Genomic DNA, 72,089 nt, shown 5'->3' on the forward strand with positions numbered 1-72,089 from the left:
ACTGATACCACAGAAATACAAATGATCATCAGAAACTATTATGAACAATTATATGCCAAGAAATTTGAAAATCTTGATGAAATGGACAAATTTTTAGAAAAGTATAATCTTCCAACACTGAAGGAGGAAGAAACAGAAAGCTTGAACAGACCGATAACGGGAGGGGATATTGAAGCAGTAACCAAGAAACTCCCAGCACACAAAAGCCCAGGGCCAGATGGTCTCCCAGGAGAATTTTACAAAACATTTAAGGAAGAGCTAACTCCTATCCTTCTCAGACTATTCGAAAAAATCCAAGAGGTGGGAAGACTCCCAGACTCCTTCTATGAGGCCAGCATCACCCTGATCCCACAACCAGATAAAGACTCTACAAAGAAAGAAAACTACAGGCCAAATTCACTGATGAACATAGATGCTAAAATCCTCAACAAAATGTTGGCAAACTGCATCCAGCAATACATTAAGAAGATTATCCACCACGATCAAGTGGGATTCATCCTAGGCATGCAGGGATGGTTCAAGATACGCAAATCAGTAATCATGATACATCACATAAATAAAAGAGAAGACAAAAACCACATGATCATCTCGATAGATGCAGAAAAAGCATTTGATAAGGTACAGCACCCATTTATGATCAAAACACTCAGCAAAATGGGAATAAATGGGGCATTCCTCAGCTTAATAAAGGCCATATATGAAAAACCTACAGGCAATATCATACTCAACGGGCAAAAACTGAAAGCTTTCCCACTAAGATCGGGAACACGACAAGGATGTCCGCTCTCACCGCTTCTTTTCAACATCATATTGGAAGTCCTAGCCACAGTGGTCAGACAAGAGAACGAGATAAAAGGCATCCAAATAGGAAAGGAGGAAGTAAAACTATCATTGTTTGCAGATGACATGATAGTGTACATAGAGAACCCTGTAGCCTCTACCAAAAAACTCCTCAGCCTAATAAGTGAATTTGGCAAAACAGCAGGATACAAAGTCAACATTCAGAAATCAAAGGCATTTTTGTACACCAGCAATGCAATAGAAGAAGAAGAAATCAGAAAAAAAATACCATTCGATATAGCAAGAAAAAAGATTAAGTATCTAGGCATAAATTTAACCAAAACACAAAAGACCTGTATGCAGAAAACTATACAACATTGAAGAAAGAAATTAAGGAAGACATAAATAAATGGAAGCATATACCGTGCTCATGGATTGAAAGAATTAATATCATCAAAATGTCCATATTATCCAAAGCAATTTATAGATTCAATGCAATCCCTATTAAGATACCAATGACGTATTTCACAGAAATAGAACAGACATTTCAAAAATTTATATGGAACCATAAATGACCCCGAATAGCTGCAGCAATTTTGAGAAAGAAACACCAAGTAGGAGGGATCACAATACCGGACATTAAACTGTACTACAAAGCCACCATACTCAAAACAATCTGGTACTGGCACAAGAACAGACCATAGACCAGTGGAACAGAATAGAAAGCCCAGAAATAAGCCCAGGTCTCTATGGTCATCTAATATTTGACAAAGGGGGCAGAAGCATAAAATGGAGCAATAACAGCCTCTTCAACAAATGGTGTTGGGAGAGCTGGACGGCTAATGCAAAAAATTGAAATTGGATCATCAGCTGACACCATACACAAAAATAAACTCAAGATGGATAAAAGACTTAAATAGAAGTCGCAACACCATCAAAGTCCTAGAGGAGAACATTGGCAGGAAACTCTCAGATATCCCAGGCAGCAATTTTTTCACTGATAAGTCTCCTAAAGCAAGGGACATAAAGGAAAGAATAAACAAGTGGAACCTCATCAAAATAAGAAGCTTCTGCACGGCGAAAGAAAACATCAGCAAAATGAAAAGGGAGCCAACCGTATGGGAAAATACATTTGCTAATGATACATCAGATAGAGGTTTGATCTCCAAGATATATGAAGAACTCATTCGACTCCACTCCAAGAAGACAAACGATCCAATCAAAAAATGGGCAAAGGACCTGGGCAGACACTTTTCCAAGGAGGAGATAGAGAGGGCCCAGAGGCATTTGAAAGGATACTCAGCATCACTAGCCATCAGAGAAATGCAGATCAAAACCACCATGACGTACCACCTCACACCAGTCAGAATTGCCATCATAAACAGATCCACAAACGACAGGAGCTGGCGAGGCTGTGGAGAAAAGGGAACCCTAGTCCACTGTTGGTGGGATGCAGACTGGTGCAGCCACTGTGGAAAGCAGTGTGGAATTTCCTCAGAAAGCTGAAAATGGAACTGCCTTTTGATCCAGTGATTCCCCTGCTGGGACTATACCCTGAGAACACCAAAACGCCAATACAAAAGAACCTATGCACCCCAATGTTCATAGCAGCACAATTGACAATAGCCAAGTGTTGGAAGCAACCTAAGTGTCCATGAGTAGATGATTGGATCAAAAAATAATGGTACATATACACAATGGAATACTACGCAGCAGAACGAAAGAAAGAACTACGAAACCTTGCCACAGCGTGGATGGAACTGGAGAGCATTATGCTAAGCGAAATAATCCAGGGGGCGTAAGACAAATACCATATGATCTCACCTATAAGCAGAACCTAACCAACAATAGAAAGATGCAAGGAAAATAAGAGCAGCAACACTGAAAGGAAAAGAAATCAACAGAGACAAGAGGGAAGGGGGTGCAGGGAAAGGGAAGGGAAGGGGAAAGTCAAGGAACATATAGCAAGGACTCATGGACAAAACCAAAGGGGAAGAGCTGAGGGAGGGAAGGAGGGAGGGGGTAAGGGAAAGAAGTCGGGGGGAGGCAGAGACAAATGTATTTAAAAATTAAATAAATGTAAAAAATGAAAAAAAATACAATAGCTGAAAAAAAAACATTTTTCAGTTTTTCAACAGGTTGACTATAGGCTAAAAGGAGTCTAAATATGGAGAGGATCAAAGCATGCCAGTGGACTGCACTGGTCTTGGTGATGACTCCCATAGTAAACAGAGGGTTTTGAATATGATAAACAATTATTTTGAATTTGGGTTTGGATTTGGTAATGGAAACAAATTATTAATCTTTTTTTAAATTAATTTATTTATTTTTCCAAATACATTTGTCTCTGCCTCCCCGCACCACTTTCCCCTGCTGCCTCCCGGCTCTCCCTCCGTCAATCCTTCCCAACTTTGGTGTTGTCCATGAGTCCTTGCTATATGTTCCTGGACTTGGCCCTCCCATTCTTTTTCCCCTGCCCACTCCTCCCTCCTCCCCTCTTGTATATGTTGGTTTCTTTTCCTTTCAGGGTTGCTGGTCTTATTTTCCTTGCATCTTTGTTTTGTCGGTTAGGTTCTGCTTATAGGTGAGATCATACGGTATTTGTCTTTTGTCCTCTGGTTTATTTTGCTTAGCATAATGCTCTCTAGTTCCATCCAATCTGTCGCAAAGTGTAGTAGTTCTTCTTTTCTTTCTTCTGTGTAGTATTCCATTGTGTAAATGTACCATAATTTTTTAACCAATCATCTACTGATGGGCATTTAGGTTGCTTCCCAAACTTGGCTAGTATAAATTCTGCTGCTATGAACATTGGGGTGCAAAGGTTCTTTTGTATTGGCTTTTTGGTGTTCTTAGGGTATAATCCCAGCAGGGGAATTGCTGGATCAAAAAGCAGTTCTATTTTCAGTTTTTTGAGGAAATTCCACACTGCTTTTCACAGTGGCTGCAGCAGTCTGCATTCCCACCAACAGTGGACTAGGGTTCCCTTTTCTCTACAGCCTTGCCAACACCTGCTGTTTGTCGATCTGTTTATGATGGCCATTCTGACTGGTGTGAGGTGGTATCTCATGGTGGTTTTGATCTGCATTTCTCTGATGGCTAGTGATGCTAAGCATCCTCTCAAATGTCTTTGGGCCCTTTGTATTTCTTCCTTGGAAAAGCATCTGCCCAGGTCCTTTGCCCATTTTTTGATTGGATCATTTGTCTTCTCAGAGTGGAGTCGACTGAGTTTTTTATATATCTTGGAGATCAAACTTCTATCTGATGTATCAGTAGCGAATATATTTTCCCAACGGTTGGCTCCCTTTTCATATTGCTGATGTTTTCTTTTGCCATGCAGAAGCTTCTTATTTTGATGAGGTTCCACTTGTTTATTCTTTCCTTTATGTCCCTTGCTTTAGGAGACATATCAGTGAAAAAATTGCTGCGTGGGATATCTTCCAATGTTCTCCTCTAGGACTTTGATGGTGTTGCGACTTCTATTTAAGTCTTTTATCCATCTTGAGTTTATTTTTGTGTATGGTGTCAGCTGATGATCCAATTTTCATTTTTTGCATTTAGCTGTCCAGCTCTCCCAACAGCATTTGTTGAAAGGCTATTATTACTCCACTTTATGCTTCTGCTCCCTTTGTCAAATATTAGTTGCCCGTAGAGACCTGGGCTTATTTCTGGGCTTTCTATTCTGTTCCACTGGTCTATGGGTCTGTTCTTGTGCCAGTACCAGATTGTTTTGATTACAGTAGCTTTGTAGTAGAGGTTGATGTCCAGTATTGTGATTTCTCCTATTTTGTTTTTCTTTCTCAAAATTGCTGAGGCTATTTGAGGTTGTTTATGGTTCCATATACATTTTTGAAATGTCTGTTCGATTTCTGTGAAATATGTCATTGGTATCTTAATAGGGATTGCATTGAATCTGTAAATTGCTTTGGGTAGTATGGACATTTTGATGATATTAATTCTTCCAATCCATGAGCACGGTATATGCTTCCATTTATTTGTGTCTTCCTTAATTTCTTTCTTCAATGTTGTACAGTTTTCTGTGTACACGTCTTTAAGCTCCTTGGTTAAATTTATTCCAAGGTACCTTATTTTTCTTTTTGCTATATCCAATGGTATTTTTTTTTCTGATTTCTTCTTCTATTTCATTGCTGGTATACAAAATGCCTTTGATTTCTGAATGTTGATTATGTATCCTGCTGTTTTGCCAAATTCACTTATTAGGTGGAAGAGTTTTTTGGTAGAGTCTACAGGTTCTCTATGTACACTATGATGTCATCTGCAAACAATGATAGTTTTACTTCCTCCTTTCCTATTTGGATGCCTTTTATCTCTTTCTCTTGTCTGACCGCTGTGGCTAGAACTTCCAATACGATGTTGAAAAGAAGTGGTGAGAGCGGACATCCTTGTTGTGCTCCCGATCTTAATGTGAAAGCTTTTAGGTTTTTGCCTGTTGAATATGATGTTGGCTGTAGGTTTTTCATGTAGGCCTTTATTACGTTGAGGTATGCCCCATTTATTCCCATTTTGCTGAGTGTATTGATCATAAATGGGTGCTGTACCTTATGAAATGCTTTTTCTACGTCTATTGAGATGATCATGTGGTTTTTGTCTTTCCTTTTATTTATGTGATGTATTACTTTTATTGATTTGCGTATATTGAACCATCCCTGCATGCCTGGGATGAATCCCAGTTGATCTTGGTGGATAATCTTTTTAATGTATTGCTGGATGCGGTTTGCCAGCATTTTGTTAATGATTTTAGCGTTTATGTTTATCATCGAAATGGGCCTGTAGTTTTCTTTCTTTATAGAGTCTTTATCTGGTTTTTCGATCAGGGTGATGCTGGCCTCATAAAGAGAGTCTGGCGGTCTTCCCTCCTCTTGGATTTTTTGGAATAGTCTGAGAAGGACAGGAGTTAGCTCTTCCTTAAATGTTTTGTAAAATTCTCCTGTGAAACTGTCTGGCCCAGGGCTCTCGTGTGCCAGCAGTTTCTTGGTTACTGCTTCAATATCCCCTCCTGTTATCGGTCTGTTCAAGCTTTCTGTTTCTTTCTCTTTTAGTGTTGGAAGATTAAACTTTTCTAGAAATTTGTCCATTTCATAGAGGTTTTCAAATTTCTTGGCATATAATTGTTCATGGTAGTTTCTGACAATCTTTTGTATTTCTGTGGTATCAGTTGTTATTTCTGCTCTTTCATTTCTGATATTATTAATTTGGGTCCTCTCCCTTTTTTCTTGATGAGTCTGGAAGGTTCGTTGATTTTATTTATCTTTTCAAAGAGTCAGCTTCTGGATTGGTCGATCCTTTGAATTGTTTTTTTCTTCTTATGTCATTCAGATCTGCTCTGATCTTGATTATTTCCTTCCTTCTATTTGCTCTGGGATTTATTTGTTGTTGTTTCTCCATTTCTTGAAGTTGTAGTGTTAAGTCTTTTATTTGAAATGTTCCTATCTTTTCTGGGTAAGCCTGTATCGCTATGAATTTCCCTCTCATGACTGCCTTTGCTGTGTCCCATAGGTTTTGGACAGTTGTCTGTTCATTTTCATTTGTTTCCAGAATTTTTTTGATTTCTTCTCATCTCAGTATTGACCCATTCATTGTTCAATAGTCTACTGTTCAGTCTCCATGAGTTTGCAAGTTTTTGAAGTTTTTCTTTGAGGTTGATTTCCAGTTTCAAGCCCTTGTGGTCTGAGGAAAAGTTTGGTATTATTTCAATTTTCCTGAATTTGCTGAGGTTTGCTTTGTGTCCTATCACGTGGTCTATCTTAGAAAAACTTCCATGCGCATTTTGAGAAGTATGTGTATTTTGCTTCTTTGGGATGTAAGGTTCTATACATGTCAGTTAAGTCTATTTGATTCAGTGCATCAGTCAGCTCCACAATATCCTTGGTGATATTTTGTTTGGAAGATCTGTCCATTTTTGACAGTGGGGTGTTGAAATCCCCTACTATCAGTGTGTTGCTGTCTATATCTTTTTTGAAGTCATCCAAGATTTTTCTTATAAACTTGGGAGCCCCTCTGTTGGGTGCTTATAAGTTTATAATGTTTCTGCCTTCTTGATGGATTCTTCCTTTAAGTATTATAAATTGCCCCTCTGGGTCTCTTTTTTGGCCTTTGTTTTGAAATCTATTTTGTCTGATATAAGTATTGCAACTCCTGCTTTCTTCTCTTGCCCACTTGCTTGGAATATTTTTTTCCATCCCTTTACTTTCAATCTGTGTAGGTCTCTTGCTCTGAGGTGGGTCTCTTGTAGGCAGCATATGTGTGGGTCATGTTTTCTTATCCATTCAGTTCTCCTGTGTCTTATGATTGGGGCATTTAGTCCATTTACATTGAGAGTTATTACTGATAGAATCCTATTCATGTTTTCTCTTTGTACCTGTGTTTTTCTCTTTCTCACTCTTTTCTTCATCTTCTTAAACCAGTCCCTTTAGCATATCTTGGAGTGCTGGTTTGGTAGAGATGTATTCTTTTAGCCTTCTTTTGTCTGGGAAACTCCGTATTTCCCCTTCTATTTTAATGGAGAGCCTTGCTGGGTAGAGCAGCCTTGGCTGTAGGCCCTTGCTTTTCATGGCTTGGAATATTTGTTGCCATTCCCTTCTGGCTTGTAGTGTTTCTGTTGAGAAGTCAGCTGCTAGCTGTATTGTGGCCCCTTTGTATGTTACTGCCTGTTTCTCCCTTCCTGCCTTGAAAATTCTCTCTTTGTGTTTGATAGTTGCCATTTTAATGATGATGTGTCTTGGAGTGGTCTCCTTGGGTCCCTCTTGAGTGGGACCCTCTCTGCCTCCTTGATCCATAAGACCTCTTCTCTCCTTAAATTGGGGAAATTTCCCATCATTACTTTTTCTACGAGGTTCTCTATCCCTTGCTCCTTTTCTTCTCCTTCTGCTATCCCTATTATGTGGATATTATTGTGTTTTAGGTTGTTCTGCATTTCCCTAAATGCCTCTTCATTCTTTTTGAGTCGTTTTTCCATTTCTTGTTCTTTCTGGGAGCTTCTTTCTACCTTATCCTCCATCTCACTGATTCGATCCTCGGCTTCATCCAGCCTGCTTTGGATTCCTTCTACTGTGTTCTTCAGTTCAGATATGGTTTTCTTCATATCCTCTTGTGTCTTCTTGATAGTTTCTATGTCCTTTTCCAGGCTGATATAGTTTGCTGTAAGATCCTGATAGGTTCTCTGCAATTTCTCAAAGTTATCTTTGAGCTGGCTGAGCTCATTGAGCTTCCTTAGAGCCATTGTTTTGAATGTAATATCTGATAGTTCCCTTGCCTCTTTTCTTTTAGCTCTCTCTGTGGGAATTCCTCCTTTCCCCTCATTTGGGGGGAACTTCTTATTCTTCCCATTTTTGTGAGAGTCTATTAAGTAATTATTTAATTAATTTATTTATTTTTGCTTGTGCTTCAATTGGTCCGCCTAGATTTCCTAACTTTGTGGATTAAACTTCTATGGTTGTCGGTGGGTCTTTTTTTAATTTACTTATTTTATTTTATATTTTTGGTTTTCTTTCTGGATCTGACTCTGATGATGTCAGTTGTTGACCCTATCTAACCTTGGGTCATTTGTTTGAGCCTTCTAGGAATCTACTGTCTCTGTCTGACTCCTGCTTTGGGCAGCTCTGATCCCTTTGGTCAGGGATCCACTATTTCTGTGGATCTCTCTGCACTCATGTTGGTTCTTTGAGCAGGCTTGCCCTCGTCAGGAGCAGCAGACTTACCCGACCTCTCGCTCACCTGGCTCAGGTGCGCACCCCGGCACTCGTCAGTTTAGGGTCTTCTATTGTGTGCTTTCTCACTATTGTCTCTCTATGGGCATGGCCTGCTCTCGCAAAATGGAGACTACGGAAATGGGAAGAAGTCGGCTCCGGGACTCTTTGGTTAATCCTGTCTCCAGTCTTTCCCGAAGGGTCTCTGGGCAGCTCTGTGACCCCTTTGGCTAGGGATCCACTATTTTTGTGGACTGTAATTGTGAGCCTTCTGGCTCCCGCACGGCTTCTGCCTCTTTGGGGGCCCAGCCTGCCTGCGCAAATGGGGACTACGGGATGGGGAGGGACTCTGCTCCAGGGATCTCAGATAATACCCCAGTTTTTTCCCCAACTCCTCCATCTCCAGTCTCTCCTCAAGAATCTCTATGCAGCTTTGTGTCCCCTTTGGCCAGGGATCCTCTATTTCTTCCAGCCAGTCTGCACTCAGTCCACATGCCCACAAGTTGTACGTGGAGTGTGCAAAAGGCAGGTTAATTGATTCTCTTATGCCTGGGAGAGGTGGTAACTGCAGAGTGGGAAGTGACTTATGACTGGGGCTCTGCTGGCCACCATCTCTGTTCTCTTCACAAAGCTCTCTTCGCCAATCTTTCTTCAGGCACCAGCCCACTCTCTTGCCACCTCCACCCAGAGACCAAGGAAGGCGGCTGCCACTGCAAATTTTTGCATTGGCCCTTTAAATGTCTCTTTGCATCTCCAGCTACCTGTCTCTGGAAGAGAGCACCCCTAAGCTTTTTGGGGTTGCGTTTTGTCTGTGTGTTTTCCTGGTTTCAGCTGGTGTAGTCTCGGGGTCTCTGTTTATGGTTCAGACCCTGTTCTTCTCAGGGGGATCCAACTGGTCATTTCAATGTCCTTCTGGTGCTGGCACCTGTGGGTGCCCAGCCCACCCTCTCGAGCCTCTACTGCACTTCTCAACCGTTGGGATGTGTGAGAGTTGAATCCACTGTTTGTCCGCAGGTCTAAGGCTCGTCTGCTTCTATTGTTCCATTGTTTTCCAGGTGATTTCTCCACTAATTAGTCGCAATTCCAGTTTGGTCTTGGGAGGGGGTCAGCGTGACTCCCATTCACTCCTCTGCCATCTTTTTTCTCTATTACTTTTTAATTTTGTTCTTCAGTAATTCATTTTTATTATATTTAACAAAATTATCAGCTGACATAAGGTTAGAAATTTAAAAAAACTAATCTAGTCCTTCACCACAGATAGTTTGAAAAGACCTACATTACAAGGCTGATCAAAACTTTCAGATTAACAAACTATTTTACTTAAGATTGATAAATGCCTAATAACAAGGCACTATAGAAGGTTGTTTTTTTTGCCTTATAAAAATGTTTAATGCTGGTGTTCAATAGACAGCCCTACACATTGCAATTCAGGGACCTAGTCTCCTTTCACCATGTGACATGGCTAATTCCTAGGCCTCAGAGTCCTTTGCTGGATGCTCTCTCTCCAGCCCTGAGTCAGGGGAAGAGATATAGTGGATAATTGTTGACAGGAATCTAATGGGCAGGGCTTACAAGAGGTGAATATCATTTCTGCCTCACATCACATTGGCACTGCTGTCACATGCTGACACCAAGGTTTAGAAATGTCAGCTTTGTGGGAGACTGTGGAGAAAGGAAAACAGGTTGGTTAAAGCTCTAATCAGTCTTTGCCATATACATGGAATGATAGAAAGTATATGCTTATTATTTTATTATCATCAAAGGATTTTATTGACTATTTCTATCTGTGTAGCTATGCCAACTGGAGCACACGGCCAAGTTTATTTTGGGCAGTGAGAGTAGTGAAAGAGAAAGAATAAAGAAAAGAAAGTGATTTGCTAAAAAGAAAGAATAAAAAGGCATGTGACATAATTTAAAACAAGGAGGTCATTCTTGATTTTTTTTTCTTTATATAAAATTCTGCAATAAATCTTATTTTGTTCAATGTCTTACATCCCTCATACTGTTTTCTGTTATGAAGTCATATCAGCCACATTTTCTCACTATTGTGGAGATTTACTACTTTGAAAACCCTCCAACCAAGCCTATGAAACTCCAGATTTCCCACATCAATTCTAGAAGTAATTGACTCAGTCCCCAAGTGAAAACTATATCCTAATTTTTATCATACTCCACTTGTCTAAAGGAATATCTGTCAATCATTTATAAAATTGTAGTTGTATTTAAAGACAGTTTGCTATGGTTCTCTATTCCCTTTGACTGACTCACCTAAGCAGTTGGATTTCCTGTCAGTGTAACCACATAAACTAGGTCTCATCCACAGGGAGTCTTGATGCATGACCTAACAATTAGTGTTGAGTAAAACATGTTTTTATTTACAGGAGCCTAACCTCAGGAGGGCTGACAGCACTCCTGCTTGGAGCCCTGTTCTCCCATGAGGCCCAGAACTTCCCTTGCTCCCCACCAAGCTATAAGCCAAAAGCATGCCCAGAAGTTCCCCATATCCTTATTTGTTCTTCAGTCGGCTGCTCAAACACTTTTCCATCCCTTCTGAAGGCACACTTGTGGATTTCAGAATTGCTATCCTCTCGCAGCAGCTCTCTCCTTCAGGATCTGGGGTACATTGTCCACAGCCTCCATGTAGTAGGCCAGGAAAACATGTGCCATGTTACAGTGGATCATGGTGGAGTACAGGAAGGCACATGTCCCAAGAGAGTGGCTTCCTCATATGTCCTTCAGAGAAGCAGAAGTCAGCATTCCCCATTCACAGTTCAGCATACCAGGCATCTCTCATGAATCTGCTTGGTTAGGCAGGCTCCTGCATAGCTCCATCAGCTTTCTCCTTACACACCAGCCCTCATGGTGGAATCATAACTACACACTGCATAGCTGCTGGATGCTTCCCCTCTCAGACCTCATGGTTGAATACTCTTACCTAATGGCCTCTTTTTGATGGCTCCCTTCTTACTCTTTTGGCCCTCATGGCAGAATTATCAGAGAAGCAGAAGTAGCCCCTCTTTCACTACAGACAAGATGGCAGAATCTCTCTTGGCTAACCCTCTGCCCGCCTTTATTTTAAATGCTGACCTGGAGCATCTTACGTGACCCCATATCTGGCCCCTCCTACAATGAGGTACTTTTGCCAGTTCCCCTGTATCTTTCACCTTCTTTCAGTTGCCATATTCAGTCAGGGCAAGAGTACCCTGTGACACAGGAGACTCCAACTCTCTGCCTCTTGTGCAGGCACTGTATGGCTACCTCATGAGTCACTGAATGCTCTTAGAGTAATGTATACCTTTTGCCTAGGCAGTAGCACAGCTAGCAACTAGCTATCAACTTGCCATTGTTATGACAATATCTTAAACACTGTGTTATCCCCTTCCTTTATCCCCCAACCATGGGCGGTGAGGGATATTTTTAGGGACCCCTACCCTGCTCTGTACCCCACTACATCAGAAGTGGTCTGATAAAAGGGTCTAGTAATATGAGAAAGCAAAAGTAAATAAGAAATTAGGTGCTGCATGGTTGGATTATAATGTCCCAAAGACAGTAAGTCAAAGATGGCAGGAAGAACAGAATGTGTACATTTCAGTGTGTTAGGATGGAAAAAAAATACTTTTTTCATAAATAAAATATGAAGCTAACCTGTAGACAGGCATGTCAGTTGGCATCTCTGAGCCATTTGTGAGATTAAGTAGGTTAGCTTGAATCTTCACTCAATGCCCTGTGATTTTTAAAGGCCTCCTCAAGATTTCTGTACACTCACTGGGGCCTATGTTCTCATGATACTCTCTGGAGATTTTTCTTCCAAACGTGGGATATTCGTTCTACACATTACTCTTAAGCTCTTTACTAGTTTCCATAAAAAATAACTCCGGTCATGCCAATAGTTTATAAACTTAATTGATTTTAATTAAGGTGTAGTTACTATTCTGATGGATCTGGAGTCCCATCAGAAACTGCCTATGGCCTTCCTGTTCTTCAGAAGTCCTTATGCTTTCCACAGTGGCTGTTCTTCTAACTCCCACAGAGCACCATCTCAGATCCCCCACACTCTTTATCACCTCTTGAAGCAATAAAATTTTTCTCCCTTTATATTATTTAGAGAAAATAGATCTTTCCTGAATCTTTGGCATAATTCAACACCCCGGTCTTACCTTGTACCCTATGTTTCAAGGTAATTTTCTGAACTAAGGCAGTTTCTTTCTTGAAAGGAATTTTGGTCTCAATTATTGTTACCTTTTTACACCTTGCATTGTCCATGAATGTAATTACTTTTGCAAATAATTAAGCTATAACAAAAAAGTTAAATTCTTGATACTGAATAAGATATAGAATTGAGAATCATAGTTTAACACAGATTTGTGATCACTAATGTACAAGTTAGATGTTAAAAATAAGCTTGATGTGGTTTGTATTGATCTATATGATTAGCATTGATCTTTGTTAAAACTTAGGGTTTAGGAGGATGATGTCAAATTTACTCTGAATTGGTATTATATCCTGAATGTGAGATAAATTGGAACAGTCAAGCAATTTATATGCTGGTGTAATCAAATAACTGTGAATGGCGCAGTTATTCAGATTCTGGGATTACTGACTTGCTCTTGGAAATGGTTTATTTGATTGAATACATTTCTCATTTATTCACTCATTCATTTGTCCATCCACCCTTTAATCATATATGTATTTAGTCCCATACAATCTGCTAAACATATGGGAAGCACTGAAGATATAAAATAAACCCATTAAAGCTTTATTATCCAGGAGCATGAAGAGATATGCAACATGTTAATCTCAGTCCTTCCTCTGTAAGTTTTTTACTTCTCTTCCTTTTGTCTTGAAAAACTCTACAATTGTAAGTATTGAACTCTTTTCCAGGCTCCTACTTTCCTTTCTAATACAGATCCTATAATATTGTCTCTTCAGGAAACCTCTTTCTGTTTGGATTGTAAGGAGAGGATACTCTTTAAACATCCAATTCTTTACTTAACTTTGAATTATCATCCATTCCCCATAACTTGGATCTATCAGTTTGTTATGGGAGAAACTCAGTTTTTCTTGCTGACATAGTAAAGAATTACAGGACAGCAAATCTATTAGTGTGCAAGCAATGTTTATTGGTGATATGTCTTCTCATGGAAGAGAATGGGCCTTGCTGAAGTGGGGGAGAAAGGCAAGGGTAAGGGTGGAAAGGACAGGGGTGGCAAGAGTTCCAGGTCCTTTGTTCTAAGAGCTTGTACAGTTGGTGGGATGGGGGTGAAGAAGTTACATACTGATTGACAGGTAAACATGGTATCAACTTTCCTGAGAGGGAGGGGCGTGAATACCCAAAGGTTTTATAAGCTTATTCCTTTGGGCACTGTGGGTCTTTTCCTGCCTTTCAGGCTTGGGATGAAGCACAGTTTCAAAGACTTTCTTTTCCAGAGAGTGGAGACAATATACAGAATTTCAAACACTGCCCTCCTTCTGTGTTAGCATGGTGTTTTTTGTGATGTTGGAATACCTGGCAATATTATTGGACCAAGCTCAGGACTGCTGAGTTAGTGGGTAAGACCTGTCTCCCTCCTCCTCTCTGCCTTGGTTTGCTATCTATCCTACCTAACATGCTTACTTATATTTATTGGCAATTAATTGAAGTACATGTAGATATAATTATATGTTTTATATCTACATTTAAAAATATTCAACAAATTATATATACATATATAATTTGTATAATATATATATGAAGTGTGTATTACATGTAGGTAATGTTTAAGCTGTTAATTATAAGGGACTGAATAAACAAATGCAAACCTATGCCCTCATGTCACTCCTTTATTCTAGTGACTACATCATGTTTTTTATTTTAATCATTTTTGTTATTATTCCATTACAATTGTCCCTTTTTTTACCCCTTTGCCCTCCTCTACACATCCCACCTCCCACTCCCACAATCAATTCACACACCATTGTCCATGTATATTGGTTGTTCATACATGTTCTTTGTCTAGTCCCTTCCCCTTCTTTCCACCATGATCTCACCTATAGGAGGAATGTAATGTACAAAATAAACTACTGAACAAAATAAAACTGATACAGAATGCTTAGCCTATGCTGTTCTGGAATAGCTGTGAGGTCCAAATGCCTGCTGCCAGGAAGTATGACTCCCAATGCCAGAGTTTGGTGAAAAGGAAAGGAATTGTTTATTTAAAAGTTATACAGATTTAGAATAATGGCAGAATTCTGCCATTAAGTCTCAATCCCTTTAAAACACCTACAAACACAGTTCTGCGTACCTTTTCCACATCAGGTTAGTTTCAGAGTATGCCAGTTAGAGACACCATCTTTTAGAAAAACAAAAATCCGCAGCTTGGCTCTCCCAGTCACAGTTCAATATCCCAGGTATCTTCCATTAATCTGTGCATGGCTGGGCAGGTCCTGCAATCCCCAGCACCATCATCCATGTTGCCATGTTTCCCAAGCAAGTTTCTCCACGGTTCTCCTCTTTCTTTCTGCAGTTTTTAATCCAAAATCATGTGGCACCTCCTTACACACCAGACCTCATGGTGGGCTGGAGGGGGCCCTTCTACACCCTTTCAAACTGCTTGCCCAAACTCCCTCATGGCTGCTTGCCCTTAGTTTAAATCCTGACCTGAAGCCCCCTGTGTGACTTCATCTTCAACTCCTCCAAAAATGAGCTACATTTGCCAGTTCTCCTGTATGTTTATGTTTATTTGGCTGCCATCTTCAGTCAGGGCAGGAGTGTCTCAGAAGTCCAGAGGGACTACCTCACCCTCAGCTATATCACAAGTCAAGATATATCTTGAAAGTCATGTCTGAGCAAGATCGCTGCTGCTTTACAGGGGATGAGTCAGCACTAGGATCCCACCAGCTATTCCCTCAGTTCTCTCCCCAAAGCCTCCTTCCCCAGTTTCTCCTTAGGCATCTCTAGCCCACTCTGCCCCTGCCTGTCTGGGAGCCCAGGGTAAGTGCCTGCAAATAAAAATGTATGTGTATTAGCCCTTTAAATGGTTCTTTGCATCTCTAGCTGCCCAATTCTTGCAGAGAGCAAACCTGCTGCTTTTCACAGCTGGTTGTTAACTGTGTACTTTTTGGGGTCTGGTGCTGTAGGTTGGGGATACCTGCCTATAGTTTAGACCCCACTCTTCTCAGGGGGACCCAACAGGCCATATAAATATCCCTCTGGCGCTGCCGCCCATGGGTGCCCGGCCAGCCTTCTCGAGTCTCCACCACACTCCTGATTCTTCTGTCTGTCCAAGGTTAAAAGGTTTTTCTCTCAGTATTGTTCAGTTGTTTGTTCTGATTATATGACAAATATTTCAAATATTTGAGCTGCTAAATTTTTTTATATAGTAAATTACATTTAATTTAATTTTTTTGTCCATGAAAATAATTCTGTGGTAGATTTAATCTATAAATTAGTTGCTTAGAATTTAAGATAAATGAATTTATTCTTTTTTCCTGGTTCCAAACAAGTGGTTTGTTTGTATATATAAAATAAGACCCTGGCCCTGTGGGAAGGGCACTCCTCCCTGGCCAGAGTGTAGAGGAGTAGAAACTTCAACTCTCCCCAGCCTCACCCTCCCACTCCCCTACTCTATAATAACTCTCTCTTGCTCCAGTTAAAACCTACTCACCTAAAAGAATGGACAACCCAAGTGAGATGCCAGTGAACAATAAGTGGCTATGAGGCATGGAGATGGCACCTGGCTGCTCCCATCCTAGTAACAGACCACTTCTGGAAAAACTGTCCCCTGGAGGGTTTCCAGGGATGATACCCTGTCCTCCCATGGCTTGGATCCTATTCTTGAAACAAGATAAAACCCCAGCACTTAAAAAATCCCCCATGAGCTCAGAATTCCAATACCAGCTAACCCCACTGAGGCCCAGGCCCTTTCACTGAAATGAATCCACCCACGTCCATCAGATGAGAACCTTGTCTCCACCGCACACACCAACAGGGCACAGCCTCTATCTCTCATTGTACTCTACCTTGGTCATCCACTCAGACTTGTACGTAGATAGATGAGCCACAACAGATGCTTCCAGCTAGACATTAAAATTTCTTCTGGAACGTACGCACATTGTGGCGTTGGTGCCGGAAGAATGATTTTTGGCCAACTCTTTGTACAGAAGGTGGTCGGTGAAGCCAAGGTACAGGGTGTTTCCCCCACAGGCTATCACGTGGGAAATGAGCAAGGGCTGTAGGGAGGCCTCACGGGTTTTGATGGAATCCACGAGAGCCTGGGAGTCGCTGGGCCGTTGCAGGTTGAACATCTCAGGGCTGAAGAACATCTCGGGGGCCAGCCGCTGTATGGGGGTCAGCTCCGCAGAGCTGGTAGGTGTTATTCCCATTGGAACCACCTGGCAGGCCCTGAAGGAAGTCCAGTGCCTCCCCCAGATTCTGCGGCACATAGCATTGGTTCATCTGAATGTTGCCCACCTCGTGCAGTTGGAATACCTTGTGTGCATTAGCGTCATCCTTAAAGAGGCTCTTGCAGAGATTGGCGTAGAAATCCTGGCCGACGAACTCCAACGTCTTAAGGCCAGCTTGTAAGGGACGGCCCAGGTGGAAAGGTTGCGCTCAGGTCAGGCTATAGCCAGAGTCTACCACTGCACCAGTCAGGAGGCCAGAGGAGTACAAGGACATCTCCAGCTGGTCAGCCAGGAGTAGGGAAGGGATGTACAGTGACTCAAACATGATCTCCAGGGTCGTCCTTCGGTCCTCAGGCTCCCTCAGGGGGCACTCAGTGAACAACACGGGGGAGACCTCATGTTCCCATATGTGTTTCTCCAGGGCAAGGGGCCGCATGTGCTCCACACCGTCCCAGTTGAGGATGCGGCCACGCTGGATGGGGTAGCTAAAGGTGTCTGGATGGAAAACGTCGATGCTGAGACTCAGGTGCCGCTGGGAGGAGCTGGGACCGGGGTTCTCCCTGCACGGCCTGTAGTTCACGATGCTCAGGGAGGTCACCTGCGGCTCGTTCCAGCTGGAGAAGCCAGACCTCAGATAGCCAGACTCAGGGTCGATGACCATGGCGCTCGCGGTCAAGGCAAAGGCAAGCGAACAAGTGGGAGGGGTCTTTTGAACTTGGCTTCTCAAGGGTGTTTGGCCACCTGCCAGGAGTGAGCCAGGGCCTGGGGAGGACTGAGTTCACTCTAAGATAAATGAATTTAAAGCTAGCCTATAATCCATTCACGTTGGATAGGATAATCGATAATCTACTTTTATAATCGCTGAAGAGGTTTGGAGCAGAATGAGTGGGTTTATGGAAATTCATCTCCTTAGATGGGAAAATGTTTCTTACTACCAATATCATCTTTACCTACATTGGGCATTTTTTAATTGTACTGTTCAGAGTAAAATACCATAGATTGTTTGAACTGAGAGCTTCTTCATTTTATATACAAGAAACCTGAGGTCTCCAAGTGTGGTGTCCTATCCTGGTTTACCCAACAAGTTTGCAGATAAACAATGGGTTATAATTAGCACTATGAGTCCCGATGAGATCTCCATGAGCACTGAGAGTCTGTTCACTTTCAACCTGAAGTGCTTGAAATGGTATTTGGTACACAGAAAGCAATAAAAACTTTGTTGAATAAGTGAATGATTTTTTTTTTCTTTTTCTGAGTCCTCCATGAATAAATTATCCTTAATGGACTGATTTTTTTTTTTTTTTACCTGCTGGCTTCTGATTTAGGGTTCAAAGTAATAAATGTAGGTACCTTCAAGGAAAAAGAAAACCTTTCTAAATGACTGATGCACACATGACTGAAAAAACTTCTAATTAATAATATTTCTGCCTGTGAATATAAAAATCTATCCAATTTGTCAGATAAAAGTTAACAAGGATGTAGGACAACTGACATGAAGATATAATTTTTCTTCTGAAATCTATTTAGATTCTCCCAGTTTTTAAATATTCAAACCTACAGTAAAAGTGTACATTTTCAGTTGTTGTACTTAAACATTGGGAGGTTTTTTTTATCTTGTCAAATACTTCTCTCTATTATACAACCTGCTTTTTTAGGAACTAAACTACCACTGCATTGGGGTTTCTGAATTGAATTAACTTGCATGTCTGAATACAATCACTGCATATTCTTCTATAAAAAACATTCAGATTATTCTATTTGCTATGTTTGCAAAAGAGTTGTGAAATTAAAAAAATAAAAAATTCTTCTCTATTCATCTTTTCTGCTTGAGAAAACTGAGGAAGTTAAGGATCAGCTCTACAGGATTTTGATCATTTTTAATCTACCCTCCTAAAAATCCAACTACCTCTATGGTTGTTTCTCTTTTTGGAATTCAGGATCATACCATATTTCAGTTAAAGATACATACTTAGCACAATGTCTCCTATTTTATTTCCTATGTTTCTCCTCATGTATTCATGAAACAAAGATTTACTTTGCACATAGTATGTGTATAGTCTCTAATAGACTCAGTGATTCATTACATTTTTTGAATTTGGATGTGTTAAAATTCATTAAATTAATGTATTTAGGGAAGACACGCCTTCAACACTTTTCCAATTTTTGTATCAATTTAAATCCATTTCTTCAGTGGGAAGAAGTATTTTTATCTGTCCTTTTCTGATGACATGTGTTTTACCTTACAATAGTTTTTTTGGTAAATATTTTCTGTATATAGCCTCCACTGGATTATAAACTCCTTTGGAAATGAATCATGTAGTGTTAGCTTTGTTTCCCCCACAGTGTTTAAAATATGCTGTCTATAAAATAGAAGCTAAATACATTTGATAATGTAACTCAGAATTTTACTCCTAAAACTTAGGCTTATGATAGGACTTATTTGCCAGTTTTATATCCAACTCACTGTTTTTTAAGATCATCTTGGATTTATTTTTTATCATGATGGTATTTCATTGTGTAGAGAAATGAAATAAAGCTAGCCTAAATGCCTCCCTTCTTAAGGATTTCCTCTAAGGCATATTGGGAAGGGACCTAGATGAATTTTTGCTTTAAATTGGTAGATGGGAGAATGACTTCTAGGTTTTTTTCCAAGGTTAAGATTCTTTAAATTAGTTAGAGCAAATACACACTTATTGAGAGCTAAGAATGACCACTGAAAGAGAAGTTTCTTCTTTTGCAAGTACATATCCCATTTTGCTTACGTTATCTTAGTGGTCATAAAAAGTATCTCCATATAATGAGTACATCTAGATAATTCTGCAAAAAAAACTAATGACATTGATGGTGTTAATTATTCAGGTCCCAAGAAATATGGTGGATATTCACAGCTAAGTGGGTTATCTATTGTATGTGAGTTTATGATGACATTTAACTAAATGTGCAAAACCACATGGATCTCTTATTTATCTGGCTTTTTAAAGGCATTTATGAGGTAAAATTAAATATAGCTAATCTGGGCATTGATGAGGGCAGGGAAGTCTCTAAAATGGATGGTAGGAATATAATTTTATTATTTTTTTCTATGATTGATTTCTGGATTAATGTAAGAGATAGCAATTCTCATACAAATCAGAAATTAGAGGTGATGTTGCTAAATATTAACCAGAACTGATATTAAACTTCTCAAATCAAGTCAGATTGCATAGTCAACTGTAGGGGAAATATCAGACACAGAGGAAGACAGAAAGATAAGCAGAAGTTGCATTTTATGTTACAGGTTGTGCTATATATTGGTACTTTCACATATGCAACTTCATTGAATCTTCAGGGGGAGTATTATTTCTGGGTCTACTGATAAAGTTGCTGAAAGTAAGAATAAACTTGTTGGGGGTCACACAGCTTATAAATGATAGAGCTGACATCACGATCAAACCTGTCTGACTTAAAAGCCATTTATACAAGGAAGACAGCAGAGAGAGAGAGAGAGAGAGAGAGAGAGAGAGAGAGAGAGAGATAAAGAAGAGAAAGGAGAAAGAGGAGGAAAGGGAGGGGGAGGAGCGAGAGAGAGAGGGGAAGGATAATGTGCAAGATTCAAGACAGTAATAGTGAATAGAGAGAAGAGAGTAGGAGTAAACCAAAGAAGTGCTCCCATGGGTTCTGTGATAAGATGGGGTGTTTGTTTGTGACAAGAGCAAGAGGTGCAGATATAATTGAGGGCACTAGTTTTCTTTTCCTAAAAATACCTCAGCTGAGCTTAAACAGAAGAATGTTCTAACTTTTAGTAAATGCCTAGGGTGTTTTACCTGTTGGCTTTGTTTTTCCAGGATTGTAATAGAATCAATCAAATTCTGGGAATAATCAGCCCTTCTTTGAAAGAGGTAAATTGGTTAGAGCCAAAGTTAGGATCTCCACTGTGCATGTGGGGGGAACCCTGAAACGTGGAGGGCTGTGATCGGTGGTGAGGCGGGGAGTGGCCGAGGCAGAGAACACTTCACCTCTCTTACCTCTGATGGCTGCAGAGGGGTGTCGATGGTTAATGTGAAGTTTGTAAACGCCTTTGCACTTATGAGCAGGACATAAGTATGCATTATTAATGCCCCACTGAGAAAGATAATGAGGCTTTTGTGGCTTATGTAATAAGCTCTGTTTTCTCTTAAGAGAGGAATATAATAAATACAAATCCATGATACAGGCAATAGTAATCATAAAACCACAGCAGAGGCAGGCTGATAACAGAGGTGTGGTGCCAATTTTCAGGTAATTGGATGTAAACATTTGTCTTTAAAACACTTTCTATCCTTGGTGGATGGGTATTAGCAAGTACTTTTGTCACTTCAGGAAGCTTTGTCCATGTAAAGATGTCTGACTTTCCATGGTTATAAAGGCTGATTTTTTTCTTCAGATAGAATTTGGCTGAGGAACTTTTAAATAGTTACTATTTTGAGAACACAACTGTTTTTCATTTTTAAGTAATGTAATAAAAATAAAATAAATTGAAACTTTTAAAAAGTATTTCCAAAAGCAATAAGATACGGGTCCTATTGAGGCATTACTTCCCTATCTCATTGTTCTGAGAGAATTTGGTACTTATAAAAATTTTAGGGCTTTCTACAACTTAAAATATGCATGTCAACAAAGAAACAGCCTGGACAGACAGTCCTCAGTTCACAAATCCTTGATTTATGAGCCCCCAGCCAGTGCAAATAGACTTCTGGCTGCCTCCTTGTTGCTGAAGCCACAGCTGGAGAAGCCACAGCTGGAGGAGCCACTGCCCTGGTCAGAACCATTTCAGCATCAGTTTGGGGAAAATTGGCTTCTGTGGGCTGGCCAGGTAGCCTCCCCATGATGTGGTTTCCTGGGGAAAGAGTTTCAGCGGTAAACAATCAAGTTAGGAAAGAGCGATGGGAGTACAATCCATTCTTAGGTTGGGAGCTATGCTTAATGCGAATGTGTTCCCACCAATCAATCTAATTACAGGTAGGCTTACTTATAAATATGTCATATGAGAATATTTCCCTAAGTCCTTAAAAGGTTACTTATGGTCATTATACAGATATCACAGCAGGAGTGCCCATGTGGTTATTCTTTAAAAAAAAAACAAACCTTATACTTGGTGTGTATTCTAACAGTTTGGCTATTTGTCTAAAAGTTATGGCATTATAAATGTTAGACTTATCAGTTATTTTGCCCCTAACACTCATAATAGTTTTCTTTTTTACTTTTTGCAGAAACAAAAAATACATCGAAAATGAAGATTCCATCTTCATAACTCTCAGCAATAAACAACCAATTTAGGAATGGAGGACAGACCCCAAGTATGTGAAAGGGAAGGTGGTTGATTGATGGTGTTTTTATGTCAAGCAAAGTGTGGTGTATTATAAAGTACAGTTCTTGTCTCAAGGAAAACAAAGAACTAGCAATTTTAGTCTTTGTTGTTTATTACTTATTTTGAAATTGTGCAGTGCTTTTATTTCCTTAGAAACAGAAGATGGTCTAAATGATCACAGAAAAATTGGGCCATATCTTTGAGAAAATTTCTCCATAAATAGCATAAAACATATTTTTCAAACAGTTTAAAGGTTTAACTGCAGAGCCAGCTGGCTCCAGAGATGGTCTTTTTGATTTGTTCCAAGTTTTTACAACATACCTCTCTTTCTGTCCCTCATATTTAGGATGTTTTAATACATGCTCTGTAGGATTCTTCATGGGCACTGCCCAGTGTAAATATTTGTGATTTCCTCTTCACATAGAAAAGCATAAGAAGTATTGCTATTTGTGAACCTCCTTGTTAAGAAAATAGGGAGGAGGTTGCATGTTTGATTGCTGGTTGGGGAGCATATGGGAAGCAACAAATTGATGTTTCTCCCTAACGCTGATGTTTCTCTCTCTCTCTCCCACCTTCCCTTTCTCTCTCTCAAACCAATGAAAAAATGTCCTTGGGTGAGAAGGAAAAGAAAACATGGAAGGAATTGGGATATGGTGACTGCATTATTGATCTCTAAGGATTAGTGGTGAAACTGTTTAGAAGTGAAAAATATATGCTGTAATGTTAGATTATGGTTTTTAATTCTTCAGTTTGTCATAAAATTTATTGTACCACAGAATTATTACATGATGTTTTCAGATTAGGCCCAGATGCATGTCCAGAATATAAAATTGCAAGGAAAAATGTATAGCATATGGTCTGGAATTCTCATGAAAGTTATGAAACCTCTGGGTCTCAAGAAGTATTGTGATATAAATGCTATAAATAAGGTAATTTAAAAATACTTGTACTTTTTCATTACAGTTGTGTCATTAACTGAAAGAGAATGAGGTACTAGCAGGTTTAGGGCAAAAATATTTAGTAACATAAGATTTTGCCCTGAGAAGTGTTTATTCTAAGGCTCACCCATCCAAGTGCCAGCAAACCTGTTACACCATCTTCACTCTGGAAAGAGAATAACATTCTGCTCTTCACTCAGCTAGTTCCATCCTTAATGGAGAGGTACTCAGAGACTCTAGGATAACATTGAGGTCCTGGATTATTTACCTTCTTGGAGTTTATAGCTGTATAATTTAGCCCAAGTTTGAAAACAAAGTTAGGATTTATGGACTGAATGTTTGTGTCCCTCCAAAATCCATTTGTTGAAGCCCAGTGAGATGGTATTTGGAGATGGGGTCTTTGGGGGGAGATAATTAGGATTAGATGAGGTCATTAGGGGGAGGGCCCTCACAATGGGATTAGAGTCCTTATGAGAAGACACCAGAGATCTTGCTCTCTTCTGCTTCCTCCAGCACATACAAAGAGGCCATGAGAGTACAAAATCAGGAGGTGGCCATCTGCAAGACAGGAAGAGAGGCTTCACGAGAAACTCACCATGCTGGCACCTTTACTTTGAACTTCCAGACTCTAGAACTTGGAAAAAATGGATTTTTGTTGTTTAAACCACCTTATTTATGGTATTTTGTTCAGACAACATAAGTAGACTAAGACATCAGATGTAATAAGGGAAGATTAAATTAAATAATGAAGACTCTCTTACCCTCTGAAATCAGCTGAATAATAGCCACCCAAAAGACATCAGCCATAATTCCTGGAACCAGGAAGTATTACCTAAAAGGAAAAAGTTTCAAGTAAAAGACCTTGACATGGGGGATTATCCTGGATTATCCAGAGAGACTCAAACCCAATCACAGGTGTCTTTGTAAGGGAGAGACAAAGACAGGCTGCACACAAATTGAAGAGGAGGAGGCAAGGTGACCATTGAGGTAACGATGGGAGCTATACAACCACAAATCAAGAAATCCTGGCAGCCACATAAAGCTGGATGAAGAGAGCAATTCAATCTCTCAGAGCACCTCTGGAGAGAGCACTGCTCTGGCAACACCTTGGTTTTGGACTCCAGAACTGTGAGAATACATTTCTGTTGTTTTAAGCATACCAATTGTGGTAATTTGTTACCTGCCATAGGAAACTAATGCCCTCCAACTTTTCGCTCCTCCATACCACAGAATTTGTTAACTGGATATACAGGGTTCTGACCATAAGTCTGGGGCTTCTGGTTGCCCCATGACTAAGTAGCAGCAGTGGAGCAGAAGTTGAGGGAATGTGCATAGGCCTTAAGCCTGGCTTTTCTATGGAATGGGAGAGGGTCTGAAAGAAGGTCTTCCAACCTCTGGGTCATTTCTGACAAGAACAAGTCACCTACCAGGCCCAGAAGGCTGATCAAGTGCAGTACTATGACGTTATTTGGCATATCAGCCTTCTGGTATTTCTGAACTATAGCCCACTGACTGTGTCAGGAGTATTGGGCAGAGATACAATGACTACTTTCAGAGAGCTACACCACTGCGAAATGTTAACTTAATTCTTTAAAAGGGATATATGAATTTTCTTTTTAACATTCTTCTCAGCTTTATTTATTATAACAAAGAATGTCTGGATGATATTTCTGGAGCATGAACACTTTTAAACATCTCCCAAGCAAGCAGAGAAAAAGTGGGAGCAGTAACAGCCTCGCTGTGACTCTTTCCCTATTAATTGTTTTAAAGGTTGGCTTAAAGGAAAACAATTTGGTTGCTGGAACACCATGCAATCCTCAAGGGACCAAAAGAAGAAGGTGCTCTGAGGACCTTTTTACTCAAAAGGCTGACTTTCTTAAAAACCAGGTCATAATTAATTGATTGAAGTTTAATTTCTCCTCCCTGTTTGGCATTTGCTGAGGATAAGCCCAATAATGGATAGCACATGCAGAAACTCTCTTGCTACCTCCACCCTCTCTTTTGGATTTCTTTCCTTTTTTGAGATCTGCATCTAATGTGTGGGTGTTTTTTTATTTTGTTTTGTTTTTTTGTGGTCCTATACGTGTTGTTTGAATCTGTCAGGAAAAAATAGTGTTTGCCTTGTTCTCATTAGTCAGCTTTTTCTTGTGAATGGTATGGATGGCTGGGCCGACTGCCCGCTTTCCTAGTTTTCTGCTGTAAATGCCCAAATCTTAAAGCATAAATACTAATGAATGCCATCTGTGTCATCTTCCTAAAAATCTTTCTGGTAACCTTGAAAGCTTCTAATTAATTACTTGTGAAGAAAAAAAGCATAAAGAAAATCTCTGTAAATATCTGCCTTCCTGTTTATAACAAGAAACTTTGAAAAAATAAATATTTCTCAGAGTAAATGCCTGAGAAATTATGCCAGTAAGGCCAAGAGATTGCATAAAAAATAGCATACTACACACAAGGGATTCATCTATGTACTAGAGAATCTAATTGTTTGTTGAATTACTTCCTTTCCTCCATATTTGACCTTTCTGGGGGTTACCCATAACCTGGTTAAAGAATCACATATATTTTGAATTCATGCAGCATCTGAAACAGTCATACCTATGTAATGTGCTGAATTGAAGCAAAGCATCTCAAGTGTGATGAAAGAAGGAAGTGAGCAGAGAAAACCTCTCACATACATGGACATCTAGGATCTGCTGATCAGAAGAGTTGGTGGGTCTCAGCCGGCACTCCAACAGAGGCATTTGTGATTTGGGCCAAACCTGAGATGTGCAGATACTATATGGAATTGTGTTGAGGAAACTGCTCAGGCTTAACCAAGCCCCATTGGGGAGGGTCTATATTTTTCAGTAGTTGTCAGTAATTCCACAATGAGTCATACAATGTACTAAAAAATCCATCCCTTTGGAAAAATCTTTCTCTGCTCAGAAATGAAAACAATGCACATTTCCCCCCATAGATATATCTACCTTAATCTTATCATTGCACTAAATTTTTACTCTCTGTAGCAACAAGAGAAATATTTTAAAAAATGTTCATGAGGAGAGTTTTACTGACTTAGTCACAAACATTCACAAACATGTGTTGCATTCTGGGTACCATGAAAAGTAAGTGAATCAGATGTATCAGATGGAGGTTCACAATACATTTTAAAAATATAAATATTTACATTTTTTGCATTTAGAACGTTTCACTTGAGAAGTTCAAAACACTATGAAAGTAATAATGTTGATGTGCAAATGGTTTTGAGTTAAATAGGATACTGCAGTTATTGGCTAATGCCATGTGTGTTTAGTCCAGATTGCTACAATTAAACACACCAATTATAAATGTAATGCAGTGCTGTAGATTAACATTAACCACACCAGTGATGGTTACAATACAATGCTCTAGGTTAACCACACCTTTGATGGTTGTACACAGTGTTCTAGGTTAACCACACCAGGGATGGTCAAAATGCCGTACTCAGGGTTCTGGGAATTGAAGCTTGCTGGGTTGTTAAGAACTAAATGGTGTCTTTATTTTGCCAGAGAAAAGTGTGGTAGTTTAATGCATTCAAATCCTATTATTCTTATCTCAAAATTAGGGGAATTTGAAAAATTTAACAATCTAGTATCTATGTGAGATATATATTAGGTATAGGTGTTATCATATAATATGCCAGGTATAGCACATACTTAGGGACATGGGAAAAATGAGAGAAATATCAATATAATGTGGTAATCAAACAGTTATACATAAGGGGAACAGATATTATGGGCACTAAACTCTGCCTAAATTGGTGAGGAAAGGTGATGCCTAAACTAAGTCTTGAAGTATGTGTAGGAGCTCTACAAATATGGTAGAGAAGAATAATTTACAAATAGAGCATAGCATAAACAAAGGCACAAAGGCATAAAAGTTACGTAGGCATTACAGTTTGAAATTTTAGGAGCAAAATGTGATCTAAAAACTGATAAGAAAACAAATTGGAAGATAAAGATGTATTCATAAGGGGCCTTGGATGCCATACTGAGAGTACTGGGATTTATCTCATATACATTAGAAAAGTCTAGTAGTAATGCAGATAGAAGATTGCAATGTTCCAGGTAAGAGAAGTTAAAGAATTGGATTAAGGTAGACAAGAAGGAGAGAAGAGTATAGATTAAATTTTTTCTTCTCAGAGAAAATACTTTTTTTGTTACATGCAAAAAACTGTACATAATATATGTAACTTGATGACTTTGGAGATAACTATGCCTGTGAAACGACAATCTTTGCCATAATCCTGTGATCACTTCCAAAAGTTTTCTCCCACTCTCTTATTTATTATTATTTTTTGTGATAAGAACACGACATAAAAATTTACCCTCTTACCAAATTTTAATGTATACGATATTATTAACTATAGGCACCATACGGTTTAGTAAGTAGATCTCTAGGATTTTATCATCTTGTACAACTGATACTTTGTATTCTTTGTACTCTTCCTATTTCCCCCTCTTTCCAGCCCTTGGCAACCACCAGTCCAAACTCTACTTTCTGACTTTGTTTTATTTATCATATAAGTGGATCACATAGTATTTATCCTTCTGTGCCTGGCTTATTTTAATTACCATAATGACCTCCAGCTTCATGCATATCGTTGCAAATACCAGGATTTCTTTCTTTTTTTAAGGCTGAATAATATTTCATTATATGCGTATACCACATTTTCTTAATCAATTTATTCCTTGATGAACATTTAGATTACCTTTAGTCCTGGCTATTGTGAATGATGCTGCAATGAGCATGGAAGTACAGATATCTCTTCAAGATCCTCATGTGAATTCCTTTGGATGATACTCAGAAGTGAGATTGCCGAATCGTAGGGTAATTCTGTGTTTAGACTGTGAGGAACCCTCCATACTGTTTCTCAAAGGACTGTATCAATTTACATTTCAAACAATAGTACACAAGGGGTCCCTTTTTTCACATCCTCATCAGAATTTGTTATATTTTGTATTTTTTTAAAAAATAACCATTTTGATAGGGGAGAGAAGATGGCAGAGGAGTGAATGGGAGTCATGCTGACCTCCTCCCGAGACCAAACTGGAAATGCAACTAAATAGTGGAGTAATCACCTGGAAAGCAGTGGAGCGATAGTGGGAGAGGAGCCTAGGGCTGCGGACAGTGGATTCAACTCTCACACATCCCAACGGGTGAGAAGTGTGGTGGAGGCTCGAGAGGGTGGGCTGGGTGCCCACAGGCACTGGCACCAGAGGGACATTGAAATGGCCAGTTAGCTTCCCCTGAGAAGAACAAGGTCTGAATCATAAACAGGGACCCCTAAACTACAGCAGCTAAAACCAAGAAAATACAGACAAAACGCAACCCCAAAACGCTTAGGGGCGCTCTCTGCCAGAGACAGGTGTCTGGGGATGCAAAGAGACCTTTAAAGGGCCAACGCAAAAGTTGCAGTGGCAGCCACCCTCCTTGATCTCTGGGTGGAGGTGGCAGCGGGGTGGGCTGGTGCCTGGGAAAAGACTGGTGAGGAAAACTTTGTGAAGAGAACTGACACGGCAGCCAGTGGAGCCCCGGTGATGGCACACCTCCCACTCTGCAGCTACCATCTCGCTCAGGCATAAGGGAATCAGTTAACTTGCCTTTTGTGCGCTCCGCACACAGCTTGTGCACGTGTGAGCTGTGGGGCTGAGTGCAGACTGGCTGGGAGAGCCTTGAGGAGAGTCTGGAAACGGAGGCATTGGGGAAAGAATGGGAGGAGGAACCAGGAGCCTCCACTCCCTCCCCGTTCTGTAGTCTCCATTGTGGGCTGGAAAGGCATGCCCCCAAAGAGGCAGAAGAGGGGTGTGCAGGAACCAGACTGCCTGCAATTGAACGCAGGCCGCACAGGTGGTGGATCCTTGGCCGAAGGGGTCACAGAACTGCACAGAGACCCCTGAGGAGAGACTAGAAACAGAGGCATTGGGGAAAGTAGGGGAAGAGGAGCCGGGGAGTCCCAACTCCTTCTCCTTGCCATAGTCTCCATTGCGCGGGACGAGGCCACACCCCGAAAGAGCCAAAAGCCGAAAAGCATACATAGACACCCCCAAAACACCCAGAGCAGGCGTGCACACTTGCGCTGAGTGACCGGTGAAGGTTGGCGAGCATGTGTGTGACCCGCATGGGCTGGCGAACGCTTGTACCGCCGGGCAAGGCCTCCCACAGATTGGCACCTATATGGCCTGTGAGAGAGTGCACAGAGCGGGAAGGGCAGGTGTAAATTGACCCGCCCGTCTGCAATTGTGGAGCAGCCCACAAAATTAGTAGAGCTGCCCAGAGTCACGGGAGGAGAGACCAGAGACAGGATTAACCTGAGAGTCCTGGAGCTGACTTCCTCCCATTTCCATAGTCCCCATTTGGCGAGGGCAAGCAATGCACCCAAAGAGCCAAAAGCGGGGAAAACACACAATAGAAGACCCTAAACTGACCAGTTCTACGGAGCTCGCCAGGCAGGCGGGCCAGATGACTATGCGAGGTTGTGAATAAGCCCCCTGGTCTGGAGCAGGCACATGCGAGCCCAGGCAGGAGCAGGATCCTGCCGCGCGGGGAGTGGGCTCAAGAAGTGAGCGTGAGAGTGCAGAGATATCCCAAAAAATAGACCAGCCCTGACCGAAGGGGTCACAGAGCTGCTCCAAGCAGGAGTCAGACACAGACAACAGACTCCTGAAAGGCTCAAACAAACAACCCAAGGTCATATAGGGTCAACAACTGACATCATCAGAGGCAGGCCCAGAAAGAAAAGTAAAGGACAAAAATACTTAACAGACTCTCACAAAAATGGGAAGAAAAAGAAGTTTCCCTCAAATGAGCGGAAAAGGGGACTCCCCACAGAGAGAGCTAAATGAAATAGAGGCAAGGGAACTATCAGATAATGAATTTAAAACAATGCTTCTAAGGAAGCTCAATGAGCTGAGCCAGCACAAAGATAACTATGAGAAATTGCAGAGAAACTATCAGGATCTTACAGCAAACTATATCAGCCTGGAAAAGGACATAGAAACTATCATGAAGACACAGGAGGATATGAAGAATACCATTTCTGAACTAAAGAATACAGTAGAAGGAATCCAAAGCAGGCTGGATGCAGCCGAGGATCGAATAAGTGAAATGGAGGATAAGGTAGAAAGAAGCTCCCAGAAAGAACAAGAAATGGAAAAACGACTCAAAAAGAATGAAGAGGCATTTAGGGAAATGCAGGAATCCTGAAACGCAATAATATCCGTATAATAGGGATACCAGAAGGAGAAGAAGAGGAGCAAAGGATAGAGAACCTCCTCGAAAATGTAATGATGGAAAATTTCCCTAATTTGAGGAGAGAAAGGCTCTCATGGATCCAGGAGGCACAGAGGACCCCACTCAAGAGGGACTCAAAGAGGTCCACTCCAAGACACATCATCATTAAAATGGGAAATGTCAAAGACAAAGAGAGAATCCTCAAGGCAGCAAGGGAGAAGGAGAAAGTAACATACAAGGGGCCCCCGATACGCCTAGGAGCTGACTTCTCAACAGAAACACTACAAGCCAGAAGGGAATGGCAACAAATATTCCAAGTCATGAAAAGCAAGGGCCTACAGCCAAGGCTGCTTTACCCAGCTAGGCTCTCCATTAAAATAGAAGGAGAAATACGGAGTTTCCCAGACAAGAGAAGACTAAAAGAATACATCTCTACCAAACCAGCACTCCAAGATATGCTAAGGGGACTGGTTTAAGCAGATGAAGGAAAAGAATGAGAGAGAGAGGACACAGGTACAAAGAGAAAAGATGAGTAAGTTTCTATCAGTGATATCTCTCAATGTGAATGGACTAAATGCCCCAATGAAAAGACACAGGGTAGCTAAATGGATAAGAAAACATGACCCACACATATGCTGCCTCCAAGAGACCCACCTCAGAGCAAAAGACCTACACAGATTGAAAGTAAAGGGATGGAAAATAATATTCCAAGCAAATGGGCATGAGAAAAAGGCTGGGGTTGCCATATTTGTATCAGACAAAGTAGATTTCAAAACAAAGGCCATAAAGAGGGACCCAGAGGGGCACTTTATAATGCTTAAGAAAGAATCTATCAAGAAGACATCAGCATTGTAAACTTATATGCTCCCAATATAGGAGCCCCCAAGTTTATAAGGAAATTGTTGGACGACTTCAAAAAAGATATAGACAGTAACACACTATTAGAGGGGATTTCAACACCCTACTGTCAAAAATGGACAGATCTTCCAAACAAAACATTAATAAACATATTGTGGCGCTGAATGACACACTGAACCAAAGAGACTTAACTGACATATATAGAACCTTACATCCCAAAGAAGAAAAATACACATTCTTTTCAAATGCTCATGGTAGTTATTCAAAGATAGACCACATGATAGGACAAAAAGCAAGCCTCAGCAAATTCAGGAAAATTGAAATAATACCAAACTTTTTTTCGGACCTTAAGGGCTTGAAACTGGAAATCAACCTCAAAGAGAAACTTCAAAACCTTGCAAACTCATGGAGACTGAACAGTAGACTATTAAACAATGAATGGGTCAATAATGAGATAAGAGAAGAAATCAAAAAATTTCTGGAAACAAATGAAAATGAACAGACAACACTCCAAAACCTATGGGACACAGCAAAGGTGGTCCTGCGAGGGAAGTTCGTAGCAATACAGGCTTACCTAAAAAAGATATAAACATTCCAAATAAAAGACCTAACACTACAACTTCAAGAAATGTAGAAACAGCAACAAATAAATCCCAGAGCAAGGAGAAGGAAGGAAATAGTCAAGATTAGAGCAGAACTGAATGACATAGAGACAAAAAGAACAATTCAGAGGATTAACCAATCCAGAAGATGGTTCTTTGAAAAGATAAATAAAATTGACAAGCCTTTAAGCAGACTCATCAAGAAAAAAAAGGAGAGGACCCAAATTAATAATATCAGAAATGAAAGAGGACAAATAACAATGGATACCACAGAAATACAAATGATCATCAGAAACTATTATGAACAATTATATGCCAAGAAATTTGAAAATCTTGATGAAATGGACAAATTTTTAGAAAAGTATAATCTTCCAACACTGAAGGAGGAAGAAACAGAAAGCTTGAACAGACCGATAACGGGAGGGGATATTGAAGCAGTAACCAAGAAACTCCCAGCACACAAAAGCCCAGGGCCAGATGGTCTCCCAGGAGAATTTTACAAAACATTTAAGGAAGAGCTAACTCCTATCCTTCTCAGACTATTCGAAAAAATCCAAGAGGTGGGAAGACTCCCAGACTCCTTCTATGAGGCCAGCATCACCCTGATCCCACAACCAGATAAAGACTCTACAAAGAAAGAAAACTACAGGCCAATTTCACTGATGAACATAGATGCTAAAATCCTCAACAAAATGTTGGCAAACTGCATCCAGCAATACATTAAGAAGATTATCCACCACGATCAAGTGGGATTCATCCCAGGCATGCAGGGATGGTTCAATATACGCAAATCAGTAATCATGATACATCACATAAATAAAAGAGAAGACAAAAACCACATGATCATCTCGATAGATGCAGAAAAAGCATTTGACAAGGTACAGCACCCATTTATGATCAAAACACTCAGCAAAATGGGAATAAATGGGGCATTCCTCAGCTTAATAAAGGCCATATATGAAAAACCTACAGGCAATATCATACTCAACGGGCAAAAACTGAGAGCTTTCCCACTAAGATCGGGAACACGACAAGGATGTCCGCTCTCACCGCTTCTTTTCAACATCGTATTGGAAGTCCTAGCCACAGTGGTCAGACAAGAGAAAGAGATAAAAGGCATCCAAATAGGAAAGGAGGAAGTAAAACTATCATTGTTTGCAGATGACATGATAGTGTACATAGAGAACCCTGTAGCCTCTACCAAAAAACTCCTCAGCCTAATAAGTGAATTTGGCAAAACAGCAGGATACAAAGTCAACATTCAGAAATCAAAGGCATTTTTGTACACCAGCAATGCAATAGAAGAAGAAGAAATCAGAAAAAAAATACCATTCGATATAGCAAGAAAAAAGATTAAGTATCTAGGCATAAATTTATCAAAACACAAAAGACCTGTATGCAGAAAACTATACAACATTGAAGAAAGAAATTAAGGAAGACACAAATAAATGGAAGCATATACCGTGCTCATGGATTGAAAGAATTAACATCATCAAAATGTCCATATTATCCAAAGCAATTTATAGATTCAACACAATCCCTATTAAGATACCAATGACGTATTTCACAGAAATAGAACAGACATTTCAAAAATTTATATGGAACCATAAATGACCCCGAATAGCTGCAGCAATTTTGAGAAAGAAACACCAAGTAGGAGGGATCACAATACCGGACATTAAACTGTACTACAAAGCCACCATACTCAAAACAATCTGGTACTGGCACAAGAACAGACCATAGACCAGTGGAACAGAATAGAAAGCCCAGAAATAAGCCCAGGTCTCTATGGTCATCTAATATTTGACAAAGGGGGCAGAAGCATAAAATGGAGCAATAACAGCCTCTTCAACAAATGGTGTTGGGAGAGCTGGACGGCTAATGCAAAAAATTGAAATTGGATCATCAGCTGACACCATACACAAAAATAAACTCAAGATGGATAAAAGACTTAAATAGAAGTCGCAACACCATCAAAGTCCTAGAGGAGAACATTGGCAGGAAACTCTCAGATATCCCACGCAGCAATTTTTTCACCGATATGTCTCCTAAAGCAAGGGATATAAAGGAAAGAATAAACAAGTGGGACCTCATCAAAATAAGAAGCTTCTGCATGGCAAAAGAATATATCAGCAATATGAAAAGGGAGCTAAACATATGGGAAAATATATTCGCTAATGATACATCAGATAGAGGTTTGATCTCCAAAATATATAAAGAAGTCACTCGACTCCACTCCAAGAAGACAAACGATCCAATCAAAAAATGGGCAAAGGACCTGGGCAGACGCTTTTCCAAGGAGGAGATAGAGAGGGCCCAGAGGCATTTGAAAGGATGCTCAGCATCACTAGCCATCAGAGAAATGCAGATCAAAACCACCATGAGTTACCACCTCACACCAGTCAGAATGGCCATCATAAACAGATCAACAAACAACAGGTGCTGGCGAGACTGTGGAGAAAAGGGAACCCTGGTCCACTGTTGGTGGGATGCAGACTGGTGCAGCCACTGTGGAAAGCAGTGTGGAATTTCCTCAGAAAGCTGAAAATGGAACTGCCTTTTGATCCAGTGATTCCCCTGCTGGGACTATACCCTGAGAACACCAAAACGCCAATACAAAAGAACCTATGCACCCCAATGTTCATAGCAGCACAATTGACAATAGCCAAGTGCTGGAAGCAACCTAAGTGTCCATCAGTAGATGATTGGATCAAAAAATAATGGTACATATACAGAATGGAATACTACGCAGCAGAACAAAAGAAAGAACTACGAAACCTTGCCACAGCGTGGATGGAACTGGAGAGCATTATGCTAAGCGAAATGATCCAGGGGGCGTAAGACAAATACCATATGATCTCACCTATAAGCAGAACCTAACCAACAATAGAAAGATGCAAGGAAAATAAGAGCAGCAACACTGAAAGGAGAAGAAATCAACAGAGACAAGAGGGAAGGAGGGGGGTGGTGAGGAAATGGAAGGGAAGGGGAATGTCAAGGAACATATAGCAAGGACTCATGGACAAAACCAAAAGGGAAGAGCTGAGGGAGGGAAGGAGGGAGGGAGCAAGGGAAAGTGGTGGGGGGAGGCAGAGACAAATGTATTTGAAAAAATAAATTAAAATAAAATAAAAAAAAACATGTATAAAAGACCCACAGGCAAAGACAACTGGGGAGTGAGATTGAATGTGGGATATGGGAGTGGGTACGGCAGGAGAGAGTAATGGGGGGAAAATGGAGACAAATGTACTTGAAAAATAAATAAATAAATAAATAAATAAACCATTAAAAAAATAACCATTTTAACAAAACCAAAGGGGTAGAGTTTAGGGAGGGTTGAGGGAGGGATGGGGCAAGGGAAAGTGGTGGAGGGAAGGCAGAGTCTAATGTAGTTGAAAAAATTAATTAATTAATTAAAAAAATAAAAAATACAAATAACCATTTTAACAGGTGTTAGCTGACATCTCATGGTTTTGATTTGCATTTCCCTGATGATTAGTGATGTTGAGTACTTTTCTATTTGCCTGTTTGTTATTTGCATTTTTCTTTGAGATATGTCTATTCAGTTCCTTTGCCCATTTTTAAATCAGTTTATTTGTTTTTTTGCTATTGATCATAGAAGTCTCTTATATGTTTTGAACATTAACTATCAGATGTATGGTTTGAAAATATTTTCTCCATTTCTGTAGTTCCAAAGAGTTTGTGTATGGGCGTGTGCATGTGTGTGTGGAGGGTAAGTTTTTCATGTCCTCTGCAAACAAGTGATTTTACTCCTTCCTTTCAGATGTGAGTCCCTTTTATTTATTTCCCTGCCTCATTGCACTGGCTTGGACTTCCAGTACTATGTTGTATAGAGTGATGAGAGTGGACAGGGGCATTCTTGCCTTGTTCCCAATCACAGAGGAAAGTCTTTCAGTTTTTTATCATTGTGTACAACATTAGTTGTGGACTTTTCATATATGGCCTTTATTATGTTGTGATATGTTTCCTGTATTCCAAAATTTTTAATGCTTTATCATGTTGTATGTTGTCAAATGCTTTTGTTTTGGATCTATTGAGTTGATCAAGTACTTTTTATTCTTCACTCTGTTAATGTAGTGTATCACATTGATTGCTTTGCTTATGTTGAAACATCATTGCACCCAAGGATAAATCCTATTTGGTCATGGTATATGATCCTTTTATGTATTGTAAAATGTATTTTTCTAATATTTTCTTGAGGACTTTTGCATCCGTGTTCATCAGGGTCATTAGCTTTCTTTTCCTGTGGTGTCTATGTCTGATTTTGGTATCAAGGTGGTGCTGATCTCATAAAAAGAGCTTGTGTTGCCTCTTCTATTTTTGGAAGGATTTAAGAAGAATTTGTATTAGTTCCTCTTGAAATGTTTGCTAACATTTACCCAGTAAGACATCTGGTCCTGGACTTTTCTTTGTTGGGAGTTTTTTGATTACTGCCACAGTCTCAGTATTTGTTATTAGCTGTTCAGGCTTTTTATTTCTTCTTGATTCAGTCTTGGTAAGTTGTATGTATCTAGGAACTTATCCATTTTTTCTATGTTGCTCAATTTTTCATAATAGTCTTTTATGACTTCTTTTCTATTTTTGTGGCATCAGTTATTCTGTCTCATTTTTTTTTCTTTTTTTGGAGTATGTCTTTAAGGGCAACATTTCAGTAGTTTTTAAGACTTTCTATATCTTTGAACAACTGGTTTTTCAGTTGGACACTTCCAGCTCTAAGTTTTAGAATGTGCACAAATGTTAGAAGATGTCAGTTTTAATTCCATACAATGGCATATGCTGTCTCCTCTTTTGTTTCTAATTTCATTGATGTGAGTCTTCACTCTTTTTTACTTAGTGAGGTGAAGGATTTGTTGAGTGTGTTTACCTTCTTAAAGAACCAACTCTTAGTGTCATCATTTTTTTTCTTTGTTTTCAATTCTCTGTTTTATTTGTTTCTGTTCTGGTGTTTATTATTTCCTTCCTTCTGCTAATTTTAGCCTTAGTTTAGGAAATAACTGAGGCTTAGTTTAGGAAAAAGAGTGGTTTGCCATTAATCACCTGTATGAATCTCTGTGACTTTCTTGCCCTTAGTTTATTCATGTAGAAAATGAAGAATTTGAATCATGTCCTTTGAAGGTCTTTTTAGCTTTAAAATTCAGTGTAATTATGGGTGAGTCATCTTTTTAATGTTATTTTAAATCTAGCTCTTCTAACCTTTTTGACATATTTCATGGCCCAGGAAATAATTCTTTTTCCATCATATTTTCTTTGCCTCTCATTTTGTCCATTGTCTAAAAAATATTTGTCCTCTGCAATGTACAAATATTCTTCTATTTTTTTCTAGAAGTTTTATAGTTTTAGCTTGTATCTTTAAGTCTGCTCTGTATGAGTGTGTAGTGTGAGGTAGGATTTGTAGTTTGTTTCTGGACTTTCTAGATGGTGTTCTTATTTAGATATCTATCTCTATACTAATATCACATTATCTTGATTAATACAGTTTTATAGTAATTCTTAAAGTCAGGTAGTGTAAATCCTACAAGGCATTTATTATTTTTATTTTTGAAACTGACTTGCCACACTTTATATTTCTCAATATATTTTAGTACCAGCTACTTATTTTTAATCAAATATATCACCAGGGATTTTGAATGGAATTGTGTTGAATCAGTAGATCAATTTTGAGAAATGTAATAACTTCACAATATTGAGTCTTCTAATCCAATATGATATACCTTCTATTCTCCTCAGTTTCCAGTGCAGAATTCTTGTCCATATTTTAAGGCTCTTACTAAGTACCTTTTAAAAAAATATTCTAAAAAGACTTCTTAAACTATTTTACTAGTCATTGTGATGTAGAAATACCATTGATTTTGTATGTATTGACTTCATATTTTATGGCCTTGATATATTTACTTACTAATTCTAACAGTTTTTGAAGACCCTTTAGGAATTCTGACATTCTTAATTATATTTTGTGTGAATAAATAGAGTTCTACTTATTTCTTTATAATTTTTATGCCTTTTATTATTTCTTATTATTGCCTTAAATTTCACTGGCTAAGACCTCTTCTGCAATGTTGAGCAGACATTCTTGACATATTTTTGAATTTATATACAATGCATTGACTCCGTTCACCATTGAGTTTGATATTAACTGTTGTTTTTTTTAAAAATATTATTTACCCAGGTGAGAAAGTTTGTATTTTAGTGAGAAATTTTATCACATATTGGTGATTCATTTATTGAATCTATTGAGTTAATTATATGATGTTTATATTTTATTTTGTTAATGGGTTTGAATTTCATTGATTTAAAATAGTAAATGATCCTTGTATTTCTGTGATAAACATTACATGGTTATGGTGTATTATCCTTAATGTATGTGTTACTGAATTTTATTTATAAATTTCTAAGGATATCTTTGTATTTATGTTCATGAAAATATTAGTTTGTAGGGTTATTTTCTTACAATGTCTTTGTATTAGGGGCATGCTCCCCCTGTGAATTGAATTAGGAACATACTGTAGGTTCTAAAGAGTATATAAATAATTTTATTATGCCTTCCTTTAACATTTAATTGAATTCACTAGTAAATGTATTTGTTCCTAGAGTTTTCTTTGTAAGAAGAGTTTCGGTTATAAATTCAATATTTTTAATATATTTTTCTATTTATTTTTTATCCATTTGAAAACTTGTAGCTTTTAATTATTTCATCTTATTTATCTAAACTTTTAACTTATTGACATAAAGTTGTCCTTAAAAATGACTATCTTTTTAATATTTGTAGGATCTGTAGTGATATTTATTTTCCACTTCCAATAATAAAATGTGTCTTCTCTTTTTGATCCCCAGATAAGTCTTGCTAGAGGATTATCAATTTTATTGATCTTTTAAAGAACAGGATATTGGATTTATTTAGTTTCTCTGTTGGCTTTTCATATTCTCCATTAATGTTTTCTTTCTCTTTGTTTCTGTTTCCCTTTTTTCTATTTAGATTGGCTTTAATTTGTTTTTGTTTTAATTATTTAAGGTTAAAACTTAGAAAATTGATTTTAGTTCTTCTTTTCCAGCATCAGCATTTAACTTATAAGTACTATTTTGCCTGCATCTGACAAGTTTTTACTTTTTGTATTTTCATGATTATTTGGTTTAATCACTAAATTATATCCCTTGTAATTTCTTGTTTACCTATTAATTATTTAAAAGTGATTTATTTCTAAGTAGTTAGAGTTTTTAAATGTATTTTTATTGTTATTAAGTTTTAATTCAGCTTTATTGTGGTCATAAGACATACTCATAAGATTTCAATCTTTTAAATTTTAGACCTTTATATATGAGTGAGTAGATGGTCAATTCTGGTAAATGTAGCAAGAATAAGTATTCTGTTTTTGTTGGGTGTAGTGTTCTATAAATACAAATTTACTCTAGGTTAGAGCTAACCTATTTCTGATATTATTTCTGATAGTACTTTCCTTTTGTCTGATTTTTGAGACAATTGAACAATTGCTTCTCCACAGCCTATCAAGTTAAGAATGGTCTTTACTCTCCCAAAGGGTTATAAACACACACATATGTGCACACACCCAAAGGAGAATGAACTAAAAACCTTTAAATATTTACTCTCTAGACCCTTAGGGAAAATGTTTGCAGACTCTGGTGTTAATAACTCCAATTCTAAGTGTGGAATTATCTCCTTTATTTCTTTAATTGCATCAAGTTTTGCTTGATGTATTTTGAAGCTCTGTTGTTTGATCCATGTTCATCTCTAACTGGTATATCTTCTTGATGAGTTGATCATTTAATCATAACGTCTCTCTTTAGCTCCTGTTATTTTTTGTTTTTAAATGTAATTTATGTGACACTAACTTAGGCCTGTAACCTTCTTATCCTTACCATTTGTATGCCATGTCATTTTTCATCCACTTTCAATATATCTGTCTTTATGTGTAATCTATATTTTTTAGACAACATATGCTTTGATTTTTTAAGTGTATTTGGGCAATACCTTCATTTCAGTTTAAGCATTCAGTCTATTAACATTTAATGTAGTTATATAAATAGTTGGATTTGTATCTAGCATTTTATTATTTTTTTATTTACTGCATCCCTTTTGGACTATTTGAATATTTGTATAATTCCAATTTAATTTTCCTATTGACTTTTTAGCAATATTTACTTGCATTATTTACTGATTGCTATAAGGATTTGAGTTCATAACTAACATTTTATAGCACACTTGCAGTTAATATTTTAGCATTTTAAAAAAATATAGTAACACTGCAACATTCTGCTCATATCTTTGACATTATATTTGTCAAAGATATGTTGCAATATCGCAACGCTCTACATTCATACCTTTGATGCTATATTTGTTATTTGTCTTATGTTTACTGACTTAAGCAGCAACTAAGAATATGGAAGCAAAAAATAGTATTTTGCATTTATTCAGTTATTGATAATTTTCAATGCTTTCATTTCTTTCTGAGAATCCAAGTTTTCATGTGTTACCATTTTCTTTCTATCTGAAGATTTTCTTTAGCTTGTAATAATTCTATTTTTATCTGAAAATATTTCTATTTCTATTCTCTAAGGATATTTTTGCTAATTATAGAATTCTGAGTTGTTCATCCTTTTATTTTACCACTTTCATGATTTTTCACTCTTTTCTTCTGATGTATCTATGTAGTTTTTTTCTTATGGCTTTTAAGATTTATTCAGTCTTTAACTTTAAAAAATTTGTTATGATGTGCCTTGATATAGACTTTATTGTGTTTATTCTGTTTTGTATTTGCTGATCATTTTGTGTATAAAAATATATGTCCATCAAATTGTAAAATTTTGAAACCTTATTTCCTCAAATACATTACTTTTGACTCATTATTTTTCTCTTCTTCTGGGGCTCCAATTACATATATGTTACACAGTTTTTGTATCATCTAACAAGTGCCTGATATTCTGTTCATGACTTTTATTTTTTAACTTTTATTTCTGTTTTTCTTATTGTAATGTTCATTGATCTATGTTCAAGTTCACTTACTCTTTCCTTTATTATCTCCATTCAGCTGTTAACTTTATCCAGCTAAGATTCAGGTAGAACCCAAAAGCGAGTTAAAAGCTGCTATTTAGAAGAAGTTCTCTTTTAAAAAATTATTTTTATTGTATTTTCCCCTTATAAATTACCATTTATCCCCCTTAAACCCTCTTCCACCTCCACCCTATCCCCTTAATCATTGCAGATAGTAATGTCCAGTTTCAGAATTTCCATTTGGTTCATATTTACTGTTTATGTTCATATGGTGAGATTTCCTGTTTTTATTTTTGAGAGCATATTTATTGTCCTTTATTGATGGTAATTATCATAGCCACTTTAAAAACTTTGACTGTTTTTTCTTACATCTTAATCATCCTGGAGTGATTCACAGCCATTTTTTTCTTTCTTTTTCTTTCTTTCTCTTTCCTTCCTTCTTTCCTCCCTTCCTTCCTTTTTTTATTTTTTGAGAATGTATTTCATTTTCCTGGGTCTTTGTATTTTGGATAATTTTGAATGGTATTTTAGACATCATACATTTTCTCCAATGCTTTTTTGTTTTTGCAAGCAATTTTCTTGACTGAACTTGAACTGGAAACTTTATTGAATTGTGACTGTGTTTTAAGTTCTGATTGTTATTTTTAGCTAGAATTTGAGTCTATTCTATGAATGTATGGTTCATGAGCCACTCAAAAGATATAGATAGGTATATTTTGGAATTCCCCTTTAGGCTCTTTCTGTTCCAAGGTTCTCCCACTATATTCAACAGTTAGTTTTCCTAACTCAGTTTTTTAGTTATACAGGTAAGAAAGACTGTAGTTTTTCCCACTGCTTCACATGTGGACCCATGTACACTTGTCCCTAAGCTAAAGGCCATAAAATGAGATCTACCTTCTTCTAAGTGTGATTTAGATATCATACTCTACTGAAAGAAAAATCACTGATTTCATTCATGGCAACTCAGATTACTTGATAACTTGTTGTTTCATGATCAGTCATTCAACCTCAATTAAGACACAATGACAAGCACAGAGTTGTTCTTTGTTTGTTTGTTTTTTTGTTTGTTTTTTTAAACAGAGATTGCTGGCTGAAGAGGGTAGAATTTTGTTCTCAAACTCAGGCACTTCTCTTTGGTTTTCCTGCTGAAACTTGCCACATGCTATGGGCTCCATATAGCATCCCAAAAATCTACAGACACTTTGAGGATCTTTTCAAATTACTGAGTCATTAAAATTAAGTGGAATAACATCTTGCCAAATAGCCCAGAAGTTTATTTCATATATGAATGAGAACAATATATTCAAATATAAAAAGTATTTTCTTAAAATTTAAATGGGTCAATTAATCATAATGTTTTTTCTTTTTTAGTTGTTTCATTTTTATTGTTGACACTATTAGAAATGCCTCCATTCCCCACCTTACTTTGCCCACCTCCATCCCCTGCCTCCATCCTCCTTTCCCACTGGTTATCAGCACATTGTTGTTGTGTCTATAGGTTATGAATATATGTTCTTTGGTAACCCCTTAATCTTTTTTCATCCAGTTCCCCTTTGCTCCTCCCCCTCCCTTCTGATGCTTGTCTGTTCCATGTATTAATGCCTCTATTTCTATTTTGTTCATCAGTTTATTTTGTTCATTGGATTCCACATGTGAGATCATATGTTGTCTTTCTCTGGCTTATTTCACTTAGCATAACAATCTTCAGCTCTATCTATGCTGTTGCAAAAAGTAAGATTTCCTTTTTTGTTTTTTTATGGCCATTTTGTATTCCATCATGTTAATGTACCACAAATTTTTTTATCTACTCATCTCCTAATGAGCACTAGGGCTGCTTCCAGAACTTGGCTATTGTAAACAATGCTGCTATGAACATAGAGGTGCACATATTTTTTGAAATGGTCTTTCAGAATTCTTAGGATATATTCCTAAAAATTGGGATCCCTGGGTCAAAAAGGCAATTCCATTTTTAATTTTTTGAGGAAACGCCATACTGTTTTCCACAGTGGCTGCACCAGTCTGAATTTCCACAAGCTATGCACAAGGATTCCCTTTTTCTCCACATCATCATCAGCACTTGTTGATTTATTGATGGTGGCTGCTCTGGCAGGTATGAGGCAATATCTCACTGTGGTTTTAATTTGTGTCTCTCTGATGATTAGCAATGTTGAACATTTTTTTTCATATGTCTTTTGACCATCTGTATGCCCTCCTTGGAGAAGTTTCTAGGCATGCCCTTTACCCATCTTCAATTGGATTGTTTGTCTTCCTGGTGTTGAGTTGTATAAGTTCTTTAAATATTTTGGAAATTAAACATTTATCAGATTTTCATTGACAAATATTACACTACATTTCCTTTTAATTTTGTTGATGGTTTTTGTTGTTGTTTTTGGGCAGAAGCTTTTTAGCCTGATGTAGCCTCATTTGTTTATTTTTTCTTTTTTTTCTGTTGCCCTAGGAGATGCATCTGCAAACATATTGCTATGAGAGGAGTCTGAGATTTTACTGCTTATGTTTTTTTGAAGGATACTTATGGTCTCACAACTTATATTTAAGTCTTTTATCCATTTTGAATTTATTCTTATGCATGGTGTAAGTTGGTGGTCAAGTTTCCATTTTTTTAAATGTGCTTGTCCAATTTTCCCAACACCATTTATTGAAGAAACTATCTTTGTATGTTCTTGCCTGCTGTGTCAAATATTACTTGCCGATAAAGCCATGAGTTTATTTCTGGGCTCTCTCTTCAGTTCCATTGATCTATATGCCCATTCTTATTATAGTATCAGGCTGTTTTGATTACAAAGTCTTGTAGTATAGTTTGATTTCAGGTATTGTGATACTTCCAATTTTCTTCTTCTTCCTCAAGACCAGTGAGGCTATATGAGGTTTTTTGGTTCCATATACATTTTGAGGATATTTGTTCTGATCTGTGAAATATGCCATTGGTATTTTAATAAGAATTGTTTTGACTCTATAGACTGCTTTCAGTAGCATGGGCTTTTGAACACACAACCCAAAATCTATAGGACACAGGGAACTCAGTCCTGAGAGGGAAGTTCATAGCACTACAGTCCTACCTCAAGATGCAAGAAGAATCTTAAATAAACCATCTAACCCTACACTTAAAAAAAAAAACTAGAAAAAGAAAAACAAACAAAACAGAGTAAGTAGAAAGAATTAAATAATAAAGAGCAGAAATAAATAACAAAAACTAAAAAACAATACAAAAGATCAATGAAAAACCAAGAGCTGCTTTCTTGGAAAAAATAAACAAGATTGACGAACCTTTAACCAGACTCATCTAAAAAGAGAAAGGACCCAAATAAATAAAATAAAAAATTAAAGAGGAGGAATGACAACTAACATCACAGAAATATAAAGGACTATAAGAAAATCCTTTTTATTAATGAAAATAGTTCCCAGTGTCACAAATTTTCTTTGACTTTTTGGAGGTGATATTTGGGCATGTTGTAGACTATTGATTCTCCTGAAATTTTATAGGATTTATTCTTCATCCTTTGTCATACATCAGTAGATACTTACCAGGGTACCTTGAGACAGAAGGCAGGCTCTGGTCCTGCAGAGGCTACTCTGCATCGTCATGGATGGGGTAATAAAATAAGTCATCCCAAACACTTTTCTCTCAGTCTGCCAGGGAAAGGGGTGGCACTTCCCTCTAGTGGAGAATGCCCTGAGCCCCTGTGTCCAATGGCTTTTATTGAAAGGGTTATCAGAGGGGCTAGGTTGTAGGAATGTACAGGTGATTTCCTTACATCAGTATGTTAATGTTTACAGAGAATAGATCATGTTTTGAAGAAAACAAATGGCAGAAGCACACCAGTTTACATGGGTCTGAGAGAGGACGAGTAAACATGAGAGCATAAACATGAGTGCCAAAGGGTTTAGGGTCAGGGTCTGTGAATAATGTAAATTACCTTCCCAGCATGAGCTGGTTATCATAGCTTTTGAGGGAAAAACAAAGCATGCTTCAAAGGGTGTAATTTACTTCTAGCCCTTATCTCCCCTGGGAACTGCCCAATCCAGTTTAGGGCTGACTCCAGTCCTGTTTGAAGCCTAAGCCAGGCAGGGGTAGGAGAGCTGCCAAGAGATAAAGAGACTTTTTTCAGGTAGAGTGAGGACCTCAGCCATATCAAAGCCAATGGTTGAGGGTCTTTTGCTCTTTCTTCATGTCCCCCAAGTCCTTCCCACGATGGCCATGTGGCTGTGCCTGTCTTAGGTTGCCCCTGCCATTGAGGGGTTTTATCCATCATTGACTAACCAGCCATCTTTCGAAGCTAAACAGGGTGATGTGAGGAAGGCAGGGGCTGCACCCCTGCCAGGAGGACAGATTTTGTCTCCTCAGTGGCCTATTTTCCCAAGGCTTCCTTTATTAGCTCCAGCCTCTGAGCCCTCTCACCTATTGGTGATGCTACAGTTCCTGAAACCATGCGGGATGGTTCCCAACAGTACCTAAGTTATATGACATTTTCTTATCATTAGGCCTCAAATTTATGATGTCATCATTGTAGTGAACTGTGTGTGTGTGGGGGGGGGCGTATAATAGGATCAAGTCTTCTAACAATTGAATTAAGTATGAAAGAGAGCTATAGAATTGAGTGGTTCTCAAGTAAGAATAAGAAGTATATTAATATTCTAGACAAGTAAAAGAAAGATAGATTCTGTTTTATGATTTTTTTAGATATGAGAAAGAAAATTTCTTCTGAGTCAAGCACTGCTTGCTGTTTGTATAAATGTCTGGTATTTGTTGATTTACTCCAGGAAATAAATGTTATGTGGAATAGCAATTGAAATAACTATTTAATAAGTTTATGATAATCCACTATACTATCCAAGATTTTGCAAATTTTTTAAAATAGCAAACTTTTGCAAAAATAAGTTAGAAATATCACAATGTCTTGTGTACCATTCTTTCTCAGGCTTAATTTTTTAATTGTTACCTGGTGAATTATTGGCTCTGACTCATAATCACTATGAGTCAGTAGTAGGGATGGATGGTTTATATGTCCACAATGGTAAGAGTTGCCATTCATGTAGACTAAAATGAGAATTATGCCTACTAGAATTTGCCAGCATGGGGTCCATCTGGGTATAGAAACTTGGTATTCCCTTGCAAGGTACCAAGTATAGATAAATTCATTACAAGGCCCTCAAACAAGTCAAAACCTGTTTTATTAATTGGGTGAAGGAAAGCTGGTTCTGCTGAAATGAGAATCTCAATAAGGTTTAGCATTTGGATATACTCATAGCCATTGGAAATCTTCCAAATGTCTCTCCCAATTCTTGATGTCTCATTCTTTCTCATTCAATGTCCCACCAGGGAAAGTATGGATGAGATAGAGAATTAAAACTACATAACAATTTAACAATGATATTTGGCTGCATTAACCAAATTTGCTACAAGAGGCAAGTAATTCTCTTAAGCAGTTTTAGAAGCTCTGCACCATGGACCAGGTACTTAGAATACTGACCTGGTTACTTTATTCTTTGGCTTCTTTAGCACAGCTTCTTTAGCCACTCAGTTTGCTGAGGACTTGACTTCAATAAGCACTTAATTTCAGTAGATTACAGAAGATAATAGTAACTCTTTAACTCTTTCATGACACTACTTCCATATCAAATAACAAATCACATACATATTTTTCATTTCCTTGATGCTCTATTGCCTAAAACCATCTCTACTACCACTCACTGTATATCCCTGTATTTTTAGTTATAAATTACATAAGAGAAATGATATAAATAGTGTATCAAAGAACTAAGCTTAGATGTTATACAACCAGGATTTAAAGATTCACAAGATCTGCCCAATCTGCTCTAACAGAATCTCAAAGTTCTCAACACTCACTTCTTGGTATCCAGTACAGAAGATTTAGAAACTGAAACAACTAAAAGTGATGCAGAGCTACAAAATATCTTTATCTTGTGTTTGCCAGAAGACCTAGTTTCCCTTCACGGTTTCTACTTCTGTCATTCTCCTCCATCTTAAAATTCTTACATGGGCACATCTGTGTACCAGAACATTGGTCTCAGAGATAACCATAATTACAAAAGAGACTGGACAAGGTAGTATCCATCTTTCCCAATCTTAATATTAAAGCACAGAAAGTTATAAGTGAATGAGAGTAAGTGTTGAATGACTCAGTCAATCTACAATATTCACCATATTTGACTTTCTAGCCTAATCACTTTTTTATCACACTGTTTACTATTTTTCTACATCCAGGAAGATTATAAAAATCCTTAAAAATTAATTCAGGAAAGTATAGTCTCTTGAGTAAACTGCATATGGGTTAGGTCATTGATATAAAAGCTTGGTATTAGGGCATGTTGGAAATTACAATTTTTAATGTACTACACTTTTGTTTCAGATGGAAGCCATCAAAGAGAGTCAAAGAAAACTATTACTTGAGTAGTTTCACAGAGAGTGAAGTTTTATATAATTCAAGGATTCTTCCTCCTAATTTTATATTTGAGACAGGAGAATGATAGAATATAAAATCCTTGTATGGTACAACCAAGGGGAATATGCAAACCCTAGTGTCAATTTTAATTCACCTCTAGTTGATGATGAGATTTTATACTTGATTGAGAAATTGAAATTGAGGTGGCAAAGGGTAAAAATGAATTATCTATAAACTTAGTTTATTGACAAACACTGGGTCAACATTAAAGATGAGTGATTGGGAAAAATATCATGAGCCCTTGAAAAACTATCTTAAAACCAGGGACAGAGGATGTTTAAACTGAATCATAGGACATGCAGAGAAATTAAAACAATCTATAAAAATAAAATTAAAAAAAAACTCCTTGTAAGCATTAGTACAGTAAAGGAAAATGTAACATTTATAAAAAAGAAATGGAATAAGGTAAGGAAGCAACCATTGAGGTATTAATCAAAAGAAATGGAAGGAAAGATGATCAGAAAGAATTGTTAGAGTGATAAAAATTTCATATTTAAAATCCATTTGTTTAAGTAAAAACTGGAATTGCTTCTTAGGAGACAGTATTGATAATATAAAGGATAAACTTGAGGTTAATTTTCCAAATACAAAAAACTGTAAAGATGTGAAAATTAAGAGAAAAGGTGTAATACATATAAAGATGACAGAAACCTGACAAAGATATAACTGGTGATCCTGGAAGATAAACCAGAGTAATTTCACAGAAGTAATAATCAAAAATATGATAGGTGGGGGGAGAATAAACTCCTAGAGCTATATATAAAGATTAGAAGATTTTATCACGTGATGGCAGCAAAAAGCCTAAGTACACCCTGGAAAAAATTTCTAGCTATAACAACAAAGTGAACATTTATAATCATTCTGGAGGAGGGAGGTGGACTATGGGAGAGAGAAAAATTGATTTTGCACAAATTAAAAAATAAACCAACCTCATCTTAGACATATCAGATGTAGTTGTATATGCTTGCTGGAGCATTATCAAAATCTTTAGGTTAATGTTATGACTCAGGATTTTGTACTCCATCAACCCTCTCTTTTGAAAAGTCAAAGCAAAATAAACACTACTCATACATGTTCCATGCACCTGCTTGCAATATCTATCTTGAAGTTATCCATCTCTCTGCAAGATAAATCTATATTAATCTGAAATCCTGGAGGAGACATTGTACAGAGAGAGATGACAAATGGGGAACCAGTTAACAATAGGAATAAACAAAAATCTTCTTCCATTGATTTATAAACAATGAAAATATTTTTTCCAAAAGAAAACATTCATTTAGAAAAATAATATAATGAAAATATTTAATTTTTTTATTTTATTTTATATTTTATATTTTATTTATTTTAGTTGTTATTCTATTACAGTTTTCCCAATTTCCCCCATTGCTTTCCCCTGCCCTGCCCACACCAGCTACCATAGTCAATCCCTAACCCATGATCCATGTCCATGGGTCATTTATACTTGTTCTTTAACAAGGCCTTTCCCCTTCTTTCCTCCTTTATCCCTCTATCCGTCCACTCTGGTCCCTGTCAGTTTGTTCTATTTCCATGTCTCTGGTTCTATTTTGCTCATTTGTTTGTTTTGTTGATTAGGTTCCTGTTATAGGTGACAGAGAACACATGGTATTTGTCTTTCACCACTTCACTAATTTCACTTGCATAATACTTGCCAGTTCTATCCATGCTGTCATGAAAGGTAGGAATTCCTTCTTTACCTGCTGGGTAGTACTCCATGGCGTAAATGTACCACCGTTTTTTGATCCACCTGTTTACTGGTGGGCAATTAGGCTGTTTCAGCACTTGGCTATTGTAAATAACTCTGCTATGAACATTGGAATACATAAGTTCTTTTGATTTGGTGTTTCAGGCTTCTTAGGGTATAATCCCAGCAGTGGAATTACTGGGTCAAAAGGCAGTTCCATTTTTAGTTTTTTTGAGGAGATTCCATACTGTTTTCCACAGCGGCTGTACCAGTCTGCATTCTCACCAATTGTGCACTAGGGTGCCCTTTTATTCCTCTTCGGTGCCAAGACTTGTTGTTGATTTGTAAACGATGGCCATTCTGATCAGTGTGAGGTGGTATATCACTGTGGTTTTAATTTCTCTGATGGCTAGTGATGATGACCATCCTTTCATATGTCTTTGGGTCCTCTGTATGTCCTCCCTGGAGAAGTGCCTGTTCAGGTCCTTTGTCCATTTTGTAATTGGATTGTTTCTCTTCCTGGTGGTGAGTCATACGAGTTCTTTATAGATTTTGGAGATATACCCTTGTCTGAGGTATCACTGGAAAATATGTCATCCCATAAGGTTGGTTCCCTTTTCATTTTGCTGGTATTTTCTTTAGCTATGCAGAAGATTTTTAATTTGATGTAGTTCCATTTGTTTATTCTTAACTTTATTTTCCTTGTCTTAGAGGATGTATTGGTGAAAATATTGCTACATGGGATATCTGTAATTTTACTTCCTATGTTTTCCTCTAGGACTTTCATGGTGTCACAGTTTAAATCTTTTATCCATTTTGAGTTTATTCTGGTATATGATGCAAGTTGGTTGTCTTGTTTTATTTTTTTGCATGTACCATTTTAGGTCTCCCAGTACCATTTCTGGAAGAGGCTCTTTTTACTCCATTTTATGCTCTTGCTTCTTTGGCAATTATTAATTGACCGTAGAGACATGGGTTTACCTCTGGGCTCTCTATTATGTTCCACTGATCTATGTGTCTATTCTTATGCCAGTACCAATCTGTTTTGATTATAGTCATCTTGTACTATAATTTGATATCAGGTGATGTGATTCCTCCTACTTTGTTCTTTCTCTAAGTTGCTGAGGCTATTTGGGGTCATTTTGGATCCATATAAATTTTTGAAATATTTGTCCTAAATCTGTGAAATATGTCATTGATATTTTAATAGGGATTGCATTGAATCTATAGATTGCTTTAGGTAGCATGGACATTTTGATGATGCTAATTTTTCCAATCCATGAACACAGTATATGCTTCGATGTGTTTGTACCTTCTTTAACTTCTTTCTTTGGTGTTCTGTAGTCTTTCAAGTACAGGTCTTTAACCTGCTTGGTTACATTCATTTCTAGGTACTTTACTTACTTATTTATTTATTTTGTGTTGCTATAGTAAATGGTATTTTTTTTCCTGATTTCTGATTCTGATGTTTCATTGTTTTTATACAAAAATGCCTCTGATTTCTGAATATTGACTTTGAATACCACTATTTTTCCAAATACACTTATTAGGTCAAACAGTTTTTGGTGGAGCCTATAGGGTTTTCTATGCACACTATCATTTTGTCTGCAAATAACAGTTTTACCTCTTCCTTTCCAATTTGGATGCATTTTATTTCTTTTTCTTGTCTGATTGCTGTGGCCAGAACTTCCAATACTTTGTTGAATAAAAGTGGTAAAAATGGACATCCTTGTCTTGTTCCTGGTCTTAGGGGTAAAGCTTTTAGTTTTTGCCCATTGCATATGTTGGCTGTAGGTTTCTCGTATATGGCTTTTATTATGTTGAGGTATGCTCCCTGTATTCTCACTTTGCTGAGCATTTTTTTATCATCAATGGGTGCTGTACTTTATCAAATATTTTTTTCAGTGTCTATTTACATAATCATGTGATTTTTATCTTTCATTTTATGTGATGTATTACATTTATTGACTTGTGAATATTGTACCCTTCTTGCATCCCTGGGATGAATCCCACTTGATCATTGTGTATGTATTGCTGGACCTAGTTTGCCAATATTTTGTTGCAAATTTTAGCATCAAAGTTCATCAGTGATATTAGCCTGTAGTTTTCTTTCTTTGCTGTGTCTTTATCTGGTTTTGGGATAAGGATGATGCTGGTGAAATAAAAAGAGTTTGGGAGTCTTCTCTCTTCTTGGATTTTTTTTGGAATAGTCTGAGAAGACAGAGGTTGTTAGCACTTCCTTAAATGTTTTATAAAATTCTCCTGTGAAACCATCTGGTCCAGGGCTTTTTTGTGCTGGGAGTTTTTTTTTATTACTGCTTCAATTTCACCAGCTGTTATTGGTTCTGTTCAGGCTTTCTGCTTCTTCATTCAGTGTAGGAAGGCTATATTTTTCTGGAAATTTGTCCATTTCACCCAGGTTTTCAAATTTCTTGATATATAATTGTTAATAGTAATTTCTTACAATCCTTTATATTTCTGTGGTATCAGTTGTTATTTCTCCTCTTTCACTTCTGATATTATTTATTTGGATCCTCTCCCATTTTTTCTTGATAAGTCTGCTTAAAGGCTTTTTTATTTTGTTTATCTTTTCAAAGTACTAGCTCCAGGATTTCTTGATCCTTTGAATTGTTCTTTTAGTTTCTATATCATTCAATTCTGCTCTGATTTTGATTTTTTCCTTCCTTCTGCTTGCTCTGGGATTTGTTTGTTGTTGTTTCTTCAGTTCTTGAAGATGTAGGGTTAGGTTTTTTATTTGAAATGTTTCTATCTTTTTGAGGTAGGCCTGTGTTGTTATGAACTTTCCTCTCAGGACTGCCTTTGCTATGTCCCATAGGTTTTGGACTGTTGTTGTTCATTTTCATTTGTTTCCAGAAACCTTTTGATTTCTTCTTTAATCCAATTTTTGACCCATTCATTGTTTAATAGCATGCTATTCAGCTTCCATGAATTTGAATGTTTTGGAGTTTTTTCCTTGAGGTTGGTTTCTAGTTTCAAGCCTTTGTGGTCTGAGAAAATATTTGTTATGATTTCAATTTTCTTGAATTTGTTGAGTTTTGTTTTGTGTTCTATCATGTGGTCTGTCTTTGAAAATGTTTCCTGTGCATTTGAAAAGAATGTATATTTCACTTCTTTGGGGTGAAGGTTTCTGTATATATCAATTAAGTTCATTTGATCTAGAGTGTTGTTCAATGCTATAATATCCTTGTTGATTCTTTCCTTGGAAAATCTATCCATTGTTGACAATGGGTGTTAAAATCCCCTACTTTGACTGTGTTGCTGTAAATACCTTTGAAGTCCTCCAAGGTTTTTCTTATATATTTAGGTGATCCTATGTTGGGCACATGTATGTTTACAAGGGTTTTATCTTCTTGACAAATCCATTCCTTTGAGTATTATATAGTGTCCTCTTTTGTCTCTTTTTACAACCTTTGTTTTAAAACCTACTTTGTCTGATATAAATATTGACACCCCAGCTTTTTAAGGTCTGTTTGCTTGGAGTATTTTTTCCATCCTTTCACTTTCAGTTTGTGTAGGTCTTTTGTTCTGAGCTGGGTCTATTGTAGACAGCATATATGTAGGTCATGTTTTCTTATCCATTTAGCTACCTTGTGTCTTTTGATTGGAGTTTTAATACATTTACATTTAAGGTTACTATTGATAGGTATTTATTCTTTGCTATTTTTTTCATTTGTTCTTATGCTACTCTCCCTCTCTCTCTTTTCTTCATTTTCTTAAAGCAGTCCCTTTAGCATCTCTTCAAATGCTGGTTTATGTGCAGATGTATTCTTTTAGGCTTATTTTTTTCTTTTCTTTTCTTTCTTTCTTTCTTTCTTTCTTTCTTTCTTTCTTTCTTTCTTTCTTTCTTTCTTTCTTTCTTTCTTTCTTTCTTTCTTTCTTTCTTTCTTTCTTTCTTTACTTTATTTTTTTGTCTGGGAAGCTCCTTATTTCACCTTCCATTTTAAACAAGAATCTTGCTGGGTAGGGCAGTCTTGGTTATAGCCCTTTGCTTTTCATTACTTGGAGTATTTCTTGCCATTCTCTTCTGTCTTGTAGTGTTTCTGTTGAGAAATCAGCTGATAACATTTTTTTGGGGTTCCCTTGTATATATTAGCTGTTTCTCCCTTGCTTCCTTTTATATTCTTTGTTTTTAAATTTTTCCATTTTAATTATGATGTGTCTCTTCAGATATCTTGATTGGGATACTCTGTGTTTCCTGGCCTTGCATGACTTTTTCTCTCATCATGATAGGGAAGTTTTCTGTCAGTACTTTTTCAAACAGGTTTTATATCACTTGCTTTTTTTCTCTTTCTGGTATTCCTATGATACAGGTATTATTACATTTCATATTGTCCTGCCCCTCTCTTAAATCTTCTTCATTCTTTTTGCATCTTTTTTTTTTTTTTTTGTTGCTCCGTCTGGAATTTTTTTTTTTTTTACGTTGTGCTCCAGCTTGTTAATTTGATCCTCTGTTTCATCTAGCTTGCTTTAATTCTTTCTACTATGTTCTTCAATTTAGAAATGTATTCTTCATTTCCTCCTGGTTCTTATTTACTGTTTCTATGTCCTTTTTCATGCTGATGTGTTTTGTTGCAAGTTTCTTGTAGCTTCCCTGTATTTCTTTGTAGTTCTCACTGAGCTCATTGAGCTTTATCATAACCATTATTTTGAACATATGTGGTAGTTTACTTTCTTCTTTTTCATTTAGCACTGTTTCTGGGGATTTCTTCTCTCCTTTAATTGAGGTTTTTCTTTTGCCCCCCCCCCCCATTTTAGGTACTCTTTATGTTTTTTTTTCCACTTTTTAGATGGATCTGCTTTGACTCACTGTCTTCTTGGTGTTACTTCTATGGTAGGAGATCTGTGGGATTCAGTGGTGCTTTCTCCTTGGTCTCCTGAAGTTGATGCCTTTGGTATGCCCTTTTTACCATTTATGGTAGCTAGCTTTCTCACTGTAAATGGGATTTGATTGTTGTTTGGTCATTATTTGGTGGATTCTTCTCTCCAGGTCACTGAGTTTCATTCTTCCCACCACATCTTGTATGCTGTTTTGCAGATGCTGCTAAAACAAAACCACACAGCCCAGGAAACAAACCCACATCCACAAAAATACGCCCACCCATAATCACACTAGTAAAATTTACATCATAAATTAAAAAGTGAATTAAGAAGGCAGAATGGGGCAAGAGAAGGGAAGCATATAGTATTGGGTTTAAAAAGAGATTAAAAAATGTATAGCGAGAAAGAAAAAGAGAGAAAAAAGTAAATAAATTAAAAAATAAGAACCAAACTGGAGAAAGAGATTCATCACAGCATTATCAACAACAAATGAGCTAAGATTAATGCAGGTGGAATGAGAATAAGAGGGACAAAAGAAAGAGACAAAACCTTAATAGATGTCTAGAAGAAAGGGTAGTGATTTTGAGCTGATAGAGGGAGAAGAAATACTAAGAGTGAGGAATGAAAACCAGGCTAAGATCAGGAAAAACTGATATTTGAGAAAAAAATGAAAGGGCAGGAGGAAGGCAGAATGGAGTAGAAGAATGGAATGGTAAAATTTGAGATTTTAAATACCAAAAGAGTGATTTTATAGTGATAACATGAAGAAATGCAACAACAACCACTCTATCCACAAGTAATGAGCAAAGGTTGATAAAGGTGGAGTGAGAACAAGGGTATTTTAACAGTGGGAAAAAGAATGTGAGATGACCATTGAAAAGGAAAATGGTTTTGAGAGGGTGGAGGGGGAAGAAATATTAAGAATGTAGAATGGAAACAAGTCATAGCAAGAGAAAAAAATTTAAGGAGAATAATAAGAGAAAAGAAGAAAGTAAAATGAGGTAAGAGAAATGAGGATCAAAATATGAGATTTGAAATAAATTATAATATAAAATCTGATGACAATATGCACACACTTGAAGGACAATAAATGAATGTTAAAAAGGTTTGCAGGAGAGAGAATATCACAACTCATGAAGAAGACCATGTAGGAATTTGTCTCAGTAGTATCTAGTATTTACTAGTTTTTTCTTTCTGGATCCATCTCTGGTGATGTCAGATAGTGTCCCAGCCTGACCTTAAGCAACCTGTTTGAGATTTTCAGGGATCTACAGTCTATGGCTGAGTTCTTCAGTTGTTAATCTAATTATTCTGAACTCAGCAGTCAGGCAGGGTGCGGCAGAGTAACTCCCGGGGTCAGAGCTATTGCTTCCTTTCAGGCTGATGCCAGTTGGAGGGGAGAGGTCTGCCTGAGCAAGATGACCTCTGCAGTATGAGAGATGACTCAGAACCAGGATCCTGGAAGCTGCTCCCTCAATCCCCTTCCCAAAGCCATTGTCCCAAATCTCACCTCAAGTGTCTCTGGTCCACTCTCCACCCCTCTTCGCCAGAGCTCAGGGTAAGTGGCTGAAAATGAAATTGTGTACTGGTCTTTTAAAAAGCTCTCTGTGCTCCAGCTGTCTTTCCTGGCAGAGAGAAATCCTGCTGTTTTTTACAGCGGGATGTTATCTGGGCTCTTTTCAGGCTCTGGTGCTGTAGGCTGGGGAGGCCACCTTGGGGTTTAATCCCCTCACTTATCAGGGGGAATCCCCTGGCCACTGAAATATTCCTCCAGTACTTCAGCTGCTGCCTGTGTAAGCCCAGCCAAACCTCTCATGCCTCCTCCACATTCTGTACCAGTCATGTTGTAGTGAAACTCTTTCTTCTGTGTGCCTGTGGTTATAAGGTTTCTTTCCTGCTATTGTTCAGTTGTTTATTGTAGATGATTTCTCTGCAATCTAGCTGTAATTCCAGATTGGTCCAAAATCAGCTTTGGCTTGTGTGGCTCAGTGGATTGAATGCAGACCTGCAAACCCAAAGGTCACTGGTTTGATTCCCAGTCAGGGCATATGTCGGGGTTGCAGGCCACATCCCCAGTTGAGAGAGTGTGAAAAGCTACCAGTCGATGTATCTCTTGCACATGATGTTTCTCTCCCTGTCTTTTTCCCTCTCTTCCCCTGTCTCTGTACCTTCCCATTGTTGTTCAAGTACAATTGTCTCCATTTCCCCCCAACCACTCCCTTCCACCCCACCCATCCCTACCTCCTACCCTCTACCCTACTCCCCTTTGGTTGTCCATGTGTCCTTTATGCGTGTTCTTTGATGACCCATAAATATTTCTTTAAAAAGAAAGAATATAATCACAAGTATGGCCACTGGTAAACCAGAAAAATGGAAACAAAATAAGCCAGATATCAAAATGTTAAAAATTAAAAGATAATTTAAGATAAAAAGACATGGGAGAAAAAAATTATTTTACATGAATAAAATACAATTCTTATTTTAAACATGTTACACATGGTTTTACATATTATTGCATATATTTTTCTGTATTTGCTTTTTTTCTAAGTTTTTTTTTATATTCATACAACTTGAAAGGTCTTACTCAAAGTTACTTGTTTTCATTGCTGCATAAATTCTATTGTATAAAATACTATATATTGTATATACACACTATATATGGATCATTTAGATGTATCTATATAATTTATATATAGATATACATATCTATATACATCTATATATACAGATATGCATATCTACATATATCTATATAAATTATGTAAGTTGTTCTAATAAATATATATGTATATGATTCATAGCTAATGGAGGTATAAAAAAATTTATAAGAAATATAAACTTAAGAAGCAGTATAAAGGTTTCAATTGGGGAGAAAGACAGATTGATAACTCATGGTGAGGAATCAAAAAGATGAATTAAGTGCATCAATGTTTTGGTTTTCAAATATTATTTGTATTGTTTTATAATTTTATATCCTGAAATATTTTGTAATACATAAATAAAAATTAAAAATAATGTGATAAATACTCATTTGCTAACATAAATCCTATGAAACTGTGCTAAAACAAATTGCATTAAAATGTAGAAAGCAAAAGATCTTAGTAATTCAATAGGTAATTGACAGAAACATGAGAGCATTTGAGACTTTAAGAGACTCTAAAACATCTCTCTCAGCTTCTAAGAGTTAAGGTAGTAAAGAAAATAGAAGATGTGAAAATTTACTAAATCACTGATAGGTAGAAATGTATTAAATTTTGTAAGTTGTTCTAACAAATACATATGAACTTTTTATCCTGTAAACAAAGAGTAACTTTCCCATGTTCACTGAATATATTTTTAAAATGAATACTATATTAAACCACAAAAAACAATATTTCCCTAAATCAGAAATTATGATGGCCACATTTTATGGATATCACTGGAATTAATTTTTAATTAGGCTAACATATTTTTAAAATGTCTTACTTTATTCAATAGTTATTAAGTACTTGTTATTTCCTTTTTATTTTGATGCGGTGGATTAACCTTTTGGCTAAGGAAGTTTTGAATGTGGTAAGTTTTTTTCCTTCAAGCTTTTTAGTTATTCAGTATTAATATTAATACTGCTTGTAAACTCAATCACTTTCTACGTTATAAAACAAAAGACTCACCAATCTTTCTTAGTTACATGTATTGATGCTATAATTTGTAGTAATTTTCTATGCAATGTATTTTCAAGGATTATAACTTCTTTTTCATGCTTTTATTTGCATAAGAGTCAATTCTCTTCTTCATTGCCTTTTTAAAGAGAAGTTTTCCTCTCAGGTCAAAGGATAGATTAGATTGACAGCAAGGAGATTTGTGTAACAGGAGCACAAGAAGCAGATCTAGAAGAGAAGGAGAATATTACCTAGCTGCAATGGCTCCAGGGGCAGGGGGAAGCAAAACCAGGCAGTAGGTAAGTGATGGGAAGATCCATAAGGGCACAGTTTGTGTGTGTGAATTGGAGTGCTGTGCTCATGAAGCCACTGGTAACAACTATTTGAGTGGGTTGATTCCAGTGAAAAAATGAAAATGAGAAGGCTCATTTTCTTGAATGTTGAGGTTGGCATGGGTGTTATTTGATTAAGTATCTTGAAGGGAGATTTGACAATGACGAATAGAGAGAGTACTTTGATTATTCTGCTTTTAGACAGCTTAATATGCACTTATTATTTTAGCAAGGATTATGTGAAAAGATGAGGGTGTAAACAAGTTAGCAGTTTAGTTGAGAGAGACAAGGATGAAGGAAAAACAGGTATAAATATGCCATTGCTCTTCTACATAATTATTGAACAATAGTTATATACAATGATGAAACTGAGGAATTGCATAAGTAGGACAATGCCATTAGAAAAATTTTATTGAATTTCTGCAGGTAACAGGTGATATCTGTTTTAAGGACAGTGATTGAAGAACTATGAATTCCAGCATGCATACTCTTGTATATTTTTGCAATTCATATCATCAGCATGGGCCAGAACTAGCTACTAGATTGTGTACATGGCACAGATCTGAGTTGCTTGATCATAGCAGTCAAGGTCTCCCTTCTCAATAATGGCCATCATGGACACATTCCAGGAAATAGTTTAACTTTATAAATAATGCAGGATTTTTACAATTTCCTTTATTTCTAGTTTTTGGTCTCATTAATGATTTCAAACATTTTTCTGCAATAACATTATTTCAGTGTTTTTGCACTGTCTAAATTCTGGCAAGGGTCTGATGCGTGATAGCTAAAGTGCGGTAGTGAAACCAGAATGTTCAGATGCACTGCTTGGTTTTGCAGTTTCCATGTCTATGTCATTTAGTAAGATAAATTATTTGAGAACCTAATATTGTATGGAAGAATTCTTCAGCTCCAGTTATAAGACATTTTCCTTAGCTTTCTTTAGTAATTGCAGTTCTTTCTGTAACATTGTAACAGGAGCGCCCTGAGACCCTATCTTCTACCTTTTCTTTGTAAGGGGAAAGCAACTATCGGCTCAGGTGGTTCATGAGGCTGATGTAATAACAAGAAATTTGTGATCTCAGCCCATTTTGACCTCTGACATTTTGACATGCAGAACTTTAAAATATAAACTTTAAAAATCATAATTATGCCAATTCTGATAACTTTTCATGAAGACTCTGGGTTTTGAAACAGATTTCATTACGTAAAACTAAGCTCTAGATGAATGTTTTAAATAGCATAGTTAAACCAGTTTCCATATAACTTTTGATTGAAATAATTATTTATTTTTTATATTTTCTATGCAGACTTGATTTATTTAATGTGGCTCTGGGGAGAGAGCTGAAGAGACACTTGCCAGAATCCCTGTGCTGAATCCCTCTCCCACAGTGCAGATGCCATCTTCCTTGGGTGGAGCATTTCCCACCTTATAGCATCAACTTGGGAGAATGCAATTGTCCCAATTTCTGGACTCCCTGTTATGCCACTCTGCAGACCTTATGCCTGCTAAGGAGTCAGCTGTCTGGGCTAGGGAATAGAAGTCTGGGAAGACCCCAAGGGGGTCAGTGACTGATTGTCTGGCTTTGGGATGGGCACCATTCTCCATTCACCTTTCCATGAAACTTATGGATGCCTCCCTTTCACAGGAAATGCACTTCCCCACCATCTCAACTCCTGATGGCCCTGCTGAGCACAGGCTCCTGAGAAGGTCTGGGAAGGATATGAAACAAACTAAATTGTGAGGTTCTGAGGTCGGGGATTGTCTCACCCCACCATTCCCCAAGTCTGACCAGCACTTCCTCCTACAAGAGATCTACTAACCCTATCCTCTTGACTCCCAGCAGTCCCACCCTGCTGAACTCAGCCTCCTAACAGATTTTTGAAGAGACTAAGTTTTGTGGCTCTAGGACGGGGACCATCTATCCCTTGCAAGCCTGACTGGTGCAGAGCTTCCTCTCCTTAGTCTGTTTGGGCCTGATAAACTCTGATATAGTCTGATTACTCCCTGAGACCCCACCCTACCACAAAGTTCTGCAGGGCCTCTGTGGGGGAAGCTAGACTGGTATACCCTGGAAATTTTGCTGAGTGGCCTCAGACCCAGCAATGTCAATGCTGAACCTGTATCAATCTGGTAAACACTACTCATCTCTCTCTGCTGACTCACTGAAAACACACCTCATGAAATTCAAGTACTGCCAAAGGCTTTTTCAGTGAATGAACTTAACAGGAGGCAGTTAGATGAAGACAGGCAGGTGCAGATCTCAGGGTGCCTTGGGCCTTTTGCTGACCAGACCCCAGGCTTGGTGCTGAAGGAAGTATAGACCTTGATGCACAGTTTGGTCCTTCCCAAAAGCACCCACATCAAGCAGCAGCAGCTACAAACTAAATTGCTTTTCAGCTCTAAACAGGTTGCTCAGGACCAGTCACAAGCAGTGTTTGACCTTGATCTGCATCAGAGTCCCTCCCAAGAAGCCCCAGAAAAAACACACCCAGTGGCCAGCTTCAAACAACATCAGAGTAGGGTGCAATTAGCTTCATAGGTGGCTCATCCAAAGGAAGATTTTGGCAGGCACCAAATCCTGTTGAAGCAATATTGCTTCATGTGGTCAGCACTTGCACAGCAGCTTATACACTATGATCGAGGTTAATCCTCATAGTAAGCAACCCTGAGGGTTGACCCCAAACATGAATGAGGCAATAGCAATCAAGACTCAATTACCATGCTAAGAACATGCAGCTCAGGAGACCAAGGAGATAACCCTAGCAAAGGGAACCCTAGTACACTGCTGGTGGGAATGTAGACTGGTGCAGCTACTGTGAAAAACAGTATGGAATTTCCTTAAAAAACTAAAAATGGAACTGCCTTTTGATCCAGTGATTTCACTGCTGAGTTTATGCCTTAAGAATCCTGAATCACTAATTCAAAAGAACCTATATACCCTAATGCTCATAGCAGCATTATTTACAATAGCCAAGTGCTGGAAACAGCCTAAGTGCCCATCAGTAAGTGAGTGGATAAAAAAATTGTGGTACATTTACACAATGGAATACTATACAGTAGAAAGAAAGAAGGAACTCATGACAGCATGGATGGAGCTGGAGAGTATTACACTAAGTAAAATAAGCCAGGGGGTGAAAGACAAATACCATATGATCTCACCTATAAGTGGAACCTAATAAACAAAACAAACAAGTCAGTAAAATAGAACCAGATACTTGGAAATAAAGAACAAACTGACAGTGCCAAGAGGGGTGGGGGAAGTGAATAATGAGGGAAAGTAGGGGGAGGGGCAAGCCAAGGAACGTGAACTGAAAACTCATAGGCACAAATAATGGGGGGGGATTGACTGTAGGAGTGGTGGGGGCAGGACAGGGGAGAGCAATGGGGGAAAAGGCAGGACAACTGTAACTGAAGAAAAAAATTAAAAAATAAAATAAAAGAAACAACCCCCAATTGAAAGGAAAGTAAGAATCCCCAGAAAGAGTGCTAAATGAAATTCAAGTTAAGTGAACTCTCAGACATTGAGTTCAAAATAATGGTTATAAAGATGCTCAAAAAGCTCCACAAGAACTACAAGGAGCTCCATTGAAGCTACAAAGAACTTACTAGGAAATACATTAGCATGAAAAAATACATTGAAACTATCAATAGGAGCTGGGGGAAATGAAGAATCCAATAACTGAAATGGAGAATACATTAGGAGGAATTAAAAGCAGCCTAGATGGAACAGAGGGTCAAATCAGCAAGCTGGAGAATAAGGTAGAAAAAAAAATCCTAGACAGAATAACAAAACAAACAAGACTCAGAAAGAATGAAGAGGGTTTATAGGGGCTACATGACAACATGAAACATACTAATATTCATATCATAGGGATACCAGAAAGATAAGGGGAGTAAGAGATAAAAAACCAGTTTGAAAAATTATGACAGAAAGCTTCCCTAACTTGATGAGTGTAATACTCATGCAAGTCCAGAAATCACAGAGGGTTCCAATCAAGATGAACCAAAGAGCCCTACTTCAAGACACATAATAATTAAAATGGAAAAATTTAAAAACAAAGAGAGACTCTTAAAGGCAGCAATGGAGAAACAGCTAGTAATATACAAGGGAGCTCTGATAAAGCTATCAGCTGATTTCTCAACAGAAATACTACAAGCCAGAAGGAGGGGCAAGAAATAGTCTAAGTAATAAGAAGTAAAGTGCTGCAACCAAGAATGCTCTGCCCAGCAACACCCTCATTTAAAATGAAAGGTGAAACAAAGAGTTCCCAAGACAAAAAAGAAAAAAAAAGGCTAAAAGAATATATCTCCACCAACCCAGCAATGCAAGAGATGCTAAAGGGACTGATTTAAGAAGATGAAGAAAAAGAGAGAGATGGAGAGAGGAACACAGGTACAAAGGGGAAAAGGGCAATGAATAAGTACCTAACAATAATTGCTTTAAATGTAAATGTATTAAGTGCTCCAAACAAAAGATATAGAATGGCTGAATGGATAAAATAACATGACCCACATATATGCTGTCTACAAGAGACCCACCTCAGAACAAAATATCTATACAGACTGAAAGTGAAGGGATGGGAAAAAATACTCCAAGCAGATGGGCAGGAAAAGAAAATCTGGCATAGCAATACGTAGACAAAATAGATTTCAAAACAAAGGCCATAGAAAGAGACAAGAAGGGCACTACATAAAACTTAAGGGAATAATACATCAAGAAGATATAACCCTTGTATACATATATGCACACGACATAGGATCACCCAAATATATACGGAAAATCTTGTAGGACCTGAAGAAAGGTATCAACAGCAACACAATCATCATAGGGTATTTTAACACCCCATTGTCAACAATGGATAGATCTTCCAAGCAAAGAATCAACAAGAATATTGTGGCATTGAACAGCACTCTAGATCAAATGGCCTTAATTGATAAATACAGAACCCTTCACCCCAAAGAAGCAAAAGAATATACATTCTTTTCAAATGCACATGGGAAATTTTAAAAAATAGACCACATGGTAGGACACTAAACAAGTCTTAACAAATTCAGGAAAATTGAAATCACATAAAGCATCTTCTCAGATCACAATGGCTTGAAAATAGAAACCAATCTCAAGGGCAATTCTCAAAATGTACAAATACATGGATACTGAATAACATATTAAATAATTAATGGGTTAACAATGAGATCAAGGAAGAAATCAAAAAGTACTTGGAAACATGTCCATGCATGGAAAGAAGTAAAATCATTAAAGTATATCCACACTATGCAAAACAATCTATAGATTCATGGCAATTCCTATCAAGAGACCAATGGCATTTTTCACAGAACTAGAACAAATATTCTAAAAATTTATATGGAACCACAAAAGACTGCAAATAGACATAACAATCTTGAGAAAGAAGAACGAAGTTGTAAGAATACACTTACCGCCCTGGCTGGCATGGCTCAGTGGATTGAGCGCTGGCCTGTGAACCAAAGGGTCACCGGTTCAATTCCCTGGCAGAGCATATTCCTGGGTTGCAGGCCAGGTCCCCAGTAGGGGGCATGGGAGAGGCAGCCATACATTGATGTTTCTCTTCCTCTCTTTCTCCTTCCAATCCCTTCTCTCTACAAGCAAATAAATAAAATCTTTAAAAAAAATAATACACTTACCTGATATCAAACTATACTAAGAAGTCCATAGTAATCAAAACAGAATGGTACTGGCATAAAAACCTACACATTGAACAATAGCACAAAATAGAGAGTGCAGAAAGAAACCCACACCTTTATGGTTAATTAATATTTGACAAAGGGGGTAAGAACATACAAAGTGGTAAAGACAGTCTATAAATAAATGGTGTTGGGAAAATTGGTGTAAAATATTAAACTAGACCATCCTATACCATACACAAGAATAAATTCAAAATGGATCATGACTTAATTGTAAGACTCAAAGCCATAAAATTTCTAAAAGAAATCATAGGCAATAAATTTCAGACATTTTCTCAGAGTAATATTTTTTCTGATATACCTCTTTGGCAAGGAAAATAAAATAAAAAAATAAACAAATGGGACTACATCAAACTAAAAAGCTTTTGCAGCAAAGGAAACCATCAACAGAATTAAAAGACAACCCACTGGATGGGAGAAGATATTCACCAATAGTACATCGGAAAAGGGGTAATATCCAAAATTTATAAAGAAGTTATACAACTCAACACCGAAAAAATAAAAACAATCCAGTGAAAAAATGGGCAAAGGATCTGAATAGACACTTCTCCTAACAGGATATATAGATGGTTAATAGACATATTGGAAGATGCTCAATGTCACTAATCCTCAGAGAAATGCAAATTAAAACCACGGTAAGATATCACCTCATTGCCAAATCAACAAACAAAAAGTGTCTGTGGGGATGTGGAGAACAGGGAACCCTCATGTACTGTTATTGGAAATGCAGATTAATGAAGTATAGTGAAACAGTATAGTTTCCTCAATAAATTAAAAATGGATCTGCCTTATGATCCAGCAATTCCATTTCTGGAAATATATCCAAAAATACCAAGAACACTAATTTGAAGAAATATGCACCTCTATTTTCATTGCAGCATTACTTAAAATATCCAAGATTTGGAAGCAGTCCAAGTGTCCATCACTAGGTGAGTGAATCAAAACACTATAGTACATTTACACAGTGGAATACTACTTGGACATAAAAATGAAAAAAAAAGACTCTTACCTTTTGAGGACATGGGTGGTCTTAGAGAACATAATGCCAAGTGAAATCAGTCAGTCAGAAAAAGAGAAATGTCATGTGATTTCACTTATACATGAAATCTAATGAACAAAGTAAAGTAACAAAATAAAAACAGACTCATAGACATAGACTGACAGGTGGAGTTGCAAAGCTGGGTGAAAAATGTGAAGGGATTGAGAAAAAACAAAAATCTCACAGGCAAGACAGCACTATGGTAATTTTCAGAGGTAACTGAGTGAGGGCAGATAGAAAAGGGTAAAAGGGTTGTAAATGATGATGGAGGAAGATGACTTTTCTTGGTGAACACAAAATACAATATACAGATGATAGATTATAGAATTGTACACCTTAAAGCTATATAATTTTAATAGCCAATGTCACTCCAATAAATTAAATAAAAATTAAAAAAAGAAAAAAAGAAATTTGGGAGAAATTTTGGGACAGATAAGTGAAGGAGCTATTTCAAGAGCATGTGGGGGCATGGGAGGAAGGGAAAGGTGGAGGCATGAGATGGAGATGAAGGGAGAGGGAAAATCACAAAAGGAATAGATGAAGGGCAAAATGGAGAGGAAAGTGGAGGGCAAACCATGCTTAGTAGAAGAGGTGAGGGGGAGAGTGAGGAAGAAGGAGAATGGATCAGGGTGGGACAAGGAATGGGAGGGTGACATTATGGAGGGATAATAAGTGAAGTAAGAGAAGGAAAGGGAGAGAAGGGATCATAATAGACTGTCAAAATGGTCCATTCAAATTATTCTGCTTCAGAAAATTTTTAATTTCTCTAGATCATTTGAAGTAGTATAAGAAAAATGTTCTGAGTATACCCAGTTGAAAAATAATTTTTAAAGATATTTAAAGCTCCCTAGTTGGACAATCCATGTTGTCATTTATTACCAATACTATCTTTTGCTTTTCAATTAGATTCAGGGAATGTCAGATCTCATGGACACCTCTGTGCTCAACATACAGCATGAATAATGAAGATGGTGGATGGAACAAACAGCAAAACACACCTAAAACAGTATCACAGATTTCTTCTCCAACATAGTGCTCCCAACGCTTTCCCATGCCTCTGAGAGAGGTGAGATGTTAGGAGAACTGGATCAGAGATTCCTTGCATTTAGGAGCATGCAGCTGCAAGAATGACAACCAGAGATGCGATGAGAATAAATTCTGATAACCAAAGTAGACACCATTCTCTATGCCCCATCACTACTCAGACACTGCAACCACATTCTGTTTACTACACAGTGAGAATTAACCCTGATTCTTGTGAACAAACAAGTGCACATACATGTTTTTTTAAACCAGGATCATTTTAATGGATTTTTGATAAGCTGCTTTCACCAAATACCATATGGATATTCTTAGCATGTTCATGAATAAACATTATAATTTTAATAGCTTTTAGGTAGACTTCCAAAATGGCCCACAAACATGCTTTTTACAGTACAAATAGTCAATTATGCATATTATGAATACTTTTAAATTGTTAATTATATATGCAAAACATTATGTTCATATGTATTTCTTCTTTACTATATAATTGATAACTTTTTCTTATGTTAATTGTCTATTTCCAATTGCCAGTCCTGTCTTATCTAATTTTATATTGGTATCTTTTGAATTTGTTTGGCTTATAAAATAAAACTAGTTTTGCAGTTTGTCATTTTTATCTCATAAAAATGTTTGAAAACAGAAAATTAAAAATTTTGTGTAGTTAAATTTATCAGTCATTCTTTTACAGTTTCAGTATTTAGTATTACACTTAGAAAATATTTCACATTCCCAGGCCATAATTACAGGGAATGCATTTTCTTACTGTACTTCTTTATATAGTCATTTATTCCATATCCAGTTTAATCCATATGAAGTACATTATGTTGGATCGGTAAAATAGCCATTCATTTTCATTGAGTTTCTAATGACCAACCATTTGCTCCAACATTTTTTATTAAGTAATCCATTTTCTGCTATAGATTTGAAATTCTATGATTATAATTCAATGTATTTCTTTTTTTAAATTATTTATTGATTTTAGAAAGTAAGAGGAAGAGAAAGAGAGAAAGTGAAACATCAATTCGTTGTTCCATTTAGTTATGCACTCAGTGGTTTCTTCTTGTATATGCCCTTACTGGGGATGAACCTACAACCTTGGCATATTGTAACGACACCCTAACTAACTTAGCTATCCAGCCAGGGCCTTTAATGTATGTCTTTAAGTCCTATTTTGTTCCACTTATTTTTGTGCCTTGTACAATAACTACACTGTTTAAATAATTAATTTAATTTAAATTAAATTATTATATAATTTTAATAATTGATGGCATAAGTTCTAGCTTATTATTCTATTTTTCAGAATCTTTTCCCATGCATTTGTCTTTCAGATGCATTTTAAAAAATCAAACTGACAGTTTTCAAATACCACTCTCCCCTCCTCCAAAAATAGCATTTAAATTTAGACTGGAATTCCACTGCATTTGTGAATTAATTTTTGGGGAGTTTTAGAATCTTTTCAGTTTTAAGTCTTCCCATCCAAGAATAAATATCTATTAATTTACTTGAGTCTTAGGATTTTCAGTGTATATTTCTTATTTTTTTCTTTATGAACCATGGACAATATATGGTATGTATGTATCTCTGTATATTATAGTGAGTTGGTATTGAAAAAGTCTGTTTTAGGGAAATGATGGGGAAGGGTCATCAAGGAGCATGTATAAAGGACCCATAGACAAAGCCAAAGTGGGGAAGGATTGAGGATGGGAGGTGGGTGTGGGGGGGCAGGGAAAGTGGTGGCATGAAAATGGAGACAACTGTACTTGGACAACAATAAACAAATTAAAAACATTTTTATTGAGAAAATATTTTAGTTGAATGTATAAAAATGATTATGGAGAAAATCTATTATTATTTTGATGTATTTTACTCTTAGTAATAAATACTTTCTTGGAAAATTATGTGTACATTAAGGGGAATATAAAAGGAAAACTTACAATGGATATCTCTATAAAATAAATTTTTTCAAGTTGCAATGTCTTTGTAAAAAATAAAAAATAAAAATTAAAAAAGTCAGTTTTAGTCATAATATTTCTACCTACTCAACGATACAATTGAAAAAATTAGTTTTTATATTTTATAATTATTCATTTTGCCAATTTCTTTCTTTTTTAATGATTTTTAAATTTATTTTTAGAGAAGAGAAGGGAGGGAGAAAGAGGGGGACAGAAACATCAACGTGTGGTTGCACTCCATATTTTACCTTCACATAGTTTGCTGACCTTGGAAGTCTACAACTGTTTTCCTTTGTCTTGTCATTTCTCCACAATTTTCCCCCCTCAAACATGCTATATAAACCAGAGTTCTAAGCCACCTCATTTTTCCCTGGGTATCTCTCAGGTATACACATATATATGTTAATAAACTTCTGTATGTCTTTTTCTTGTGAGTTTGTCTTTTATTAGTCTCAGCCAAGAATTCAGAAGAGTAGAGAAAAAATATTTTTCTTTTCCTGCTAGAATATATCCCCAAGGAATTGGAATAATCTCCTCAAATTTGATTTCTTCTCCCCACTTTGACGGTGGATTAACTACCTTGATACAAAGTTATTTTATTTGCATTTTTGCAAATCTCTTTTAATGTCTAATTTAAGAGAGGACAGCTGAATTTTAATAGTTACTTCTACAATGATTCTGTAGCAGCATCACATGTCATGTAGCCTTTGGAAAATTGGAGTTACTTTAAATAGATTGCCTTCAGATCAGGAGATTTATTTTGAGGTATTTACATGCATATTTTTCTGCCTTAATTTTCTCAAATTAAAACTCAACTACCAAAAATGCCTCTAAGGGGATTTTTAAAATTCTCTCTCCCAAATTTCATTTTTTGCCTTTAGCACTTCCCTCCAGAGTAGGCAGATGATATGCACATGCCAAAAAAATATGCACGATGGTATCAGAGAACCAAGTTAGAAAGGGGAAAAAATTGAAGGGCACCCACTTTTTTTCTCTATCCTTTTATTATAGAATCAAAAAGTGTCAATCTGTTTTGTTCCTGGTAATTATCCTTGCCCTTCCAAATTCTGGATATTTATAGTGTTCAAAATGTCCTTAGCTTACTTCAGACCACACTGCATTGGTACTCACAAATGAAAATTGTGTGGAGAAACACATGGAGATGCATTTTGCTAGTAATCCTACATGTATATATGGAGACAATTAATTTTAGACTAATTGGGATTTTACATATATGTAGTTTATAATAATGATGACATAGTCATAATATTAATTTATTACTAAACATTCTTATATTACTACATTTAACCTGCTATCTTGTGTACAAGAGAAATGGTATTAATCCATTTTATGGATGAAGAAATAAATACTCTAAGAGATTAAGAGATTTTCTTAAGGTCAATCAGTTGTTAAGAAGATAAAGCTGGGGTTTGAATCCAAGTATATCAGACTTCCAAATTTATTCATTTTCTGCTTTACTATGCTTCCTGTAGTTTATAGTAATCATTATGTTAAAATCCATCTTATTGCAATGCATAGAGGCTGAGAAATTCTCTGAAAGGGATGGATTAACTGTGTCAGTTTTTTATACTTGATATATATTACTTGTTACTATCACTGGGTACTGTTAAGTGGACTTAAGTAGAACTAGAAGAGCCTGCTCAGAGGATGAGCAACATTTCAGAACTGAATTTACATGTATAGAATAATCTTAAGTTGGACACCAAAATAATCTAATAAATATTTTGTGTTAATTTCTAAAGAAGTTAAGTAAAAAAGATTCAGGGTTAGCCAAGATGGAGTCATAGGTAGAAATGCTTCATTTCCTCACACAACCAAAAGAAGAATAGTAACCAATTTAAAAAACAAAAGACAACCAGAAGTGCCAGAAAATCAAACTGCATGAAAATCTGACAACCAAGGAGTTAAAGGAGAAACATTCATCCAGACTGTAGGAGGGGTGGAGACAAGCAACTAGGGTTGAAAGGATGCATCCAGGTGGCAGACTGGGTGGGCGAGGCTGTGGCTGATGGCTGGGATTTCCCATATTTGCATGCAGATAAGACAGGAGGAACAACTGGGGAGCATGACAAACTGCGCAACGTAGGATTCTAGTGCAGGAAACAAAAGCCTCAAAAGCTCTGGCTGTAAAATCCTATGGGGGTTTCCGTGGTGGGAGAAATTCCCAGCATCACAGAAGAGTCCATTGGAATGACCCATGGGGTCCTAGCACATACACAAGCCCACCCACCCAGGAATCAGCACTTGAAAGGGCACAATTCACTTGTGGTAAGAAAGGGAAGTGACAGAAAATTGGGTGAGAGATGAACAAAACCCATTGTTCCCTCTCTGGCCCCTCCCCCACACATAGTGCCACAACATAATGAAGTGGGTTACCCCACCCTGGTGAATATCTAGGGCTCTGCCCCTTACAATGTGGCATGTGCACTGAGACAAAGAAATATGACCCAAATGAGAGAACAGATTAAAACTCCAGAAAAAGAACTAAGTGAGGAGGAGATAGCCAATCTATCATATACAGAACTTAAAACACTGGTAATCAGGATGCTCACAGGGATAAATGAGTTGAGTCACAAAATGAAGGAAGAAATGAAGGCTATACAAAGTGAAGTAAAGGAAAATATACAAGGAACCAACAGTGAAGAGAAGGAAACTGGGACTCAAATCAACAATTTGGAACAAAAGGAAGAAACAAACATCCAACCAGAACAGAATGAAGAACTAAGAATTCTAGAAAATGAGGAGGGGCTGAGGAACCTCTGGAAAAATTTTAAACATTTCAACATGTGAATCTTATGGGTGCCAGAAGGAGAAGAGGAAGAGCAAGAAATTGAAAACTTATCTGAACAAATAGTGAAAGAAAACTTCCCCAATTTGGCAAAAGAACAAGGTATGCAAGTCCAGGATGCTCACAGAGTCCTAAAGAAGTTGGATCTAAGAATAAACACACCAAGACCCATCATAATTAAGTTACCCAAGATTAAAGATAAGGAGAGAACCTTAAACTCAGCAAGAGGAAAGGAGAGAGTTACCTACAAAAGAGGGTCCATTAGACTATCACTGATTTCTCCAAAGAAACCATTCAGGCAAGAAGAGGCTGGAAAGAAGTATTCAAAGTCATGAAAGACAAAGACTTACATCCAAGATTACTCTTTCCAGCAAAGCTATCATTTAGAATGGAAGGGCAGAAAAAGTATTTCTCTGATAAGGTCAAGTTAAAGGAGTTCATCATCACCAATCCCTTGTTATATGAAATGTTAAAGGGACTTATTGAAGAAAAGGATAAAAAACTATGAACAGTAAAATAGCACCAAACTCACAACTATCAACAACTGAACCTAAAAAACAAGAACAAAAACTAAGCAAACAACTAGAACAGGAACAGAATCACAGAAATGAAGATCACAAGGAGGATTATCAGTGGGGAGGGGGAGGAGAATGAGAGGAAAGGTACAGGGAATAAGAAGCATTAATGGTAGGCACAAAATAGACAGGGGGGAGGTTAAGAATAGTATAGGAAATGGAGAAGCTGAAGAACTTTTATGTATAATCCATGGATAGGAAGATAAAGGAGAGAAAAATTTGTGACAACTGTAATAGCATAATCAATAAAATATACTTACAAAATTCTTTCCCAACTGCCTTAAAAATGGTTATAATTTGCTCTGAAGATAATGGTTGAAACAGTTGACAGACCATTGTTATTAATTGGATCAGAGTCACCTTTTAATTTATTTTAAAGAAGGGTTTTATTGATGAAATATTTATGTCAGAGAAAACTTGATCAAAATTCAGGTTCTCCTACTTATTTATGGAGATTTAGGCAAGTTCATTGTCATTTTAAGTTTGCAAAATGGAGAAAATATAATTAACTATGTGTGATTATGTTTGAGTATTTGATAAAATAAAGGATCAGAGGTATAAGGCACTTAGGAGGCTAAAGTTACTTTTATTGTTGTTCCCACACTGTCCAATCTTAAAGGACTCCTTAACTAGAGTTAATTAATTATGGCTAATAATTTGGTTCAGAGAATGAAGGGTTGAAATCTCTGGAAGAAAGAGAAAGTTGTAGGGGAGTCTCTTGTGAAATCTAATTTTTGTAACCTTCCTTTGCTGGAATTACTTACTGTGGTGGTCACACATATCAAGGACATTGTAAAACAACCAATCAACTTAATTTTTCCTGTGTCAGATGTATGAATCCAATGGAAGCACATAAACCTAAATACAGATCAAGGGTTTACAAAAGTGAGGCATTTTTTTTGAAGTGATTTATGGCCTTTTTGGATGGAAAAATGTTAAAGGAAAGGGGCAACGTAAGTCATTTTAATTATTTACGTTTTTATTGCACCAGTGGAAGTCTCTGGTCCTGTCCAGCTTGGAGATGCTTCCACTAATGCGGAAGGAAAAAAACTCACATTAATAGAAGACTCAACTCTTGTGTTGTGAA

At 37.3% G+C, this 72,089-nt stretch overlaps 1 pseudogene; it reads right to left on the reverse strand.

Moving 5' to 3' along the window:
- Nucleotides 1-16,460: 16,460 nt before the first annotated feature.
- LOC129081724 (actin-like protein 8) lies at nt 16,461-49,084 on the reverse strand (annotated as a pseudogene).
- Nucleotides 49,085-72,089: the final 23,005 nt, after the last annotated feature.

The sequence above is a fragment of the Pteronotus mesoamericanus genome, unplaced genomic scaffold (genome assembly GCF_021234165.1).
Source record: "Pteronotus mesoamericanus isolate MK-2021 breed Mesoamerican mustached bat unplaced genomic scaffold, CSHL_Meso_final scaffold_118, whole genome shotgun sequence".
NCBI lineage: Eukaryota > Metazoa > Chordata > Mammalia > Chiroptera > Mormoopidae > Pteronotus > Pteronotus mesoamericanus.